This window comes from Carcharodon carcharias, chromosome 2 (genome assembly GCF_017639515.1).
Source record: "Carcharodon carcharias isolate sCarCar2 chromosome 2, sCarCar2.pri, whole genome shotgun sequence".
In the NCBI taxonomy this organism is placed as follows: Eukaryota; Metazoa; Chordata; class Chondrichthyes; order Lamniformes; family Lamnidae; genus Carcharodon; species Carcharodon carcharias.
In genome coordinates this window covers 135,536,765-135,608,629 of record NC_054468.1, presented here as the reverse complement: position 1 = coordinate 135,608,629, position 71,865 = coordinate 135,536,765, and the positions used below count along the sequence as shown (strand labels likewise).

The window sequence follows — 71,865 nt, the reverse complement described above, 5'->3', positions numbered from 1 at the left end:
GAGTCTTTAAATTAAACCCCTCCTGCCTTTAACATTATATTCAGTTTTTGTTCACATTAAATTTCAAAACTTTTATCATCATTTTGAAGATCATGTTTCACAATCTGGTTCATTTTCTGTAAAACCGAAACCCAAAGGCCATGCCAATGATGTGGCAGCAAGTAGTTACACTGAAAGTGCAGTGGGACATAGAAACATAGACATTGCTAGATGAAGACAGGCCATGGTACACCTAGTTTGCTTTCAAACATTCTGGTAGTCACTTAAGAGAACAATAATGATATTGTTGACTAATTATAGCAATCTCTCCCTATCAATTGGTCTACAACAGACCTAGACATAATACAAAAAAAAACTCCGGTAGTGGCAAACTATATGAACCAAATGTGTAAAGTTATCTAGTCCCTCCCAAGCTTGCTACATTTAACATGGCCCATAACTTCCAAGCTCCAGGCATCATACCTGGGGGAATACGACAAAAATGTACTGGGCAATGACTCCCCCCCTCCCCAATCCTCCAGAAATCCCCAAAGAAGGATTGCACAGCATTTGCCAGGGAAGTTCAAACTTCCATAGGGCAATTGCCCTGCAATGGGAACCATCCAAAACTCCAATTTAAATTGCAAACTTTGGATGGTTCCGACTGTCTTATAGCAATAGTTACCCAGAAAAAAATAGAAGAATTAAAACCAATTCTAACTTCTAGGTAGCTATAGTCCTGGCCCATCCTGAACCCCCCATGGGACCCCTTCCTCCCTCTTCCCCCGATTGTCCTCCCCTAACAACCCCCAAACCCAACTACTGTCCCAACTGCCACCACTGACCACCCCCCCACTGACCACCCCATCACTGACCAACCCCCAACTGACCACACCCAACCCTCCACCGACCACCCCCCGCTAACCACACAACCTCCCCCACTGACCAGTCCCCACTGATTACCTGACACCCCCCCAACTAATGACTCTTCCCCCCTGATCACCCTATCACCACCCGCCTCCACTGCCACCCCAACCCCACCCACACACCCTACAGCCCAACCACTCAATCCCACTTACCTTACACACCAACCTTCTCCCTGGCTTCTCAAAGTGGCTGGACCTTTAAACCTACCTGCTTTACGTCAGCTAGTGCCATAAAAAAGTGGGCATGTCTTCCTTGCCTCCAACTAAGCTGTCCTCAACACAAGGCCTCGAGAACCCATTGCACTAGACAGTTCTCGCCCGGCCTGAGTCAGAAAGTCGGGTGAGTAAGGTGTGGCTGGATTTCAGGATAAGTAGTTAGGAGCGGAGTGGTAACCCGACTGTGATTGTCACTCCACATAGGTTACAGCCCCTTGTGTCATGTCTGAAGTTACTCATATACTGTATCGCTAAATGTTATTTCCTGAAAGAAATCAACGTAATTTACCTTTGAAGGGATCAATACTAGCTGCTTCCACTGTTCACATAGGGACCCTGTTCCACTGACTGACCACTTGGCACTTGGTCACTGAAATATTGGCCCCATGGATTAGTTTTGTATTTATTGCTGTCCAGGGGGTCATGCCCTTTTGTTCTATTACCCTGGTTAAGGTGAAAAATTTGTCACGATCTACATTATCTCATCCCTTTGGAATCCTAAAAACAGCATCTCTCAACCTTCTCTTTTCCAGTGGGAATGTGCACAGTTTACATAATTACACCTCAAATCCCACTCCTACATGGCCTCAATCATTCTGGCTGCTCTCTTCCGCATCCTTTCAATTGTTGCAATACCCTTTTTGTACTTTGGCAACCAGAACTCTACACAATATTCTAAATGTTGCTGTACCAATAATTTATAAAGTGGTGGGAATACCTCATTTATTTTAGCTCAATACTTACCTTCCAATCCATTTAAACATCTGATTTGTTTTATTCATTGTCACTAAGCAATGTTGTGATAGTTTCAATCTATTGTCAATTAGGATTCCCAGGTTTCTTTTACTGTCCATGCACATTATTTCCTTTTCAGTTAAGTATTAGTCCAAGCCTGGATATCTTTGTATCCATGTGAAGGCATTTTTCTATATTTCATTTCATCTGCCACCTATCTGCCTGCAGTGTATTGAGAATTTCACTGTGCACTTTGTCCACTTAAGTTTACCATATACACATGTACCAGTAGAGGGAGTCTGAAAAGAGTTTTACAGCATGTGTAGTTTTACTTTTTATTAAATATATTACTTTTCCTTTCCAAGAACTTAACAATTCCCAATTCCTATGAGCTTGTTTTCACTTAAGCTACAAGTATACCCAATTACTTATTGTTTTTGAAGTAATGAATTTAGAAGTTTCTGAATGAAGCATTTTAGGCAGAATGGGCAAAATTTTATTATAACTGACCTGCTATCAGTTGGAGGGGAGCTGGCATTGGGTCAGGAATCCATTTGATTCAGCAGCGGCTTTGTCATTGGGTGAGGAATCTGTTTCATTTAGCACTGGGTTTGTCATTGGGTGAAGAATCCGTTTGTTGATGCAATGGACTTGTCATTGTCTTTTAACTCAGCCATGGCATCAACATCGCGCTTTCAAGTTTCTCAACCAATCAAAGAATGTGGATGTGATGACATCGCACACCAATGAATGGCCTCTTATTTTAAGGGCCCCTGGCAGGGGTCAGAACGGCTGCATCAAACATTCCTTGTGAAGACAAACGAAGAACGATAGCAGGAAGACTTAGAGAGGCTGTCCCCCGAGTTCACTGATTTTTCCCTAAACATCATGCTGGAAGTGATGAGGGAGAAAAGGGAGTATTTCCCGTGAATGGGAGGAAGAGAGAAGTTGCCTAAACCTAAAAAGTGTGGCTGGAGGTCACTGACATTGTGAGTAGCAGGAGCTTTGTTCCTTAAAGTTGGATGCAGCCTGTTGAAAAGTTTAATGCTCCAATAGGGGCTGGAAAGGTGAATGGCATGACAACCCCCTTGCTCTGTCTCCCACTGCCTTCTCCTGCACATGCTCTTCAGAACAACACACATTTCAGCTCCACTCAAGCCTGTCTTTTGAGACACATCCTCACATTCTCATCTGAATAGCCACCACGGACACTCACCCTCATCCTATTGCCATTCCTCTCAGTCACCCCCCCTCCACTAAAGCTTTCATTCTATTCTCTCCACACATTCCCTCTCACATTCATTGCAGGAGGAGAGCCCACAACTTCAAGTAGGTACATTAACATTTACAGAGGAACAGGCAGTAGAGATCGGCAGGGCAGCACAGCTCTTGGGTGTAGGCGATGAAGAGTTAGGTGTCTTCCACCTACCTGGTGGCAACATTAGATGTTGCACTGCCACTTGGCACTTAACTGTCACTCATGCAGAATTTATGTCACTACAGCAGATTATGGCTGTTTTCCTTGGTGAAGTGATGGCTGAGAAGAGATTTAATAGAGGTATTCAAAATCATGAGAGGTCTGGACAGAGTATATAGGGAGAAACTGTTCCCATTCGTGAAAGGATTGAGAATGAGAGGGCACAGGTTTAAAGTAATTGGCAAAAGAAGCAAAAGCGATATGAGATAAAGCTTTTTCACACAGCAAGTGGTTAAGGTCTGGAATGGACTGCCTAAGAGTGTGATGGAGGCAGGTTCAATTGAAGCATTCAAAAGGGAAGCAGACTGTTATCTGAAAAGCAAGAATGTGCAAGGTTATGGGGAGGAGCTGGAGGATGGCACTAAGTGAATTGCTCATTCGGAGAGCCAATGCAGACATGAGGGACCAAATAGCCTCCTACTGCACCGTAGCAATTCTGTAATTCTATCTGAAATGTCATGATTTGCACAATATAGAGTATGAACCCTGTTCCCATGTCAGCAATAGATTATGGCTTTTTGTTCCCACAGGTCATTCAAGGGTGACAGAGAAGCAGCAGTGGAGGAGGGATCTCTAGAGGGGGGTGAGCACTCTGAGGATGCACCATCACGTGACTCATGTGCACTCTCCGCCAGTGCAGATTCAGCTGCAGAAGCAGGAGTTGGAGGCAGGGGAAGCAGTGTCCCAGGAGGAAGGCGCAGCGCATGCAGGGCTCTGCTCAGCTAGATGCTGAGCCTTGGGGGTTATCCACATAAAGGGGGCTTGTAAAACAGCAACAGGAAATATGTGTGCTTCTCTCAGCATTTTCAGAGGCAGTATGCACACCCTTAGAGAGAGATTGGAGGAATCCATAAGACCATAAGACATAGGAGCAGAAATTAGGCCATACGGCCCATCGAGTCTGCTTCGCCATTCAATCATGGCTGATAAGTTTCTCAACCCCATTCTCTTGGCTTCTCCCCGTAACCTTTGATCCCCTTACCAATCACGAACCTATCTGTCTCAGTCTTAAATACACTCAATGACCTGGCCTCCACAGCCTTCTGTGGCAATGAATTCCATAGATTCACCACTCTCTGGCTAAAGAAGTTTCTCCTCATCTCTGTTCTAAAAGATCTTCCCTTTACTCTGAGGTTGTGCCCTCGGGTCCTAGTCTCTCCTACTAATGGAAACATCTTCCTCATGTCCACTCTATCCAGGCCTTTCAGTATTCTGTAAGTTTCACCAGATCCCCCCTCATCCTTCTAAACTCCATCGAGTATAGACCCAGAGTCCTCAAACGTTCCTAATATATTAAGCCTTTCATTCCTGGGATCATTCTCGTGAACCTCCTCTGGACCCTCTCCAGGGCCAGCACATTCTTCCTGAGATACAGGGCCCAAAATTGCTCACAACATTCTAAATGTGGTCTGACCAGAGCCTTATAAAGCCTCAGCAGCACATCCCTGCTTTTATATTCTAGTCCTCTCGAAATAAATGCCAACATTGCATTTGCCTTCCTTACTACCGACTCAACTTGCAAGTTAACCTTAAGAGAATCCTGGACTAGGACTCCCAAGTCCCTTTGCACTCCAGATTTCTGAAATCTCTCCCATTTAGAAAATAGTCTATGCCTCTATTCTTCCTACCAAAGTGCATGACCTCACACTTCCCCACGTTGTATTCCATCTGGCACTTCTTTGCCCATTCTCCTAACCTGTCTAAATCCTTCTGCAGCCTTCCCGCCTCCTCAATACTACCTGTCCCTCCACCTATCTTTTGTCATCTGCAAACTTAGCCAGAATGCCCTCAATTCCTTCATCTAGATCATTAATGCATAAAGTGAAAAGTTGTGGTCCCAACACTGACCCCTGCTGAACTCCACTAATGACTGGCTACCATCCTGAGAAGGACCCCCTTATCCCCACTCTCTGCCTCCTGCCAGACAGCTAATATTATATCCATGCTAGTACCTTGCCTCTAACACCATGGGCTCTTATCTAACTGAGCAGCACCCTGAGCGGCATCTTGTCAAAGGCCTTCTGGAAGTCTAAGTAGATAACATCCATTGGCTCTCCTTTGTCTAACCTACTCATTACCTCCTCAAAGAATTCTAACAGGTTTGTCAGACATGACCTCCCCTTGATGAAACCATGCTGACTTTGCCCGATTTTACCATGCACTTCCAAGTAATCTGAAATCTCATCATTAATAATGCACTCTAAAATCTTACCAACGACCGAGGTCAGCCTAATCGGCCAGTAATTTCCCGTCTTTTGCCTCACTCTCTTCTTAAACAGGGGGGTTACATTAGCGATTTTCCAGTTCTCGGGGACCGTCCCTGGCTCCGGTGATTCCTGAAAGATCACCACTAATGCCTCCACCATCTCTTCAGCTATGTCCTTCAGAACTCTGGGGTGTAATTCATCTGGTCCAGGTGATTTATCCACCTTCGGACCTTTCAGTTTTCCCAGCATCTTCTCTTTGGCAATGGCCACCATACTCATCTCTGCCCCCCGACTCTCTTGAACTTTGGGGATGTCACTCATGTCTTCCACTGTGAAGACTGACGCAAAGTAACTATTCAGTTCCTCTGCCATTTCTTTGTTCCCCACTACTACTTCTCTAGTGTCATTTTCCAGCGGCCCAATGTCCACTTTTGCCTCTCTCTTACCCTTTATATATCTAAAAAAACTCTTGCAATCTTCTTTTATATTACTGGCAAGTTTACCCTTATATTTAATCTTTTTCCTCCTTATTTCTTTTTTAGTTGTCCTCTGTTGGTCTTTGTAGGCTTCCCAATCCCCTGGTTTCCCACTGCTCTTCACTGCATTGTATGCTTTCTCTTTAGCTTTTACGCTGTCCCTGACTTCCCTTGTCAGCTATGGTTGCCTCGTCCTCCCTTTAGTATGCTTCTTCTTCCTAGGGATGAATTTTTGCTGTGTCTCCCAAATTACTCCCAGAAACTCCTGCCATTGCTGTTCCACTGTCTTTCCTGCTAGGCTCATTTCCCAGTCAATTCTGGCCAGCTCCTCCCTCATGCCTCTGTAGTTGCCTTTATTCAACTGTAATACCGTTACATCTGATTCCAGCTTTTTCCTCTCAAATTGCAGGGTAAATTCTATCATATTATGGTCACTTCCTCCTAAGGGTTCCTTCACCTTAAGCTCCTTTATCAAATCTGCCTCATTACACATCACTAAATCTAGAATTGCCTGTTTCCTAGTGGGCTCCACCACAAGCTGCTCCAAAAGGCCATCTCGTAGACATTCCACAAATTCCTTTTCTTGGGATCCACTACCAACCTGATTTTCTCAGTCTACCTGCATATTGAAATCCCCCATGATCACTGTAACCTTGCCTTTCTTAGACACCTTTTCTATCTCCTGGTGTATCTTGTGCCCCACATCCTGACTACTGTTCGGAGGCCTGTACATAACTCCCATTATGATTTTTTTACCTTTGCGATTCCTCAACTCTACCCACGCAGATTCTACATCATCTGACCCGACATCATTTCTTGCTATAGATTTAGTTTCATTTCTTACTAACAAAGCAACCCCACCCCTTCTTTCAACCTGCCTATCTTTTCAAAAGGATGTATATCCTTGGATATTTAGCTCCCGTCCTGATCCCCTTGCAGCCATGTCTCTGTAATGCCCACCACATCATACCTGCCAATTTCAATCTGCGCCACAAGCTCATTTACCTTATTTCGTATACTGCGTGCATTCAGATACAACACCTTCAGTCCTGTATTTCCCGTCCCCTTTCTCATTGTCATCCCTTTATCTGATGTGCTTGAAGTTAGATTCCTAGCCCTTTCCAAACACTCTGTCCTATTTTGTGTTCTGGAGACTTTAATAGCCTCTCCTGGGCTCTCCTTTCTTTTCAGTTTTTTCATAATTTTCCATGAAGTTGAATCCACCACCACCACCACCACCAACACCGCCCCCCCACCCACCCATCACCACCCCCCCCCCCCCACCCCCCGCCCAACCCCCCCCCCCCCCCCCCCCACTAACCTGCTGCTTTGTTTCAGTATGAATCCATGTCTAATGTAAGTGCCATGATGTCTCAGGCATTTGTGCCGATGTTCACTTCCATGGAAAGAGTGGCTGCCTGCCTGGCAAGGTAGCTAAGACAGGCCACTGAGTGCATGCTGGCCCAGAGCAATGGCCTGCACACTCTATCACTTTACATAGGATGAAGCAAAGCCTCTCCTTGGTGACTCAATGCCTCACTGAAGTACAGCAAAGTGCTCTCCAGCTCTTGGCTATCAGGGAGTTTCAGGTGGGTCATGAAAGGGAAGATGGGTTAAGAGCACATGGCAGTGGGGGCTCTTCTCGAGGTGTTCCCATGACTCATCTCTTTGCCCCTCTAAACCACCACACAGAGCATCGCATGCTGCCTCCTGCCCCAGTGACCAAGTTTCCCCTGCTCAGGTGCAGCCGGGGCAGTCTTTGGCGGGTCCCAAAACCCAAAGGACATCCACCACAAGCATTTACCTGTCAAAGCCATAAGTGTAACACCAGGTAAGAATAAAAGGAAGCAGATGAGAAAGACATAACCCTCACACAAGGGTGTGTATAACAATGTTCACCACATTACATTTATATTTATTTAAATGAATAAAACCCTTCATTTGAACTCTTCATTCTCCTGCCATTTCCTTTGCCACATCCTGAAGTCCAAATGGACATAATGTGTCAGGTGGATGTTATGAGTTGGAAGACAAGGGAAGGGTGTGAATATAATGGTTGGATTTTCAATTATGAGAAAGGTTTGTGATGGGGTGGGGGCAGGGGCCTATGGCCTGGTGCACTCAGACTAGCTGAAAGTTGCCAATGGGAGGCTATTGTGGATTGCTCAAATGCATCCATGAGGTCACGGATGCTATATTCACGAAGGCACACAATTTTGTGCATTTGTCCAGGATCAGTAAAGGCAGAATGCAACAGCGCTGGGATTTGCCCAAATCACAGGTGCAGCGTGCCATTGACTGCACTCATGTGGTGCTCAGATCTCCATGGCAACAAGCAGTCAACCACTTCAGCCACAATAGCTTCCACTCGCTGAATGTGCAGCTGGTGTGTGACTACCACAAATGCATCTCTGCACGGTTCCCAGGGAAAGTCCACAAATCCTACATTCTCAGTAGGCCTCAGATCCCTTACGTCTTCCAGGGTCCAAAAGGGTTGGCTCCTCAGGGACAAGGGCTACTGGCAGAGGACGTGGTTGATGACACATGTGCTGTGACCTCAGAGTGCAGCAGAGAGAAGGTTCAACAAGGCTCATGTTGCCACTCGCAACTTGATGGAGCAAGCCATTGGAATGTTGAAAATGAGGTTCTGATGTCTGGACCAGTCTGGTGGAGCCCTGCAATATAGTCCACAGAGGATGTCATGCATCATCATTGCCTGCTGTGCCCTTCACAACCTGGCACTGCAACAGGAGAAGAGCTGGCTGAGGAGGAGATGGAGGAGCTGCACGTCTCCTCCAATGAGAAGGACATTGACGGTGTTGAGGGTGAGGAGGGCCTCGAAAGTGAGGATGATGGCGATGCGGCCTTCACACTGGCCAGGCGAGGCAGGCATGCTTAGGAGGCCCTCATAGCTGCTAGATTTGTGGAGGATGGTGATGACATGCAGTGAGGAGACTCCATAGATCCTCACATTACATCTATGAACACTTGATTCCTGTCTGGCTGATAGCACCTCACTTGCGCTCGGTGAACAGTCATATCATGGAGATGCAGCGGGGAAACTTTAACTTCTTCTGATCCTATGGCATCTGTTGTGAGCTGAACCCTTCAGGACCACGCTGTTGCCAGACACAGATGTCGATGAGATGGGGGGCCAGCCATGCTTCGAAGGTGCTGAGAGCACACAGAGAGAAAGACAGAACTCTGTGCTGCCAGCCCAGGACATTCTGGCAGCAATGAGAAGCCCCATTGGGGCGCAGTCATGACTGATGTGACCAATGACAGTGAAGATGGGAAGGTTGCACAAAGCACAGGGAAGCGACCCTGGGCTGAGACAGCCATCTTTATCTTGTGCAGGGACCAAGGTTTCATAACTGAGTGACACGAACATTGCTCATCAGAGAAAGGAACGATAGGCAAGGAGACATTCTTCAGAGTTTATTTACAATAGTGAACATTCTGTACAAACAATTAACACCGGTGGCCAGGCGGTGCAACTACATCTTTCTTAACACATCCCATTAGCCAAGTGGTTATGGTACTGGGTTTATAACCCCAAAATCAAGAGTTCAAATCTCACAATAGCAAACTATGAAACAATGTAACTTCATCTGAAATAGATGGAAGTGGGTTTGTACTCGAAAGAGTTACAGGGTAGTCGTTTGGCTTGGCCTAAATAGCCAAGTGGTTATGGTACTGGGTTTATAACCCCAAGATCAAGAGTTCAAATCTCACAATGGCAAAACTATGAAACAATGTAACTTCATCTGAAACAGATGGGAACGGGTTTGTACTCGAAAGAGTTACAAAAAAAAAGGGCTTGGCCTAAATAGCTAAGTGGTTATGGTACTGGGTTTGTAACCCCAAGATCAAGAGTTCAAATCTCACAATGGCAAAACTATGAAACAATGTAACTTCATCTGAAACAGATGGAAACGTGTTTGTACTCGAAAGAGTTACATACTATTTAAGCTTGGCCTAAATAGCCAAGTGGTTATGGTACTGGGTTTGTAACCCCCAGATCAAGAGTTCAAATCTCACAATGGCAAACTATGAAACAATGTAACTTCATCTGAAACAGATGGAAACAGGTTTACTCAAAAAGAGTATCAAGAGTTCATTTTGGCTTGGCCTAAATAGCCAAGTGGTTATGGTACTGGGTTTGTAACCCCAAGATCAAGAGTTCAAATCTCACAATGGCAAACTATGAAACAATGTAACTTCATCTGAAACAGATGGAAATGGGTTTGTAAAAGCTTGGCCTAAATAGCCAAGTGGTTATGGTACTGGGTTTATAACCCTAAGCTCAAGAGTTCAAATCTCACAATGGCAAACTATGAAACAATGTAACTTCATCTGAAACAGATGGAAACGTGTTTGTACTCGAAAGAGTTACAAAGATACGTTAATTATTGCTTGGCCTAAATAGCCAAGTGGTTATGGTACTGGGTTTGTAACCCCAAGATCAAGAGTTCAAATCTCACAATAGCAAACTATGAAACAATGTAACTTCATCTGAAACAGATGGAAACGGGTTTGTACTCAAAAGAGTTACATCTTTCTTAACACATCCCATTAGCCAAGTGGTTATGGTACTGGGTTTATAACCCCAAAATCAAGAGTTCAAATCTCACAATAGCAAACTATGAAACAATGTAACTTCATCTGAAATAGATGGAAGTGGGTTTGTACTCGAAAGAGTTACAGGGTAGTCGTTTGGCTTGGCCTAAATAGCCAAGTGGTTATGGTACTGGGTTTATAACCCCAAGATCAAGAGTTCAAATCTCACAATGGTAAACGATGAAACAATGTAACTTCATCTGAAACAGATGGAAACGGGTTTGTACTCGAAAGAGTTACATCTTCTTAACTCCCTTTTTAGTTATTTAAAGAACATCTTATTAATGTTTTGTTTGCACTACAGCCCCACGCTCCTGATCTATGGACACCCTGTGCGGAAGGGGGTCGGGAAGGAGGAGGACCTCCTCATGAACCTGCTCTTGGGCCTGGCCAAGTTGGCCATTAACAGGTCCAGGCAGTGGGCGATCGATGGGGGAGTCCCGCCCGATTGTTTGTCCCTCTTCCGCGGCTACGTTCGCAGCCGGATGTCCCTGGAGAGGGAGCACGCGGTGTCTGCCGGCACACTCATGGACTTCCGTGCTCGGTGGGCACCGCAGGGACTGGGGTGTTTTATCGACCCCTTAATCACATTTTGGTTTAAAGTTTGTAAGTTTCCTTTAAACTTTGTTCTTGGTTTTACAGCTGACCTGAATTAGGGGCTGTGCTTGATTTATCCCTAATTTTGTTAATTTAGTTTAATTGTTTTAACTCTAAAAGAGTTACATCTTCTTAACTCCCTTTTTAGTTATTTAAAGAACCTCTTATTAATGTTTTGTTTGCACTTCAGCCCCACGCTCCTGATTTATGGACACCCGGTGCGGAAGGGGGTCGGGAAGGAGGAGGACCTCCACGTGAACCTGCTCCTGGGCCTGGCCAAGTTAGCTATTAACAGGTCCAGGCAGCGGGTGATCGATGGGGGGAGTTCGGCCCGATTGTTTGTCCCTCTTCCGTGGCTACGTTCACGGCCGGATGTCCTTGGAGAGGGAGCATGCGGTGTCTGCCGGCACTCTCGAGGCTTTCCATGCTCGGTGGGCACCACGGGGACTGGGGTGCTTTATTGATCCCTTTAATCACATTTTGGTTTAAAGTTTGTAAGTTTCCTTTAAACTTTGTTCTTGGTTTTACAGCTGACCTGAATTAGGGGCTATGCTTGATTTATCCCAATTTTGTTAATTTAGTTTTATTGTTTTAACTCTATAAGAGTTACATCTTCTTAATTCCCTTTTAGTTATTTAAAGAGCCTCTTATTAATGTTTTGTTTGCACTACAGCCCCACGCTCCTGATCTATGGACACCCTGTGCGGAAGGGGGTCGGGAAGGAGGAGGACCTCCTCATGAACCTGCTCTTGGACCTGGCCAAGTTGGCCATTAACAGGTCCAGGCAGTGGGCGATCGATGGGGGAGTCCCGCCCGATTGTTTGTCCCTCTTCTGCGGCTACGTTCGCAGCCGGATGTCCCTGGAGAGGGAGCACGCGGTGTCTGCCGGCACACTCATGGACTTCCGTGCTCGGTGGGCACCGCAGGGACTGGGGTGTTTTATCGACCCCTTTAATCACATTTTGGTTTAAAGTTTGTAAGTTTCCTTTAAACTTTGTTCTTGGTTTTACAGCTGACCTGAATTAGGGGCTGTGCTTGATTTATCCCTAATTTTGTTAATTTAGTTTAATTGTTTTAACTCTAAAAGAGTTACATCTTCTTAACTCCCTTTTTAGTTATTTAAAGAACCTCTTATTAATGTTTTGTTTGCACTTCAGCCCCATGCTCCTGATTTATGGACACCCGGTGCGGAATGGGGTCGGGAAGGAGGAGGACCTCCACGTGAACCTGCTCCTGGGCCTGGCCAAGTTAGCTATTAACAGGTCCAGGCAGCGGGTGATCGACGGGGGAGTTCCGCCCGATTGTTTGTCCCTCTTCCGTGGCTACGTTCGCGGCCGGATGTCCTTGGAGAGGGAGCACGCGGTGTCTGCCGGCACTCTCGAGGCTTTCCATGCTCAGTGGGCACCGCAGGGACTGGGGTGCTTTATTGACCCCTTTAATCACATTTTGGTTTAAAGTTTGTAAGTTTCCTTTAAATTTTGTCTTTAATTTTACAGCTGACCTGAATTAGGGGCTGTGCCTGATTTATCCTAATTTTGTTAATTTAGTTTAATTGTTTTAACTCACAAGAGTTACATCTTCTTAACCTTGCTAACCCTGCCGCTACGTCTTGGTGCCTTCCCGATGGCCTGCTGACTGCCACACGCTGTCAGCGATGACCTTGGCAGATGTCCTCTGAAGGGCCGAGACCTGGAGGTTCCCGGCCTGCTTTCAGGGCCCTACTGTGAGGCAGTGGCCCTCTCCTCAAGCTGTGGAGCTGGATGTGCTGGGGTTACAGAAAGAGGGGGTTCGGATGAGCCGGACACTCCTGGAGTCACCTGGGTGGATGGCCTTGGGGTGTGCACCTGCTGGTCCTCCTCTGTATGGGTGCCCGAGGGCCCTGGCTGACTCTTTGAGGAGAGAGGGTAGCTGGAGTGAGATTGGGCTGCCCTGCACCCCTCTCGCATTGACACTGTTGGAGGCCAACTATGGAATCAATGATGAAGTTCAGCCCACGCAGCAGTGCAGGACTGACGTCCTGGACCAAGCTCTCCATGGTGGCCACGATCCTACCAGTGTTGACCATGGTGCATTGGAATGCTAGCGCTATCACCTCAGGGTGAAGGCAGATGGACTCCTCCTTCATGCCTTGCAATCTGAGGAGTACAGTGGACATCCCTTCCTGATGTTCCCGAGCTTGCCTTTGCAGCTCCAGCAACTATGACATGACCGAGTCCAGGGACTCATCATCTGACTTGGACTCAGCAACGTTCTGGCCTCCAGCAGTCCTCCAAATGCCAGAAACTTTGGGAAGTCCCTGACTCCACTTGCTGTGGGTCAGAAAATGCGATGTGCTCATCAGATAGTGATCCTTAGGCTACTCTGAAGCTACATGTGGTTTCAAAGCAGTTTATTAAGAAACAACACTTGAGGTACGGCACATTGGCTAAATAGGCAGAAAAGACATGTGGCTCTTAACAAGTAGTAGGCTCAGGTCCAGGTTGGGTAGGATGCAAACAGCTGTTCCTTTTTTTATTTCTTCATTTCTCAGTGCCTCGTGTATCCGCCAATTCTCAAAATACCCAAGACTGTTAGACACAACATAGGCTCATACACAACTGGTTGGGGATGTGATTCCTGATTTTTCATTTTTAACTCTCCTCTCCCACAAACCAGATCCTTTCCTCCCCATTTTAGAGATGTTAACATATAAAGCCCCTTCTTTCACAACTGGAATGACTGAAAGTTTACAGGCTGGTGCCAAAAATAGGTTTAAAAATCAGCAAAGCCAATTGCTTGCTTTTTCTTGTTAGAGTTGAGCTCAATGCCTCAGCCTGAGAGTACAAGGTGCAGAAGCACAGACATTCATGATTGTATAAATCTAATTGAAGCCCACTAAGAGGAGGTGTAGCAGCACAGATGGAGATTAAAAGGATGGAAGATCAATGACAAAGCGATTGTTTAGAGTGTTGGGGAAATTCTAAACCAGAAGGGGATTGAGTGAGATCAAGGTCAGAATGTGTTTTACAGTGAAATTTAAAGGATTTACAATAATGTGGACTGGGGAGGCACTGACATTATGGAGCACTGAGACATAACTTCCTCAGAGTGGCAATCAGCGTCAGATTGCCACTCCGTTCCCACTTAACTATGCCAAATGTATTCCGTGCTTGTCTACCAGCACCGTCAGATTGAAGGAGGACACACCCCCTATTCTTACATCACTTGCTGCCGCAAGCCAGGTAAGTTTAAAGGCCCCATTGAAATTGACAGGCCAAGGAGAAGGTAAGCACCTAAGGTAAGTGGGTAGGATTTGGTGGGGTGAGGGGGATCGGAGGTCAGATAGGCATGGGGGGAGGGAGTTGGACATTGGGGGGCTGAGGGGTGGAGGTCGGACATCTGGGGGGCATAGGGGGAGCCAGGATTTGGGGGTAGTGGGGGGATTTGGACATTGGGGAAGTGGGGCAGGTCAGCCATCGGAGGGGGTGGGGTGAGGGAGTTGGACATTTGCGGGTGTTCGGGCATTAGTAGGGGGTGGAGCAGGCCAAGCGTTCGGGGTGGGGGCCTGGGGTTTGGACATGAGGTGGAGGTGGGGGTGGGATGTCAAGAGGTCTTGGGGCTGTCGGACATTCAGGAGGGTGGGGGGCTGGGGGGCTTAGACATCGGGAGGGGTTGGGGCAACGGACATTCAGGGAAGTGGGGGCGTCGGATATTGGGAGGGCGTGGGGGTGGGTGTGGGGCACTCAGGGGTTGGGGGGGTGGTCTGGTCATCCCTCGGAGGCAGGAGGAGGGTTGAGTTGGGCATGTGGGGTAGGGGTTTGGGTCGGGTCAGGGGTGAGGATTGTGCCTGCTGGGTGGGGGGTCCGGTCGTGTCAGGTGGGGGGTGGTGAGAGTTGGGCCTGGCAGGGCGGTGAGGTGGTCAGTTGAGGAGTCCCATGCGGGTGGGGGGGTTGGTTAGTTAGGGGTGGGGGAATCCCCTGGGGTGTCAGGGGAATCCCGTTGGGGGGATTGGTCTGAGTCTTTACAATAGTTAGCCAGAAGTTAGAAGAAGCTTTAATTCTTTTAACCTTTTCTGAGCAACTGTTGGTGTAACCTTAAACAAAAACAAAAATAGCTGGAAAAACTCAGCAGGTCTGACAGCATCTGCGGAGCGGAACACAGTTAACGTTTCGAGTCCGTATGACTCTTCATCAGAACAGATGAGTCATACGGACTTGAAACGTTAACTCTGTCTTCCTCTCCGCAGATGTTGTCAGACCTGCTGAGTTTTGTTTTTGTTTCAGATTTCCAGCATCCGCAGTATTTTGCTTTTATGCTGGTGCAACCTTGTCAGAATCATCCAAAGTTTGTGTTTAAAATCACATTTTTGGATGGTTCACAGCACAGAGCAATTGCCAAAGGGAGTTTACACTCGTGGGCAATTGTGGTGCAAATGCTTACCTGTGAAATTCCGAGAGGGCGTGCCCCCCAATCCGACGCTGGGGAGCTTGGAAGTTACGGCCCACTGTTTTTTATCAATAAAACCTTCTGGCATGTGGAAAACAGTTACTGATGTCCATTCTTACCCATTTAAACACAAATCCAAGCCATCAGAATTTTGAGAACATTCCTATCAAACAGTGCATGGAGCAAGGACTCTTTGTGGCCTCTCTGGACCATATACAAACACTGCACACTTCACTTATCTTTTCACACATGCCTTACATGAAGATTCTGTGTAGGGTGAGCCATAATCATAAATCTTTAATCCCTGACCTTTATGATTATAATAAATTTGAATTGCGTGGATTTTTAATAGAGCACGGCACTGAATGCATTTAAACTTGTGCACACATTATTAAATATTATTGACTGTTAAATATAGTCAATACTTGTTTCAAACATATTAATCTAATTCAAGAGGTGATAATCTTCTCTGGAGCAGGTTTCCTGTTGTTACTTGCTTCTACTGAAGAATGTAGAGCAACCAGCTCATAATTTGCCTTTGGGACTGTTTTCTTCTCTCTGGAGAAACAACAAAACTTTTGTTATCACAAGGGTTTAAAATTGATGAGGAGGGAGTATTGGATGTAACTTAAAAAGGATAAGGCACCAGGACCGGATCAGATGCATCCAGGAATGCAGAGCGAAGTAAGAGTGTAAATTGCAGAGGCACCAGCCATCAGGAGTGGTGCTGGAGGACTGGAGAATTGCAAACATTGTACTTCTGTTCAAAAAAGGGTGTGAAGTTAGACCCAGAAACTACAGAAACTTCGGTGGTGGGGAAACCTCTAGAAACAATAATTCAGGACAAAATTAATGGTCACCTGGACAAATGCGGTTTAATTAAGGAAAGGCCACATGGATTTCTTAAGGGAAAATTATGTTTAATTAACTTGCTGGAGTTTTTAGAAGGGGTAACAGAGAAGGTAGATGGGGGAATTACTGTTGATGTGGTGTACATGGACTTCCAAAATGCACTTGATATAGTGCCACGCAATAGACTTGTGAGCAAAGTTATAGCTCATGGAATAAGAGGGACGGCGGCAACATGGATACAAAATTAGCTGAGTGACAGGAAGCAGAGAGCAGAGTTAATGGATGTTTTTCATGCTGGAGGAATGTTTGTAGTGGAGTTCCCTAGGGGTCAGTATTGAGGCCCTTGCTTTTCCTGATATATATTAATGAGCTAGACAGGGCACAATTTCAAAATTTGCAGATGAAACAAAACTTGAAATCATTGTGTTGTCCAGGGGCTGCAGCCAAACTGCTGACACATAGACAAAAGCAACTTTGACCTGAAGTAACCTGAGTCCAGTCACTGGCCTGAGCTGGCTGGAACCGGTTTTGAAGTAGCTGAGTTTCTTGAAGAACAAAGGGAATGAGATAAGGCACAAATCCTTATTTAGGAAAGGTGTAACGAGGTAATGCTACCTAAGTCCTTGGGACAGAGCCAATGAGAAGATGCCACAGACTAGGCAAGCAAGCCTAAACCAATGGGGGAGAGACAGCACAGCTTGGAGAGATAAGATTTAGTATAAGACTGGAGGATTTCGGGCATGGAAGCAGTGAGACTCCAGAGACCAACCACCACAGAAGTGGAAGAACCTATGTCAGCAACATAGAGATGCAAGAGAGAGAGAACGGAACGCCTGGCCAGTGTCAGCTCTCCTTTTCGGGTTTTAGCTTTTATATTCTGTAACCACTCAGGGAGTGTCAGAGAAACTTAGTGGGTGTGCATTTAGATCCTAGTTTTGGGTATAAAACTATAACCTGCTGTAAACTGCATATCTATATCAAACCAGACGTATAAGCTATATGTAGATGATCTAATGAAGCGAATTTAGAGTTAAGAGAGAATTGACTCTTCTCCTCTTTGTACTAAGCCAACAACCATTACCGGTGACCTCTGGTAACAACTGTGTGCTATGAGGAGGACAGTGTAGGATTTCAAAAGGACATGGACAAGTTGTGGAATGGGCAGACAGGTGGCAGATGAAGTTCAATGCAGAGAAATGTGAAGTGATTCGTTTTGGCAAGAAGAACATGGAGAGACAATATAAAATAAAGGGTACAACTCTAAAAAGGGTGCAGGAGCAGAGGGACCTGGGTGTATATGAGTATAAATCATTGAAGGTGGTAGCACAGGTTGAGAGCCTGGTTAATAAAGCATACAGTATCTTAGGCTTTATTAGTAGGGACTTAGAGTACAAAAGCAAAGCTGTTAAGTTGAACTTGTATGAGGCACTCATTCACCCTCAGCTAGAGTATTGCACCTAGTTCTGGGTGCTACGCTTTCAGAAGGATGTGAAGGCTTTGCAGAAATTGAAGGAGAGATTCACGATAATGGTTCCAGGGATGAGGAACTTCAGTTATGGAGATAGATTGGAGAAGTTAGGACTGTTTTACTTGGAGAAAAGAAGGCTGTGAGGAGATTTGATAGAGGTATTCAAGATCCTGAGGGGTATGGACAGAGTAGATGGGGAGAAACTGTTCCCACTCGTAAAAGAGTCAGGAATGAGAGGGCACAGATTTAAAACAATAGGCAAAAGAAACAGAAGCGATATGAGAATTTTTTTTTCACGCAGTGAGTGGTTAAGGTCTGGAATGCATTGCCTGAGAGTGTGGTGGAGGCAGGTTCAATTGAAGCATTCAAAAGGGAAGTAGAATGTTATCTGAAAAAGAAGAATGTGCAGGGTTATGGGAAGAAGGCGGGAGAATGGAATTAGGTGAATTGCTCATTTGGAGAGCCGGTGCAGGCATGATGGGCTGAATAGCTTCCTTCTGCGCTGTAAGAATTCTGTGATTCTGTAAAACCTGCACTGCATTTTACTCAATGAGTTAGCAAAGCCTAACCAGGCTTAAGGCAAACTTCACACACAATTCACAGGTTACGTACCGTCCAATGTTTTCTGCCTCTTCAATGGTCTCTGGCAAGGTCACCCCCATGGTTTCAGGTAAAAGCAAGACTAGCACACCAGCAATCAAAGCAATCACCCCTGTAAATGAATGGGCACATGTATTTGAATACTGACGGTGCTCTTTTAATTTACTCTTGCAAAAAGCTGATTGATATTTTAAAATACATTTTAGAAACACTGGCAGCAAAATTTGGCTCCTTAGCGCCCAGTTTGTCTACGCTAAGAGTGCAATTTTGGCTCAAAGTTAGCATCCAGAGTGCACATGCACACTACACTTCTGGTGCTATCCATGCCAGATGCCATTTTGGTGAGGACATTAGAATGCACTGACAGAGCATCCATTGGGAATAGGCAGAATAGGCAGATTGCAGCATTAGTGAGTATTAATGCTGATTTGATGCTAGCACTGTCTTTTTGGAGTTGAATGCTCCAGCTAATGCTGTCTCTTAAACACACACAACTGGGCATGCCTCCAGCAGTATGAAGGAGGCCTCACCTGTTCTATTTCTTATAGGTAAAGTACTGATTAATTTCTACTGCCCCTTGTTGCAATTGTAGAAGTTTTTGGCAGTTTCCAATGTTCTTTAAAGTTGCTAAAATCGACAAAGGTTGGTATGGCACCTGCTGAAGGACTTTGTCCTGACTTCAAGAATTCTGCATAAACTAGTTGCTCCCAGATGTGAGTACTAGAATATCCATTTCCCTTGAATTACACCAGGACAGGGAGAATAAGCAGAGGTGGCACAGAGCAGGAGAAGCTGCTGGAAGAGGGAGGAGGAGCGGATGAAGGGTCCTCAGCAGGAGGTCTTACTCAGCCAGGGTGCTCAGGAAGCAACTCCCAGTAAGGAACAGGGTGTCAGATGTCTGCACTGAAGAAAAGATGTCCTCACTGAAATCAGTCACTTGCTGCAACCACAACTTCAACGTCAGAGAAGGGCAAGATGGCATTGTATTGATTTTGTTTGGCTTCATAGTGAGCACTGTATGTCAAAGTCCAAATGCTCTAAGAGTCATGGTCGCAAACCTTCAGTAGCCTGAATAACATGGGTAAGGTGGACATGGAAGGCTGGGCTTATGAATTCTGAGGTTCGATGTGTAGTAAGTGACAGCCCTGCTCTAGCAACCCTGGTAGGTAACACCAGAAGCCTGTGTACCTCCATTGCAGCCATGGGAGCCCCAAGCAGCACACTGTATGAGCTGTGGGTATTGATCTGAGTGTCAGACCACACAGCAGGAGGGATTGCAATACTCACCTCCATCCATTCTGCAGTGTTACAGCAGAGCATGACAGCTAATTGGGGAAATGCCTTTTGGCAGTAGCAGGATGAGACAAGCATACAAGGTTTTCCTCAGCTGGCTCTCATAATGGCAGCAGCGGTGTGTGAAAACCAAGTCTGGAAAAATTGGTGGACTAGACTCCTGATCTAATAGATGTGATGATGAAAACATCTCACAAGACCCCCGAGACAGGGATGGAGTTGCTCATGGCAAAGGCAGGGGAAGAAGTAGAAGTAGATAGTGACACCTCATGGCTGCCATCTCCTGATAGATCCTGAGAACTGCAGTGTACAAAGGCATGTTTGCGTCTATCAGTTTGAACTTGGGTATTAGGTACACAAAAACACAGCAGTACACATGCATGCTCTGCATTCGTCTCAACTGTTTGTGTTGATGGCACCTATCTTCATTATGGACATACAGACTTTGACATATATATACATCTTTTTGTACACAGTTCTGATGTACTCTCTGTTGCCCCCTATACAAGTTGTATCCAGAAGTCAGTCACAGACTAATATGAAATTTGTGGTGCCACAACTTAAGGCATCACACTTGTTGTTCTGTGAACACCATCTTCACATGCTCATGTTGGTGATTTATTGGAATGATCCAGGGCAACAGGAGGAAATTGGTGGAATGGTCATCACTGCAGCCAAAGCAAGATAAATGTCTCAGTGCAGCAGCTCAAGGAATAAAGCATCAATCAGCTGTGGCTGCTCATGTGCCGCCAGTGGTCTTTTCACCTCAGGGCAAGGGTTACACTTGTTCTTTTCTTACACTGATACCTGCAGATCACCACAATGCTCCATACTGTATGCTACATGGCAACAACAACAATGCAGTGCAGCATGCAGAAAGCACAGAGATAAAAGCAAAATACTGCGGCTGCTGGAAATCCACAACCAAAACAAAAATTGCTGGAAAAACTCAGCAGGTCCGACAGCATCCATGAAGAGAAAGACAGGGCCCTCAACCGTGTCCAACCCATCTCCCATGCCTCTGTCTCACACGTTCCTCTCACTCCCAGAACCATGATTGTGTCCCCCTTGTCCTTACTTTTCACCCCACCAGCCTCCACATTCAAAGGGTCATCATCCGCCATTTCCACCAACTCCAGCATGATGTCACCACCAAACACATCTTCCCTTCATCCCCCCCTGTTGGCATTCCGTAGGGACTGTTCCCTCCGGGACACCCTTGTCCACTCTTCCTTCACCTCCAACACCTCAACCCCCTCCCACGGCACCTTTCCATGCAATCACAGAAGGTGCAATACCTGCCCTTTTACTTCCCCCCTCCTCACTGTCCAAGGGCCCAAACACTCCTTTCAAGTGAAGCAGCACTGCACACCCACTTCCCTCAATTTAATCTACTGCATTCGTTGCTCCCAAAGCGGTTTCTTCTACATTGGAGAGACCAAATGCAGACTGGGTGACCGCTTTGCAGAACACCTTCGGTCTGTCTGCAAGCATGATCCAGACCTCCCTGTCGCTTGCCATTTCAACACACCACCCTGCTCTCATGCCCACATGTCTGTCCTTGGCCTGCTGCAATGTTCCAGTGAAGCTCAACGCAAACTGGAGGAACAGCACCTCATCCTCCGACTAGGCACTTTACAGCCTTCTGGACTGAATGTTGAGTTCAACACCTTCAGATCATGAACTCTCTCCAGCCTCACACCTTTTTGATCCCGTTTTTTCAAATATTTATATTTTGATTTTTATGTATTTATATATATTCACAACTATTTCTATTATTATTTTTAAAATTTATTTCTATTTGTTGTTTTATCCCCACCTTTTAGCCTATTTCGATCTTTTCTCCCATGCTGTCCCCTCCCCCAACTCCATCCCCACTAGGGCCATCTGTCACTTGCTCATCCTGCTTTCTACTCTTAGTGTCACCATTAGCATCTCCTTTAGCCAGTATCATCAACATCCCTTCGACCTTTTGTTTTTGACAGCTTTTGCAATCCCTCCTTCACCTCCACCTGTCACTGGCCCCCTATCCAGCTTCACCTGTCCCACCCCCCTTAAACAGTATATATTTCATCACATTTCTGCTTCTCTTTAGTTCTGAGGAAGAGTCATACGGACTCAAAAACTTGGTTCTGTCTTTCTGTTCGTGGAGGCTGTCGGGCCTGCTGAGTTTTTCCAGCAATTTTTGTTTTTGATGCAGAATGCACTCACTGTTTGGACCACCTTCTCAAGAATGAGCTGGCCAAACACTGCACGTGCATCAAGTATTACCAAAGGCCTGAGTGATTGGTACACCGCTCTGAACATTGGCTTCATTGGACAACACTTCAGACCCGCTTGTGCATTCGAACAAGGGCATCAGGAGTCTTTGTGAGAATGTGTATCTCCCACCAGCCAGCCAGTGAGCCTCCTGTTCCCATCGCTAGAGCCCTAAAATGTTGAATTGGTTGAAGAAGTATGAATTGTTTATATTCACTGAAAAATTGGCATTAATATGTATAAGCCCAAGTCAAAATATCAAGAGGTGTGATGAAAAGGTGGGTAACTGGAGCTGTGGTATGCACTGCTATGATCTCACAGCTTGAGAGCAGAATGGTCTACTGCTCTTCATGTCAGTGAACATATACCGCCTGTACATTAAGCAAGTGAAAGCCCTTCCATTCTGTGTTCTCTCTGGCATTTTTAGATGTTGGCTTAACAGCAATATGGATGGTAACAATTTTCCTTGCACTCTGGTGGTTGAATTTAATGCTGGAGGTACAGAATTTCAGCCATTTCTCGGGGGCCTGATGTGATTCTGTGCTCATCAGCTAATTTACTGCCTGTGGCCTGGGCTCTCATCCCTTTAAGGGACAAGATTCCAATTCCAAGAGCTGCTGAGGGTTTGCAGCTCTTCAGTCCCAGCAGGGCCACCAGGAGTAGTGACCAATGCTGGAACTGCACCCATCCAGAACCAGCAATGATGGAGCAGGCCCCAGGATCTAGATAAGTTGAGTAAGGCTTACCAGGGCCAGTCAGTCAGGATCTGGTGAAGAGGGGTGGAGGTCATTGTTAAGGGCAGAGGTTTGTTTCAGCAGGGACTGCCTTACCATCAGGGAACCTTCCATTTGCCCCAGGCTGCCCAATCAGAGGGGTACCCCAGTCCACAGGGAGGCTGCCCGCTTTTACTGGGTGGTCTTCCCTGATGATGGCAGGAAGAGGCCCTTAAGTTGCACTTAATTGGCGATTTAAAGGCCTCAGTTGGCCTCTGGCCACCATCCTCATCCTTCCCCACCTCTGATTGAATTGGATGGAGTTGGGAAGGTGACAGCCTCTCTGCCCTCCCCCTGCCTCCCCTCCTGATTCAATGCAAACCCTCCCAAACACTTTCCCCGCACCAGCCTCACTACAAGCTCCAATGAGTTGGATTAATTCTGCCCGAGGGTTCTGCTTCAGGTGGTAGTCCTATGGCTTTTAAAATTGCGGGTGTGTTCCTGTACATGAGTTGATGTCCTGGACCTGACCAGGCAGTCTCCTCTTTTATGGATGCATGGGCTAAAAAGTGACCCTTCACAAGGAAAACAGCACCATGAGTTTTACAAGCCATTAACAAATTATGAATTGATATGATTAACCAGTAGAGAATAAAATAATAATCATAACATTGTGAGCTTTTGCCCCGAGACCTATCAGATGGCTGCTGCTGGCAATACAGCGAGTTGAAATCCAAAATAAAAAACCAAAGGTGCTGGAAAAGCTCAGCAGGTCTGGCAGTATCCGTGGAGAGAGAAACAGAGTTAATGTGTCGAGTCCAATGTGACTCTGTTTCAGAACTTGGAGCTGAAGCCCAATGCCGGTTCTCTTGCAATCTTCCTGTGGGTGCCCACAAAGTGAGGAGCTCGCCAGACCACTGAACTGAGGCTCAAGATCCAATAGCAAGTGTACCCCAGGCCCTGTAACTGATGCAGGATTTCTAGGCAATAATGTTCTGGTCCACTGAGTAGAATACTATAGACTCTGAGATAGAATCATGAGGTTAATTCCTACTGTCAGGGGTCTAGGTTTTGAGGAAATTTGGGGCTTTGAGCCTGGCAAGGAAGCATAAGAAACCTGATCATAAAGAGATCATGTAAGAGAGATATGGAAAGGAAAAAGATAAATCCAGATTAATTCTTTAAAGTAAATTCAGAGAGTGGAACAAAGGGTCAGAGGTCCAAACTAGTTAAAGACAGCATTAGGACTGTCATCACAAAACCTTTCTTTGTACCGAATGATCAATAAACGGAATGGACTCTTGATAGAATAGTCAATCAAAAACTCGGCATCATTTTAGGAAACAACTAGAGGCTGTAATGACATTGGTAGGAGGTGAGGGTACCGTAAGGTACATTTGGATTGATGAATTAAGATGAACAGATGGATTTTATCTGTAATTATCTTGTAATCTTATTACCCTAATAGAAGAAAACAGACTCTATTTGAAGCATTACCCAGACCTCCCTGTCGCTTGCCATTTTAACACTCCACCCTGCTCTCATGCCCACATGTCCGTCCTTGGCCTGCTGCATTGTTCCAGTGAAGCTCAACGCAAACTGGAGGAACAGCACCTCATCTTCCGATTAGGCACTTTACAGCCTTCCAGACTGAACATTGAGTTCAACAATTTTAGATCATGAACTCTTTCCTCCATCCCCACCCCCTTTCCAATTTCCCCCCCTTTTTTTCCAATAATTTATATAGATTTTTCTTTTCCCACCTACTTCCATTATTTTTAAATGTATTTCCATCCATTGTTTTATCTCTACCTTTTAGCCTTTTTTGATTCCTTCACCCCACCCCACCCCCACTAGGGCTATCTGTACCTTGCTTGTTCTGCTTTCTACCCTTAATTAGCACATTCCTCAGATAATATCACCACCTTTAACACCTCTTTGTCCTTTTGTCTGTGACATCTTTTGGTTATCTCCACCTTTCACTGGCCCTCTATCCAGCTCTACTTGTCCCAACCCTCCTTAAACTAGCTTATATTGCACCCCTATTCTATGTTTACTTAGTTCTGTTGAAGGGTCATTCGAACTCAAAACGTTAACTGTGCTCCTCTCCACAGATGCTGCCAGACCTGCTGAGTTTTTCCAAATGAGTATTTTTGTTTTTGTTTTCTATTCGATGGTGCTGTGCAAAGGAATGCCTTTCTCCATTAAATGCATAGGGTTAATTCATTGCAATACAATTCAAGTCACTCACCAAAAACCACAAGCGGCATTTCTACCCAGAAAGCTGCCAACCTATACAGAATGAATGGTGCTACTATTCCCCCAATGTCACACAGTGTTGAGCACACTGAAACAGCAAAGTTTCTGTTGGATAAAATCGACATTTTATATATCTGGGTAAACCATCATTTAATTTGAATAATTCTTATTTCAAAATCAGAGGCCAACAACATTTAGGTTTATATTACAACAGGTTTTCCATGGAAATATTATTTAGTTTAGGTGTGTTTGTGTGTGTGTCTGTGTGTGTGTGTGTGTAGGATTTTCCAGTCAGCATGCGGGCACGGGCCCAACCCGCCAACGGGTAAAATGACGCGTGGTAATGTCAGGCATGCATCCCAGCATTATCGCGCTGTCTCACGATGTTTAGTTTGGCGGGCGCGTGCCAGAGTCAGCTGTGCGCCCACCAATATGTAAATGGCCTATTAAGGCCATTAAGGATCTAATTAAAGTTATTCTAAATGCTGCCTGTTCAAACTTAAGGTTGGTGGGCAGGCAAAAAGGCCAAGCGGCGTTTTTTAGGAAACCTCATCCATGAGCAGGATGAGGTTTCCTAAAGCATTTATTAAATAAATTTAAAGATTTTCATACATTTAAAAACATGTCCCGACTCATGTGGCAAAGTCACGAGCGGACATGTTTAAATACATTTTTACACCCTTTATTTAATAATTTTATTATCGATTCAATCTCCCTGAGGCAGCTCCGTGCCTCAGGGAGATTGAAGTGCTTTTTCACGCACATGCTCAAAAGAGCGCTGGCCTCAACTCTCCCTCCTTCCCCCGCCCGCACAGGTAGCGCTGAGCACCATTGGCTGCATATTATGCTGGGCGGGCCTTAATTGGTCCACCCATGTAAAATGACAGCACAGCCCCGCCCACTCCTGCCGAGCCCGCCCACCGTACGAAAAATCCTGCCCTGTGTGTGTGTGTGTGTGTGTGTGTGTGTGTATGTGTGTGTGTGCATGTGGTGAGGCCACATCTAGCGTACTGTGCATAGTATTGGTCTCTTTATTTAAGGGAGGATGTAAATGTGCTAGAAGCAGCTCAGAGAAGGTTTACCAGAATACCAGGAATGGGCAGGTTGTCTTATGAGGAAAGTGTGGAAAGGTTAGGCTTGTATCCACTGGAGTTTAGAAGAGTAAGATGTGACTTGATTGAAACCTTTAAGATCCTGAGAGGTCTTGTCATTGTGGATATGAAGAGCATGTTTCCTCTTGTGTGTGAATCTAGAACTAGAGGTCACTGTTTCAAAGTAAAGGGTCACTCATTTAAAACAGAGATGAGGAGAATTTTTTCTCTCAGAGGAGTGTGAGTCTTTGGAACTCTTCCTCTAAAGGCAGTGGAAGCAGGGTCTTTGGATACTTTAAAGGCAGAGCTAGAAAGATTCTTGTTTAACAAGGGGTGAAAGGTTATTGGGGGTAGGCAGGAGGTTAAAATCAGATCGGCCATGATCTTATTGAAGGGCTGAGTGGCCTACTCCTGCTCCTAGTTAGTATGTATGTTTCTATGTGTATGTAAGTTTGTGCGTGTGTCAGTGGTGCTGAGAGTTAAAAGGGGTAGATCAGATTTTGATCAGGGCTTAAACAATTCTTCTAATTTAGAAAGCACATTTAAAGGGAAATTCCATCTATCAATAATCTCAGTACAATGCTTGGTGCATGTACTAAACAGGATTCACACTTGCATTTTGCCAAGATTACTCATAGTAAGAAAGTAATTTTATGAACTTGTGCATACACTAACTTCTACAATAATCATATTTCTTTTTTACACTTTTAATGTTAGTTTGAAGAATGGGATACAATATTAAATGTTTTTGTCCCAGCCATTCTGTTCAGAACTGCTCAATGTGTTGCAGTATATAAAAAATTTTTATTCTGTACCTACCTTAAAAATGTTGGATATAATTCGGTATTTACAAAACAGACCATTAAAAAGGCTACTGTAATTCCTAGCTTGCCCAAAGATGAGATTATTGCTTTCAGCCAATGTAGATCTGAATTAGAAAGAAGTTAAATGTATAATTTTCAAAAGAAAAAGCATTTGCTTAGACAAATATGAATGATTTTACTTGCTTTTTCTTCAGATACCACAGGAAACCAAACTATTATTTTAGCAATTCATATTTCTTGAGCAGCACTTTAATTGGTATTTCTTTGAGAAAAAGGTCTTATATTTCTGTTATTCAAAACAGTTTATGTGAAATGAAAAAATTAATATGTGCTTGCATTTATTCAGTTCTGAAAATTATTTTTTAAAATTTATAAGCTGCAGGGAATGAACAAATATTTTTCATTTGTATACAGCTTTATCAAAAAATCCCCCAAACATTTCATGCAATTGCCTCAAAGTATATTGACTATTATGTAAGGAAATTGGGGGTAAATCTGTGATGTGGTGCTCCCACTGGTGAGCCAATAAATCCAGGGAATGAGTCCTGGGGATTCATGGCTGGCCTGTTCACTTTCCATTGGTTTTAATGCATAGAACTTATGTTGTTGTGCAATATCCCAGCATGTGTACTCTGTGAGTGGAGAATTATGGGTTCATCCCAGAAGGATATCCACATTGCACATTCAGTATTCGCATCTATCATCACCCAACTGTCTCATTTTGGAGCACTGTCCTGTTAGATCTTTTAGCACACAAAGCACAGTCCAATCATTTTGTTATTCTCACATGAATATTTAGTGTTCTCATGATTAATTCCTCTCTTGCACTTTTGTTGAAAAAAACGTTATAGAGTAGTATTTTGTGTGAGAATGTTAAGCTTTTGTGGAAAATGCTATATCGTTAAAAGATCTTATGTCATTGTATCAAGGTCTATTTAACCTCTGGTGTGTAAAGTGGAGACAATCTGATATTGCCTGTTCTATACTATCTCCAAAATTAAAGTACCTGCCCTCCTGACACCATGCAAAATGCCATGATAGAATGATGAATAGCTTCATATTCTGTTAGCTTTAGATGTATCATTGAATCGTAGACATCGGATTGAAGATGACATATATCTATATAATATGTATAAAAGGATCTGATTATGATAAGATTATGACATGTCATTTACCATTGGGTATGATGGCAGTTATCAGGCAGGATGCCCCTGCCAGAAAGTTGCCTGCTGCAAAAGGAAAGCGACGTCCAACTCGATCAATAAGCAGAATAATGATGATAGCTGCCGGTATTTCCACAACACCTGAGATGAAGAAATTGATGTAAATGTTTCCTCCCATAATTCCCAAGCGCATGACAAGCCCAAGGTACACCAGAGCACTCGCAAACCTGAAATGAAGGATTTTCATTTGAGTGGATTTGTTGCTATGCGGCTGAGTCAATATTTGCAAAGACAACTGTCATTATATGATTGTTTTTGGTAAGCTAATGATGTCCCTATGTTTGAATTTGTTCTTGCAGCTATCTCTTTAACACAATAATAGAGAAGGCATCAGGGTAAATCTATTGTAAATAATTAGACTACTACCTTCAGTATGCTTTCAACATTCTGTGTCTCTTAATTATTCTTCAGGTGTGGTAGAGAAAAATCACAAATCACTTTTAAGAGTTTGAGACATTGTTGATTCACAAGCCTAGATTTTTATTTTCAGCGTGCTATTATAGAGCTTCACTCTCCAGGAGAAATGGTCAGATATTTGGATGCAGGACCTCTTATTGTTCCAGATTCATCAATTTTCAATAGGTCCTCCAAGTAGGTCAAGTATTACACTGAGATGCTGAAGGTGAAAACCCAGGCCTGTATGACCCCCTCCATTCCTGCATTTAACACCTGCATCTCACTGACCAATCCTCAATTCTTTTCAAAGGATGAGGATTGAAGAGTGAACAGAGACCAATATTTAAGAAATGCCTAAGCTCTAAACATTCAAAATTAAGAGCTTTAAGTAAGTTACCAGACTGGAGTATGTTTTGATCGTAAAAATTTAAGAGAGTTTGAAAATCTGGCATGATTTCTACAGCCAATTCTCTCTACATATCATACAAGTATTTTTGCATCAACATTTTGACTCCACCTGCTACTTCAATCTCTTTAAGAAGATGACCAATCATTGGGTAAATTTTCAAAAAGATAAAGTTCATTAAAGTCCCTTCTGACTCCCTAACAGTAATCAAGAAAAACTCCATAATATCAATCCAACTTTACAGTCCACACTTGTCACTCTGACCAGCTGCATTCTGTTCCCAAATCACTTTGAGACTATGCAAATAAGAAAATGTGTCATTGAGGAACCAGGATGTAAAGCAGCATGTGACCAGCAGTCTGTAACTCTTTTGAGTACAAACCTGTTTTCATCTGTTTCAGATGTTGTTTCATAGTTTGCCATTGTGAGATTTGAACTCTTGATGTTGGGGTTACAAACCCAATACCATAAACACTTGGCCATTTAGGCCAAGCCCAGCAGTCTATAGGTGCAGTTGAGTGTCGTTGTTAGTTATGTTGGTTTAGAATCCGTGGTGTAGGCTTGTTTATTGAGCTATTCTGTAACGTGTGTCTATATTAGTTGTAGTTTTCAAATAAATTGAACCTACTTATAATTTACCAACCTTGTGTGTGTGAGATATTGGTGAGTTTGCATAAAGAAGCCAGAAATGCAACATTCCAGCTATTCCTTGGTTCCAACATGGAGCAAGGATGAGATGGGAATATAAAATTTTGAAAGCGGAATTTCCAGGGATAGATGGAATTCTCAGCTTCAGTAAAATTATTGGCTGAGACCCAAGGAGAGATGTATTGATGTATTGTTTGGTCAGAAATCTTTTTATGAAAGGACTGGAATAGTAGACACAAAACTAAGATCTCCATCCAGTTTATGACCCAACTGTGACTGAGTCCATACTCTCCAAATTCTTATTTCAGAGAAGCGTGCAAGCCAGTGAATGAAGTGTCTATTACTAGAGGGAGAAATTGTGGGGTTGCTCTGTAAAGTTGATTTTCCTTATAACTTTCCCTCTTGGATAATAACTGTTGACTCTTAGTGCACTTCCATTTAATAGAATGACAAGTAATGATCAACAAATAATAACATTGTGCTAAAAGATTCAATTATAACAGCTTCACAACCATGGCTGAAGTAAGTCACACAATCTATAAACAGCATTCTACTCAAATTCTACACCCAGATGCTGTGTTGGAGAAGAATTCAGTGTGCATGTCATACACTTTGCCTAGTTGAATCCTAAAATGGCTTTGGGATCCTATTGACACCAGGGGACCCCAATTTACATAGTTAAATTAGCATTGTGCTCAGATCCCAGAAAATTGGTGATAACCACAGGGATGAGCAGTAAAGTTCTTCCAAGCAAATTTCAAGGAGCTACTGCCTTTTATTGCCTCCTGGGAGGCCCCAAAATCTTCCCCAGTGACATCTAGGCACATAAGCTAATTCATGTTAATATATATGAATTATAACATGATCTCACCAGTTGAACATCAGAATAAGAGTATGCTTCCTTATCTGTGGTGTTTTAACCAGGTCTATAACGGAGGGGTCCTTCAACTCTATGTCACAATCCTCAATTTGAACTGTCTGCCAAAAAAAAAATCACAAAAGGATAAAATGTTCAAGAATGTCACTTGCTAACAAACTCCACATGAAGGAAGGCTCTAATAAAACCACCAGCTCTGGGCTAAAGTAATAATTGGGATAGTCAATGCACATTAGATATTACAATCAATTGCTTCAGCATACTTGACAATTAGTAATACCAGACTTCAATAGTTTACTCAAAAGCTAAATGCTTTGCCAGATATTTGCAATCAGGTGGTGCTGCATTATGGACATTGCACCAGGGATACAATTGCTTGCCTGTTGGAGGCTATAGTGGCATCATAACCACATGTACTTTTTTGCCTTATAGTTCTAAACAGATATTTTGATCAAAAACAACAGGAACTCTCTGTCAGGGCAGTGGTCGGGATGCCTTGAATGGCTTCAATGGCCAGGATTTTCTATTTGTCCGTCAGGCTCAGCAGGAACGGGCGGGGACGGTAGCAGAGCCGACCACTGCCAACAATCGGCCTCACACCACGATTTCACACCAATTAAGGCCTGCCCTGCGTGGATCGTGAGCGGTAGCAGCGCTTCCTGTGCGGACGATGAGAGGGGGGAGAGTCGGGTCCAGCACTCTTTCACACACACGTGACAGAACGCTTTAATCTCCCTGAGGCATGGAGCTGCCTCAGGGAGATTGAAGTGCTTTTTTAAAAAAATGAATAAATAGAATAAAAATTTAATGAAACATGCCCCCTCATGTGACTGTGTCACATGAGATGAGACATGCTTTTATTTTTCAAAGAAAGCTTTCATTTAATTTTCGCCTGCCTCCCTTACAGTTGGACGGGCAGAGTAAAATTCAGGCTAATTACCCGGTTAATGGCCTTAATAGGCCTGTCAATTATTGGCAGGTGCGCAGCCGACTCAGACTCATGCCCGCCGAACGAAATATCGTGCGAGTGCACGAGGACTTTGGGACGCATGCCTGACGTCATTACACGTCATTTAACGTTCCGGTATGTCGGACACACACCGATGCACCAAATGGAAAATTCTGCCCAATGTCTTTAGGTATTGGGGAGCCTCAGCCATGATACCCTGATCCTGGTTGTTCACTACCCAATGACTCCTGCTCATCCGCATGCAGGTGTTAGGTGAGGACAAGTTCACTGTTGGCTGCAATTTCTCTCCCAGGCCAAATAGCCTGCTTAAGCTCAGGGTCAAGGTTCACACATGAAGAATAGCCATCTGGCAGAGGGCTGCTGCTACCCATGGCCCCTTGCACCAGCACAAGGAGAGGGAGAGGGGAAATATCAGTAGAAAAGAAATGCATGACTTTTGATGGGCAATCGCCATGCTAGCCACCTCAATATTCGTTGAGAAAGTGTGCTTGTTCTTTTTTGCCATCTTCTGTAGAACTTTCATGGCTTCCTCCTTTTTCTTTCGAGATAATAACCACCTTGGAGATTCTGGCATGAACCTGTAAAAGTAAGACAGCCTTTATGGCACAGCTGGTTTCCATACCCAAGCAAACAATAGCAATTTCTTAGATAGGCATTACCAATAATAGATCAGGAAGCAGAAGTTTGGTATGGTGGCCGTCAATTGCAGGCTTCTCCAGGCCGGGATAAGATGAGCAACAGCAGCAAGTAGTATCATCCCGAAGCTGAAGCACATCTGGTTCACGATCCCCACTGTCCTCCTGTACTCCATTCCAACAAGTTCTGTAACTGGGGGATGGGATGAAAAACAGCACATTTTTCATGGTCTGCATTGGCCATTTCCATTCCTGCCTGCTTTAGCAACGAGCTCTCACTCTACTACCTCCTGTTGAATCGGTAAGGAAAGACTCAAGCTTCCTTCCTGAATGATTCAAAATGGCAGCGCTTATAGTGTGGGCTGCCAGCTTATTCTGCCACTGTTTAGCATGCACAGTCGCTTTGCAGTTTTCTCCACTGGTAATGTTAAATATTATCAGGACAGAATTCCGCTGTTCTGTAAATCTATTTATCTACTGCAATCACTCTAGGGATTCTCTTTCTGGCTTGTTGTGTGTCATCTATGGCTTGGTCAGTAAGACTCTTGCTTCTGAGTCAGAAAGTTCAATTCTCACTCCAGTACCTGAATGCAAAAAATCAAGGCTAACATTCCAATGCTGTACTGAGGGAGTGCTGCATTGTCAGAGGTACAATCTTCCCAGTGAGATGTTAAACCTCTCAAGTGAAATTAAAAGATCCCATGGCACCATTTTGAATAAGAACAGGGGTGTTATCCATGGTGTCTTGACTAGTATTTATCCCTTAATCAACTTCACAAAAACAGACTATCCAGGCATTACCACATTGCTGTTGGTAGCAGCTTTCTGTGAGCAAATTGGCTGCTGCATTTCCTACATTACAACAGCGACTACACTTGTAAAAAAGTACTTCATTGGCTTTGAGACATCTAGTGGTTGTAAAAGGTGCTATATAAATACATGCTGACCATTTTTTCTTCGGCACAAAATTCTTTGCCTTTTTTCTGCGACTTCAAACACTCAACATTATATCTGAGGGCACTGTTCCTTGATGGTGGCCCTAGGCACAAAAAAAAATGCTGCCAAGATGAAAGCAAAATACTGGGATTGCTGGAAATCTGAGATAAAAACAGAAAATGCAGGAAAAACTCAACAGGTCTGGCAGCAACTGTGGAGAGAGAAACAGAGTTAACATTTCGTGTCTGTATGACTGTTCTTCAGAGCCATTGTAGAAAGGGCACTAATAAATTGGAAGTTACATTTTAATTTCAATTCTGTGCTTTGAAGTGGATTTTTCCCCAGTTAGCATCCAAATAGTTAATGCAATCATATGAAATTGTTTTGTCCATTAGTTGGATAGAAGTATCAATCTATTTTAAATAATTAAACAGGTTAGTATCCTTGTTCAAAGGTCTTAATTTAGCAGATAGAAATCGTGTGGGATCTCTTATAAGTTTGGCCTGAAAGGATTTTTTGAGTTTAATTTATAGTTAGGACATTACTTTAGGGTTCCAGTTCAGAAAAGGATCACTTCTAATGATTCACAGGCTGGCTGAGAGGTTGGGTAGGGAAAAATGCTTGTGGAATACCAACTGTTGCAGAATTGTGCGTACCCTCATAATCACTAGAAAGAAAGGCTTGCATTTTTATAACCACATTCACCACCACAGGATGTCCAAAAGTGCTTTATAGGCAATTAAGAACGTTTGAGGTGTAGTCAGTGTTGTAAAGTAGGAAATGTAGCAGCCAATTTGTGCACAGCAAGCTCCCATAAACAGCAATGCGATAATCCGTTTTGTGATGTTGGTTGGGGATTAGTTTTTGGCCAGGACACAGAGAATAACTCCCCTGATCTTCTTGTTTAATAGAGCCATGGGATCTTTTACATTCACCCTAAAGAGCAAATTAGGGGTGGCATATTACAGGGTGGTGGTGGACTGCTCACCCACTTCACCGCCCCCCCCAACTGCCAAAACCCACTCCATGCCAGCCTTGCAATCATAATATGCTGCAGGCAGGCTACACTGTAGCCCTCACTGGGATAGAAGCCCTGCCCTCAGGAGCTGCCAGCCAATTGACAATGGTTTCATAGTCATTATTAGACACTTAATTCCAGATTTTTTTTTAAACTGAACTCAAATTCCACCATCTGCTGTGGTAGGATTCGAACCCAGATCCCCAGAGCATTACCCTGGGTCCCTAGGTTACTAGTCCAGCGACAATACCACTACACAATTACTTCCTCCCATGACTGAATTCCAGTTGGTTGGTTTAACATCGGCTTTGCCTCACAAGAAGGTCTACTCTGATGCAGACTCATCTAAATCCAAATGTCTTCAAATAACAAGTGGGATTGGTCAAATACCCTATTCAATAGGAGGATATATAATTGGTAAATTTTCCCTGTCCAATACCCCAGAGGGCTGTGAATGTGAGATAAAATTTTTAACTCTGGGGCAATCAAGGGATACAGGGATTGGAAGGGAAAATAAAGTTGAGGCCAAAAATTGATAATGATCCTATTGAAGGCAGAGCAGGCTCCAGGGGAGGTGTGGCCTACTCCTGCTCCCCTTTCTTATCCTCTAATGTTCAATAGCTTATGAAACAGGGGCGTCTACAATTAACAATTGAGACCAAGCTGATAATAACTTAAAAACACAAAGGAAAGAAGAATGTTCTTTTACCTAGTGCCTTTCATGAGGACATCACAAAATGCTTCATGACTAATGGAGTAATTTTAAAAATATAAGGAAACCAAAAATGATGCCAGCCCAATAGGTAAGTAAACAGGATTATCGACTTACAGTAAATAATATCATTGTCATTGATCATTGTGGGTACAAATACTTGTTACGAACATAGAAATGTAAAATCATACTTAAGACATAGGCACTCAGCCAGCCCCCCTTGCTGAGCAATCCTTGCAGAGTGCGGAAGATGGTGAACCAGATGTAATTTGATGCAAATGCAACTGCAAGTCCTGCAACTGAGGTGGCAAATACGGAAAACAAGAAGCAACATTTTCTGCCATATCTATGAAAAGCAAAGGAAAGTGTTCATGTTTCAATGTGTAAAAAATATTGCATATTATCAAATGTGTAATTGGAAAATGACAACATAAATATGAATTATACATACGTGTCTGCTCCAAAACCCAGGACTATTGTTCCAAACATAAATCCCAGGTTTAAGCAAGCCTGGGACAGGTCCACCTTCCAAGCCTCAGAACACACAAGTCCGAACTGTACAAGAGATGTGGATAAACAAGCGTGACAACATGATACTATTAACCTGATATTTCACACTTCTGACCTCTTTATTTATCACAGCTAAGCCTTATATTGTGCTCATCACATGCTCAATCATATCCTCTTTCCATCAAGAATCACTGATTATGTGAGAGGGATAATAACCTTCACTAATGTTCTAACTCCTCAGCTGAACGCACACTGAGGTTAAAAGTAATGTTTCCCTCACTGCTGACATTAGCTAACTCAACATGGGCCGTAGATTAAACCTAGGATTTGCATGATCCTTCGAGAAGTCCTCTGTGGAGTTTGAACTGCACAAGTCCCATGAAGAGCTGTGCTTATGAAAATATAAAAGGATCGAAATTGAGCCCATTTAGCACTTATTCTGAAGAACATTTTCACCCCAAAATTCAGGGCTAAGGTCCCTGGTTATCAATTTCTGGGACCCGGACTCCCTGTTCCAGACAGCAGCAAAGCTAGGGAGGGAGATTAGAAAAGTGAGAATGGGAGGGGGGAATAACTAGCAAAAAAACAAATGGTAACTAAGGGGATAGTCTTGAAGGAGGTAAGGTAGAGTGAGCAATGGGGGAATGGCTGATAATAAATAAGTTGCCACAGTTTTCACTGTGGGGATGATTATTGAGGATATAGAACTAAAGATACAAATAGCGGAGGTTAATATTCCAAGAGAAATGGCATTCTTAAAAAGTTACTTCAATTTAAAAATTACCAGATCCTCATAGTTTACATCTAAGAGAGAAGTTAGGGGTGGAACAGCAGTCACTCTGGACAGAATTCTTCCCTTGTTGGGCAGGAGTGCGCCCAACCCAATCGGGAGTAAAATAGTGCGCTGTGACATTGGCCAAGCGACCCGACGTCATCGCGCACTCTTGCGATATTTCCCTCGGCGGGTGTGTGTGCGAGGTGGCAGTGTGCCCGCTGGCAATTAAGAGGCCTTTTAAGGCCCTTAATCAGTTAATTAAATCAAATTTTTCGCTGGCAAATAGGCCAGGCAGCCTTTACATTTTTAATGAAACTCCATCCACATGTGTGGGATGAGGTTTCAAACAGTAAATAAAAAAAATAAACATTTTTAAAACTCATTTTTAGCATGTCCCTGCTCATGTGACAGAATCACATGAGGGGACATGTTTACTTTAATTTGAAAATCTTTATTTTTAATGTTAGAAATCTTCAGCTTACCGAGGCAGCTCTCTGCCTTCAGGGAGTTTTTACTGAGCGCACCCACGTGCCTGCGCTGACTTCCGCACTTGCACTCCTCCCCCCCTCCACCCCCCGACAACACTGAGCGTTTCAGCGCGTGATCCATGTTGGCTAGCCGTTAATTGGCCGGCCAAGGTGAAATTGCGGCCAGGGCCTGATCGCAGGCAGCCGACCATTGCGTGGCCACTCCCAGGCCTGCCTGCCGCATGTGCCCGACAAGGGGAAAATCCTCCCCTCTGACTTAGAATTTTACCTAAACTTTTGTGAAAATCAAAATTGGCCCATGGTAGAAAAATATGATGTAATTTGTTTTGGAAGTAGGAATAGGAAAAATAAATAATTGTTTCGTAGTACAGAACTTGAGTATTGCTGTAAAAAAGAGACATGTCTCAGCTTTTCGACTTGCGCTCATCAGGACCCTCACAAGAATACCAATATAAGGGGAAAAACAACAATTTATACTGGATGTGAGGAGAACGCTGGTTGGTTGGCAAGTGGCATTGCCATGGAGAATGCACTACAGATGGTGACTGACAGTTAACTGCCAAGCATTGTTTGAATTCTAAACCAGGCTGCTTGACCCTGATTAGTCAAGGCATTTCCCTGAAGAATGAGTCAGCAAATGGCTGTCGTTTATTTTGTTTAGCTGAAACAGGAGCAACATGTACATGTTCTTTCTGTTTGCAGAGAACAGAACCCTGTGTGTTAATATATGTAGCTTCCAGTACACGCAAATGTGCGACATTGTGAGTCCGACCGCCAATCTTAAATTGCCATGTGCTTAGAACTACGCTGACAACTAATTTAAGTTTGTCAGTTGGGCTCGCAGTGTGGTGCATTTGCTTGTACTGAAAGCTGCATATATTAATACACAGGGTCCTGTCCTTTGCAGACAGAAAGAACAGGTACACACATTGCACCTGTTTCAGCTAAAGAAAAGAAGTGACAGCAATTTGCTGATTCATTCCTTAGGGCAATGCCTTGGCCAGTCAGGATCAAGCTGCCTGGTTTAAAATTCAAACAATTCTTGGCAGTTAACTGTCAGTCACCAGCAGTGGTGTATTCTCCATGGCAATGCCACTTGCCATCCAATCAGCACTCTCTTCACATACAGTATAAATTGTTGTTTTCCCCTTATATTCTTGCAAGTGTCCTGATGAGTGCAAGATGAATAGCTTAGACATGTCTCTTTTTCCAGCAATAAAAATAAATAAACCTTAAATGGCCAGCTTTTAGCAAAGTAGATGAGCAGATAGACCTTGTTTTGCTTAGTGATAGAGGCAGAGAATACAATAGCAAGGAGGTAATGTGAAACTTATACAAGTCCTGAATTGGAATGTAGTCTGTGTATTGCATAAAGAATTTTGCACTATCCTGTCCGCACAAAGCAGGAAAAATCCAATCCAACCAATCACATCCCCACCGGCCTACCCTCAATCATCAAGAAATTAAAGTGATGGAGGGTGTCATTGACAGTGCTCACTAATGCATAGTATGGGTTCTGCCAGGGCTACTTCACTCCAGACATCATTACAGCCTTGGTCTAAATATGAACAAAAGAGCTGAATTCAAGAGGTGAGGTGAGATTGACTGCCCTTGACATCAAGGCAGAATTTAATCGAGAGTGACAACAAGGAGCCCTGACAAAATTGAAGTTAATGAGGATCCATTGGTTCATACCTGGTATGAAGGAAGATGGTTGTGGTTGCTGGAGGCCAATCATCTCAGCCGCAGGGCATTTTTGCAAGAGTTCCTCAGGGCAGTGCCCTAAGCCCAACCATCTTCAGTTGCTTCATCAATGATCTTCCCTCCATCTTAAGGTCAGAGGTAGGGATCTTTGATGATGATTACACAGTGTTTAGTATTATTCGCCACTCGTCGGATACTGAAGCAGTCTGTGCCCTTTGGACAACATTTCAGACTTGGGCTGATAAGTGTCGAGTAACATTCATGCCTCACAATACAAGGCAATGACCGTCTCCAACAGTAGAGAATCTGACCATCTCCACTTGACATCCAATGGCATTACCATTACCGAATCCCCACCATCAACATCCTGGGGTTACCATTGACCAGAAACTTAACTGTAGGGCAGGGACTGGGAATTCTGTGGCAAGTTACACAACTCCTGAAAGCCTACCCACAATCTTTTGGCACAAGTCAGGTGTGATGTTTCCATTTGCCTGGGTGAGTGCATCTCTAACAGTACTCAAGAAGCTTGACACCATCCAGGACAAAGCAGCCTGCTGATCAGCACCTGATCTACTAGAAACATTCAGTCTCTCCACCACCGACGCACAATGGCAGCAGTGTGTACTATTTACAAGATACACTGCAGCAACTCATCAAGGCTTCTTCAATGGCACCTTCCAAACCCATGACTTCTATCATCTAGAAGGGCAAGGGCAGCAGATAGATGGGAACAGCACCACCTGGAAGTTCCCCTCCAATCCACTCACCATCCTGACTTGGAACTATATCACCATTCCCTCACTGTCGCTGGGTCAAAATCCTGGAATTCTCTCCCTAACAGCACTGTGGGTGTATCTGCACCATATGGATTACAGTAGTTCAAGAATGCAGCCCACCACCACCTTCTCAAGGGCAATTCAGGATGGGCAACAACAAATAGAAAAAAACCTAATTGTAGAAAGAGTTTGAAAAGAATGGGAAAAACTGCAGCAGAGATTCACAGGGACTTCACCAGAAATAAAAGGGTTAATGCAGGAAAAAAGCCTTGAGCAGTTAGGAATTTTTTCACTGGAGCCAAGAAAGTTAAGAGGAGGCCTCACTGAGGTCATCAAGGTTGTAATGGATTATATAAAGTAACCGGTGACAAATTGTTTCCGCTGGTAAACAAGAGGACACAAATTTAAGAAAATCACGGAAATAATTAAACAGGAATTTGGAAAAAAATATTCTCTACGTAGTGGATGGCTGGGATGTGAAATTTGCTGCCAAAAGCCATCGTTGAGGCTAGTGGCAGGGAATCAAAACATTAAGTATTAATAGAGCATGAGTAGAGACTGAGGTTAAACCAGATGGTTTGTATGGAAATAAACACCAGCATGGTCTGAATTTTACCCTTGTCGGGCACGTGTGGCTGGGACCGGTCTGGAAACAGGCCCCCGCCCACGACCGCGATTTCACATTGGCTGGACAATTAAGGCCTGCCCAGCGTGAAGTGTGGCTTCCCAATGGTCAGGAAGAGCCGGGTGGGGGCGACCTGGTGAGCTGTTTTAAAATGACACAGGCAGCTCCTTGAAGGCTGCCAGGGGAGAACATTTCTTGAGCATTCTGCAGAGTGAAGCTATGGCCTCAGCCTCCAAAGGAGATGCCAGGCGGGAGGGCAGGTCGGGTGGGCACTCAGCCTCCCGGTTTTCGGATGAGTGCCTCGCATTGCTGTTGAAGGAGGTGGCTGCCAGGAGGGACACCTTCGTCCCCAGAGATGAAAGGAGGAGGCCACTGTACCAAACCAAAAGAGCTTGGGAGGAGATGGAAGCACAGGTCAGCAGCCACGCTGTTATGCGGCGCACGTGGGTACAGTGCCGCAAAAGATTTAACAGTCTGCTGCGCCCGGGAAGGGTGAGCATCGTGTTGGCATGGATCAGTGTTGTGATGTGTTAAGCTCTGGCTGTCTCGCTATGGAACTCAAGGGCGCTGGGGTCTTAGTGCCAATTGTCACCGACACTGGAGCTGACCAAAGGGTTGAGCCCAGGCTGCTTGGACTGAGTGCCTTGCAGCTCCAGGACCACGACCCGAATGTTCCCTACGAGGTGTTCCTTAGCTGGGGTTAGCCAGGCTGTGGTGGCGCTGCAGGTCGAGAGTGGACAAATCAATGCTCCTCTGTCCTTTCAGGAGAAGACGAGCCATAACAACATTGAGAGGTTGAAGATAGGCCGAGGCCTCCCAAACCTCCAAATCCCGACAAGGTTTGAGCAGGATGTCATGGAGCTGGAGAGGCTCCTCGATCAGCCAGTCATAGAGAGGCTAGGGTGTCAGATGAAGATAAGAGTGCAATGCACAGAGGTGAGAGTTTCGGATGGTGCAAACATTCATGTGTAGTCTCTTCATTGATGGGAGCCTCAAAACAACCCCTTTGATCATTGAAAGGCGACGGCACCTGATGCAGCTCTCCATTGTCTCACCAGGGTGCCCGGTATGGACAGTGACAGTGTGACGACTTAAACTAATGACATGTTGTTGTTCTCCCTTAGATTCACCAGCAGGCTCTCTTTTGCAGGACCCCAAATAGCCAATGAAGGCAAGGTTCGAAATATGCTCAAAACTAAACTTCTTCCATATAAAGGGAAATATAATGGGCCAGGTCTTCTGGCCAGCTTCAATCCTGCACGTATTGCTGCTTCCCACGAGGATTCCTGCGCCTTGACAATATTGCATTATTTCACCGGGATTTGGGATCTCAGCTGCAGCAGAGATGGGTCAGCACAGACACCCCGCAGAAAAATGACGAGCACAGGAGAAGACGGGCAAAGAGAGGATGTGCCCCTTTTTATCATGTTAGCTGCTATTCAGGTAATGGTATATTGGTCTCAGGTCTTTCAATGGGTTAGTGGGTGGGTGGGTAAGTGGGCAGGTGAATAAGTGGGTGGGTGAGTGTGTGGGTGGGTGACTAAATGAGTGAGTGAGTGAGTGAGTGAGTGGGTGGATGAGGGAGTGGGTGAACAGGTTGGTGAGTGGGTGGATGAGGGAATGGGTGAGTGAGTCAGTGAGTGGGTCAGTGGATGAGCGAATGGGTGGGGTGAGTGGGTGGGTGAGTGGATCAGTGAGTGAGTGGGTGAGTGAATGGGCTGCTGAGTGGGTGGGTGAGAGGGAGAGTGAGTAGGTGGGTGAGTGGATGATTGAGTGGCTTAGTGGCTGGGTGAATGGGTGGATGAGTGGATGGGTGAGAGGATGAGTGAGTGGGTGGATGAGTGGGTGGGTGAGAGGATGAGTGAGTGGGTGGATGAGTGGGTGGGTGAGAGGATGAGTGAGTGGGTGGATGAGTGGGTGGGTGAGAGGATGAGTGAGTGGGTGGATGAGTGGGTGGGTGAGAGGGTGAGTGAGTGGGTGGATGAGTGGATGGGTGAGAGGATGAGTGAGTGGGTGGATGAGTGGGTGGGTGAGAGGATGAGTGAGTGCGTGGATGAGTGGGTGGGTGAGAGGGTGAGTGAGTGGGTGGGTGACTGAGTGGGTGGCTGAGTGAGTGAGTGGGTGAGTGATTGGGTCAGTGGGTAAGTGAGTGTGTCAGTGGGTGAGTGAGTGGGTGAGTGAGTGAGTGAATAGGTGGGTGAGTGAGTGGGGTGGGAGTGGGTGGGTGAGTGATTGGGTCAGTGGGTGAGTGATTGGGTCAGTGGGTGGGTGAGTGGGTGAGTAAGTGAGTGAATGGGTGAGTGAGTGAGTGGGGTGGGTGAGTGGGTGGGTGAGTAGGTGACTGAGTGAGTTGGTGGGTGGCTAGGTAAGTGGCTGGATAAGAGGGTGGGTGAGTGGGTGGGTGGGTGAGTGGATGAGGGAGTGGATGAGGTTGTGGGTAGGGTGAGTGAGTGGGTGTGTGACTGAGTGGGTGGGTGAGCTGGTGGGTGACTGAGTAAGTAGTCAGGTGATTGGGTGGGTGTGTGGGTGAGTGAATGGTTGGGTGAGTGAGTGGGGGGTGAGGGGGTGGGTGATTGGGTGGGTGAGTGAGTTGGTGGGTGAGTAAGTGAGTGAGTCGATGAGTGAGTAAGTGATGTGTAAATGGGTGAGTGGGTGAGTGAGCAAGTGGTTGAGTGAGTGGGTTGGTTGGTGTATGCATGCGTTGGGGGTTTCGGTGGGTAGAGTTGGGTTGGGTTGGGGTGGTGGTGGGAGAGAGAGTTGGGCCAGGAGGGTAGTTGGGTTCGGGGGCTGTAGTTGGGTTGGGATGGTGGTGGAAGAGAGAATTGGGCCAGGTGGTGTGGTTGGGTCAAGTTGGTGGCTGATTGGGGGAAGTCAGTTGTGGTGTTTAGTTTAGTTACACTAACCATCCACTTACCCACCCACCCACTCACCCACCCTCTTACCCAGCCACTTACCTAGCCACCCACCAACTCACTCACTCACTTACTCACCCACCCACTCACCCACCCCACTCACTCACCCACCCATTTACTCACTCACTGACCCACTGAGTTAGACTGGGTATTAACCAATGTAACATGTCCGGGGTAAGTATCCAAGTAGGTCCCGTGTACTGGGCCAAAGTGTGTGACACTGAGTTCAGTGTTGGAGACTTTTGTGGAAGGTGCAGGCAGCAGAAACCAACCCATTGGATGTTTAAACTTCCTGACCTATTTCTGCACACGTCTGTGTGTCAGGGCTTCCGCGGGGTCCTAACGTGCATCTCCCAACTGAAGTTCCAATTTCAACGATGCTGAAACCAGAAGATTTGGGCCAATACCCTTCAATGCATATGTGTTAATGGAACAGAGAAACAACAGCACATCAAAAAGCTCTTCAGTCCATCTCACCTGTGCCTGTACGTAAATTTTGGATGAAATCATCTACAGGAATTCACCTGGTCTTACCCCATGTCTTTGTGACTTGCTGCATGGGAGCACAGATTACAAAATTGGCTAAATTTGGAGAGGTGAGGATGTCTCAGCTACACTGAGGCTCTGAAGGCTGACACATGCTTGGTGAAGTCTTTCCCTGTCTTTGAAGTTTAGGCTTGCATTTTTAGCATCTTTATAGGCCTTGCTGGATAAGGCAACTTGTTTCATACATGAATCACATGGGATAATGTGGCTTCTTCAATGTCATCCGCACTCAGTCTGCTTTAGGCTATCCAATACTGCTCAGTGTTAACCACTAGATATCGTGCAAGGTTTGCAGCCTTCATCTCACTGTCTAATTCCTTCCTGGCGGTTGCTGCTAATTTGCTAACATACACTCACCATGATCTCCAGTCTAGCGTTCTTACCTCTGTCACAATGCTCGGGAACGAACCATCTTCAAAAACCCAACCATCATCACATGTTGTAAGCGGCAGTCCTGCTGAACCATTTTGGAAAAATGAGAGTGGATTTTCACAGCTGATGGAAGTGGCGTTCCATTCAATATCGTATCTCTCACAACGACTGTACGAGGATCTGCCAACACGGTCAGGGGGCAGCGTGTAGTTCCATTCTTCTTCAAGCGACCAGCCACACTTATTCCTCAACTCAGCCACTCCAGGGCTCCTGCACCAGTGGTTGGGGGTAACACTTAGAAAAACAATTCCAACGTACAAGTAGGAGAATATTGCTGTCGCTACACATATTAGAAAGAAAACTGTTTTTTGGTAAATACCAAACTCTCCAACTTCCTGCAAAAGATCATCGAAGGTGGTCATCACACCAGGATATTTTCAGCAACACTTTAGGAAATGTTTCAGTTGAATATCTCAGCTGCACAGTGATTTGTATGCATGCAGGACAGTAACCGAGCTGAAGGGTTTTGGGAACAAAGGTCTTTCAAGCAATTGTGCAAATAATTGAAGTTAATAAATAAAGAAGAAACTGTGGTTCACATTTGAGCCAACTATTTCATATCAGTCTCGTAAATTAACAACAGCAATCTCTTTTGAAAACGACTGCAGTTTGAAAGGGCTGACCATTGTAAAGACAGACAACAGTTTGCTCCTCCGAATCGCCACTCCTCTTATCTACACGGTCTTTATCCAAATAACCATGTCAGCACTGGGGATTAGTAATAGTCACACCACTGAGAAAAAAACTTAACACTTCATAAACAACCTAGCTCTGTGAGATATACTTACACTTGCAGTGAGGCACTTTAGATTTTAATTTGGATCTCACCTTTACACTATTGAGACGCTGAAACTCCCCGCTCCCCATTACGCACTGACACTCTCCCCTCGCCAGTAGACACTGACTCTACCCCCTCACCAATATACACTGACGCTCCCCCCTCACCAATACACCCTGACACTCCGCCCTCACCAATACACGCTGACACTCCCCCCTCACCAATACAGACTGATTCTACCCCGTCACCAAAACACACTGACACACCCCCCTCACCAATACACGCCAACACTCCCTACTCAGCAATACACACTGACTCTCCCCCCTCACCAATACAGACTGACTCTACCAGCTCACCAATACACAGGGACACTCACCCCTCACAATACACCCTGACACTACCCCCTCACCAATACACCCTGGCACTCACCCCTGGCCAATACACACTGACAGTCCCCCCTCACCAATACAGATTGACTCTAACCCCTCATCAATATACACTGACACTCTCCCATCACCAATACACACTGACACTCCACCCTCACCAATACACACTGACAGTCCCCCCTCACCAATACACACTGACACTCCACCCTCACCAATACACACTGACACTCCACCCTCACCAATACACACTGACACTCCACCCTCACCAATACACACTGACACTCCACCCTCACCAATACACACTGACAGTCCCCCCTCACCAATACACACTGACACTCCACCCTCACCAATACACACTGACACTCCACCCTCACCAATACACACTGACACTCCACCCTCACCAATACACACTGACAGTACCCCCTCACCAATACACACTGACAATCCCCCATCACCGATACAATCCCTTCACAAACACACTGGCACTCTTGCCCCTCGCCAGTACTCACTGAAACTCTCCCATTACCAATACACATCGGAACACCCCCTTACGATTAAACATTGACACTCCCACCTGACCAATACACACTGACACTCCCCCGTCACTAATACACACTGACTCTCCCCCCTCACCAATACACACTGGCACACCCCGCTTCAACATTACACAATGACACTCGCCCCTCACCAATACACACTGACACCACCCCTCACCAATACACAGACTCTACCCCCTCACCAATACCCACTGACACCGCCCCATCACCAATACACACTGACTCTACCCCCTCACCAATACACACCAACACTCTTCCCTCACCAAGACACACCGTCACTACCCTCTCACCAATACACACCGTCACTACTCTCTCACCAATACACACTGACATTTTCCATCACCAATACGCCCTGACTCTTCCCCCCTGACCAATACACACTGATTCTCACCCCTCACCAATACAGACTGACTCTCCCAGCTCCCCATTACACCCTGGCACTCCCCCCTCACCAATACTCCCTGATACTCCCCCCTCACCAATACAGACTGATTCTACCCCCTCATCAATACACACTGACACTCTCAACTCACCAATACAACTGACTCTACCCACCTCACCAATACACACTGACTCTCTCCCCTCACCAATACAGAATGACTCTACCCATTCACCAATACACACTGACACTCCTCCTTTACCAAAATACACCCTGACACTCGCCCCTCACCAATACACAGGGACACTCCCCCCTCACCAATACAGACTGACTCTACCCCCTCACCAATACACAGAGACACTCCCCCCTCACAATACACCTGGCACTACCCCCTCACCAATACTCCCTGATACTCCCCCCTCACCAATACAGACTGAATCTACCCCCTCATCAATACACACTGACACTCTCTCCTCACCAATACAGACTGACACTCTCAACTCACCAATACAACTGACTCTACCCACTCACCAATACACACTGACTCTACCCCCTCACCAATACACACGGACAATCTTCCTTTACCAAAATACACCCTGACACTCAACCCTCACCAATACACAATGACAACCACCCCTCACCAATACACAGACTCTACCCCCTCACCAATACCCACCGACACTCCCCCCTCACCAATAACACCGACACTCCCCTCTCACCAATACACACTGACTCTTCCCGCTTACCAATACAGACTGACTCTACCCCCTCACCGATACACACCGATACTCCCTCCTCACCAATACACACCGACACTCCCCCCTCACCAATACACACTGACTCTCCCCTCTTACCAATACACACTGACTCTACCCACTCACCGATACACACCAACACTCCCCCCTCACGGATACACACCAACACTCCCCCCTCAGCAATACACACTGACACTCCACCCTCACCAATACACACTGACACTCCCCCCTCACCAACACACATTGACAACTCCCTTCACAAACACACTGGCACCCTTACCCCTCACCAATACTCACTGAAACTCTCCCATCAACAAAATACATAGAAACAACCCCTTATGATTAAACATCGACACTCCCCCCTGCCCAATACACACTGACAGTCCCCCCTCACCAATACACACTGGCACTGCCACCTCACCAATACACACTGACTCTCTCCCCTCACAAATACAGACTGACTGTACCCCATCACTAATACACACTGACACTCCCTCCTCACCAATACACGCTGGCACACCCCGCTTCAACATTACACAATGACACTCGCCCCTCACCAATACACACTGACACCACCCCTCACCAATACACAGACTCTACCCCCTCACCAATACCCACTGACACCGCCACATCACCAATACACACTGACTCTACCCCCTCACCAATACACACCAACACTCTCCCCTCACCAATACACACCGTCACTACCCTCTCACCAATACACACCGTCACTACCCTCTCACCAATACACACTGACATTTTCCATCACCAATACGCCCTGACTCTCCCCCCTGACCAATACACACTGATTCTCACCCCTCACCAATACAGACTGACTCTCCCCGCTCCCCATTACACCCTGGCACTCCCCCCTCACCAATACTCCCTGATACTCCCCCCTCACCAATACAGACTGATCCTACCCCCTCATCAATACACACTGACACTCTCAACTCACCAATACAACTGACTCTACCCACCTCACCAATACACACTGACTCTCTCCCCTCACCAATACAGAATGACTCTACCCATTCACCAATACACACTGACACTCCTCCTTTACCAAAATACACCCTGACACTCGCCCCTCACCAATACAGACTGACTCTACCCCCTCACCAATACACAGAGACACTCCCCCCTCACAATACACCTGGCACTACCCCCTCACCAATACTCCCTGATACTCCCCCCTCGCCAATACAGACTGATTCTACCCCTTCATCAATACACACTGACACTCTCTCCTCACCAATACAGACTGACACTCTCAACTCACCAATACAACTGACTCTACCCACTCACCAATACACATTGACTCTACCCCCTCACCAATACACACGGACAATCTTCCTTTACCAAAATACACCCTGACACTCAACCCTCACCAATACACACTGACAACCACCCCTCACCAATACACAGACTCTACCCCCTCACCAATACCCACTGACACTGCCCCATCACCAATGCACACTGACTCTACCCCCTCACCAATACACACCAACACTCCCCCCTCACCAATACACACTGACTCTCCCCTCTTACCAATACACACTGACACTCCCCCCTCACCAATACACATTGACAACTCCCTTCACAAACACACTGGCACCCTTACCCCTCACCAATACTCACTGAAACTCTCCCATCAACAAAACACATAGAAACACCCCCTTATGATTAAACATCGACACTCCCCCCTGCCCAATACACACTGACAGTCCCCCCTCACCAATACACACTGGCACTGCCACCTCACCAATACACACTGACTCTCTCCCCTCACAAATACAGACTGACTCTACCCCCTCACCAATACACGCTGGCACTCCACCCTCTTCCATACAGACTGACTCTAACCCCTCACCAATACACCCTGACACTCCACCCTCAACAATACAACCTGACACACACCCCGCACAATACACCATGACAGTCCTCCCTCATCAATACACCCTGACACTCCCGCCTAACCAATACACGCTGACAGTCCCCCCTCACCAATAAACACTGACACTCCCCTCTCACCAATGCACACTGACACTCTCACCTCACCAATACAACTGACTCTACCCACTCACTAATACACACTGACTCTCTCCCCTCATCAATACAGATTGACTCTACCCACTCACCAATACACACTGATTATACCCCCTCACCAATACACAGGGACACTTCTCCCTTACCAAAATACGCTGACACACGCCCCTCACCAATACACCCTGACACTCCCGACTCAAAATACACCCTGACACTACCCCCTTACCAATACACCCTGACACTATCACCTCACCCATACACCCTGACACGACACCCCTCAGCAATACAGACTGACTCTACCCCCTCACCAATACACACTGACACTCTCCCCTCACCAATACACACTGACTCTCCCCCCTCACAAATACACACTGACACTCCCCTCTCAACAAAACACACCGACTCTCCCCCTCACCAATACACACCAACACTCCCCCCACCCCAATACACACTGACTCTCCCCCCTCACTAATACACACGAACACTCCCCCCTCATCGATATACACCGACACTCCCCCCTTACCAATACACACTGACACTCCACCCTCACCAATACACACTAACACTCCCCCCTCACCAATACACACCAACACACCCCCCTCACGGATACACACCAACACTCCCCCCTCACGGATACACACCGACACTCCCCCCTCAGCAATACACACTGACACTCCCCCCTCACCGATACACACCAACACTCCCCCCTCACGGATACACACCGACACTCCCCCCTCAGCAATACACACCAACACTCCCCCCTCACGGATACACACCGACACTCCCCCCTTACCAATACACACTGACACTCCCCCCTCACCAATACACATTGACAACTCCCTTCACAAACACACTGGCACCCTAACCCCTCACCAATACTCACTGAAACTCTCCCATCAACAAAACACATAGAAACACCCCCTTATGATTAAACATCGACACTCCCCCCTGCCCAATACACACTGACAGTCCCCCCTCACCAATACACACTGGCACTGCCACCTCACCAATACACACTGACTCTCTCCCCTCACAAATACAGACTGACTCTACCCCCTCACCAATACACGCTGGCACTCCCCCCTCTTCCATACAGACTGACTCTAACCCCTCACCAAAACACCCTGACACTCCACCCTCAACAATACAACCTGACACACACCCCGCACAATACACCATGACAGTCCTCCCTCATCAATACACCCTGACACTCCCGCCTAACCAATATACGCTGACACTCCTCCCTCACGAATACAGACTGACTCTCCCCGCTCACCAATACACACTGACTCTCCCCCCTCATCAATACAGACTGACTGTCCCCCCTCACCAATAAACACTGACACTCCCCTCTCACCAATGCACACTGACACTCTCACCTCACCAATACAACTGACTCTACCCACTCACTAATACACACTGACTCTCTCCCCTCATCAATACAGATTGACTCTACCCACTCACCAATACACACTGATTATACCCCCTCACCAATACACAGGGACACTTCTCCCTTACCAAAATACGCTGACACACGCCCCTCACCAATACACCCTGACACTCCCGACTCAAAATACACCCTGACACTACCCCCTTACCAATACACCCTGACACTATCACCTCACCCATACACCCTGACACGACACCCCTCAGCAATACAGACTGACTCTACCCCCTCACCAATACACACTGACACTCTCCCCTCACCAATACACACTGACTCTCCCCCCTCATCAATACAACCTGACACACCCCACTCAAAATACACCCTGACTCTCCCCCTCACAAATAGACACCGACACTCCCCTCTCACCAAAACACACCGACTCTCCCCCTCACCAATACACACAAACACACCCCCCGCCCCAATACACACTGACTCTCCCCCCTCACCAATACACATCAACACTCCCCCCTCACCAATGCACACTGACATTCCCCCTCACCAATACACACCGACACTCCCCCCTCACCAATACACACTGACGCTCCACCCTCACCAATACACACCGACACTCCCCCCTCACCAATACACACTGACACTCCACCCTTTCCAATACACACTGACAATCACCCCTCACCAATACACATTGACAACTCCCTTCACAAACACACTGGCACCCTAACCCCTCACCAATACTCACTGAAACTCTACCATCATCAATACACATAGAAACACCCCCTTACGATTAAACATTGACACTACCGCCTGCCCAATACACACTGACACTCCCCCCTCACTAATACACATTGACACACCCCGCTTCAACATTACACACTGACACTCCCCCCTCACCAATGCACACTGACCCTCCCGCCTCACCAATATGAATGACTCTACACCCTCACCAACACACACTGAGTCTCTTCCCCTCACAAATACAGACTGACTCTACCCCCTCACCATTACACGCTGAAACTCCCACCTCACCCATACAGACTGACTCTACCTCCTCACCAATACACACCGACACTCCACCCTCACCAATACACACTGACACTCCCCCCTCACTAATACACACTGACTGTACCACCTCACCAATACACACTGACTCTCTTCCCTCACCAATACACACTAACACACCCCCTCACCATTACACACTAACACTCTCCTCTCACCAATACAGACTGACTCTCCCCCCTCACCAATACACACTGACTCTACCCCCTCACCAATACACAGTAACTGTCCCCCCCTCACCAATACACACCACCAATACACACTAACACTTTCCCCTCACCAATACACACTGACAAACCCCCTCAGCAATACACACTAACTCTCCCCTTTCAACAAAACACACTAACACTCCCCTCTTACCAATACAGACTGACTCTACACCCTCACCAATACACACTAACTCCAGCCCCTCACCAATACACACTGACACACCCCCTCACCAATACAGACTGACACTCCCCCTTACCAATTCACACTGACTCTCCCCCCTCACCAATGCACACTAACACTCCCCCCTCACCAATGCACACTAACACTCCCCCTTCACCAATGCACACTAACACTCCCCCCTCACCAATGCACACTAACTCCCCCCCTCACCAATGCACACTAACTCTCCCCCCTCACCAATAAACACTGACACACCACCCTCACCAATACAGACTGACACACCCCCTCACCAATACAGACTGACACTCCCCCTCACCAATACACACTGACACTCCCCCTCACCAATACACACTGACACTGCCCCTCACCAATACACACTGACACTCCCCCTCATCAATACACACTGACACTCCCCCGCACCAATGCACACCAACACTCCCCCCTCATCGATACACACTAACACTCCCCCCTCACCAATACACACTGACACTCCACCCTTTCCAATACACACTGACAATCACCCCTCACCAATACACATTGACAACTCCCTTCACAAACACACTGGCACCCTAACCCCTCACCAATACTCACTGAAACTCTACCATCATCAATACACATAGAAACACCCCCTTACGATTAAACATTGACACTACCGCCTGCCCAATACACACTGACACTCCCCCCTCACTAATACACATTGACACACCCCGCTTCAACATTACACACTGACACTCCCCCCTCACCAATGCACACTGACCCTCCCGCCTCACCAATATGAATGACTCTACACCCTCACCAACACACACTGAGTCTCTTCCCCTCACAAATACAGACTGACTCTACCCCCTCACCATTACACGCTGACACTCCCACCCCACCCATACAGACTGACTCTACCTCCTCACCAATACACACCGACACTCCACCCTCACCAATACACACTGACTGTACCACCTCACCATTACACACTGACTCTCTTCCCTCACCAATACACACTAACACACCCCCTCACCATTACACACTAACACTCTCCTCTCACCAATACAGACTGACTCTCCCCCCTCACCAATAAACACTGACTCTACCCCCTCACCAATACACAGTAACTGTCCCCCCCTCACCAATACACACCACCAATACACACTAACACTTTCCCCTCACCAATACACACTGACAAACCCCCTCAGCAATACACACTAACTCTCCCCTTTCAACAAAACACACTAACACTCCCCTCTTACCAATACAGACTGACTCTACACACTCACCAATACACACTAACTCCAGCCCCTCACCAATACACACAGACACACCCCCTCAACAATACACATTAAATCTCCCCCCTCACCAATGCACACTAACACTCCCCCCTCACCAATGCACACTAACATTCCCCCTCACCAATGCACACTAACACTCCCCCCTCACCAATGCACACTAACACTCCCCCCTCACCAATGCACACTAACACTCCCCCCTCACCAATGCACACTAACACTCCCCCCTCACCAATGCACACTAATGCTCCCCTCTCACCAATACACACTAACGCTCCCCTCTCACCAATGCACACCAACACTCCCCCCGCACCAATGCACACTAACACTCCCCCCTCACCAATGCACACTAACACTCCCCCGTCACCAATGCACACTAATGCTCCCCCCGCACCAATGCACACTAACACTCCCCCCTCACCAATGCACACTAACACTCCCCCGTCACCAATGCACACTAATGCTCCCCTCTCACCAATACACACTAACGCTCCCCTCTCAGCAATACACACTAACACACCCCCTCACCATTACACACTAACACTCTCCTCTCACCAATACAGACTGACTCTCCCCCCTCACCAATAAACACTGACTCTACCCCCTCACCAATAAACAGTAACTGTCCCCCCCTCACCAATACACACCACCAATACACACTAACACTTTCCCCTCACCAATACACACTGAAAAACCCCCTCAGCAATACACACTAACTCTCCCCTTTCAACAAAACACACTAACACTCCCCTCTTACCAATACAGACTGACTCTACACACTCACCAATACACACTAACTCCAGCCCCTCACCAATACACACTAACACACCCCCTCAACAATACACATTAAATCTCCCACCTCACCAATGCACACTAACACTCCCCCCTCACCAATGCACACTAACATTCCCCCTCACCAATGCACACTAACACTCCCCCCCTCACCAATGCACACCAACACTCCCCCCGCACCAATGCACACTAACACTCCCCCTCACCAATGCACACTAACACTCCCCCGTCACCAATGTACACTAATGCTCCCCTCTCACCAATACACACTAACGCTCCCCTCTCAACAATGCACACTAACACTCCCCCCGCACCAATGCACACTAACACTCCCCCCTCACCAATGCACATTAACACTCCCCCCTCACCAATGCACACTGACACTCCCCCTCACCAATGCACACTAACACTCCCCCTTCACCAATGCACACTAACACTCCCCCCTCACCAATGCACACTATCTCCCCCCCTCACCAATGCACACTAACTCTCCCCCCTCACCAATACACACTGACACACCACCCTCACCAATACAGACTGACACACCCCCTCACCAATACAGACTGACACTCCCCCTCACCAATACACACTGACACTCCCCCTCACCAATACACACCAACACTCCCCCCTCATCGATACACACCGACACTCCCCCCTCACCAATACGCACTGACACTCCCCCTCACCAATACAGACTGACATTCACCCTCACCAATACACACTGACTCTCCTCCCTCACCAATGCAGACTAACATTCCTCCCTCACCAATGCACACTGACACTCCCCCTCACCAATACACACTGACTCTCCCCCCTCACCAATACGCACTGACACACCCCCTCACAAATACGCAGTAACTGTCCCCCATCACCAATACACACCACCAATACACACTAACACTTTCCCCTCACCAATACACACTGACACACCCCCTCACCAATACACATTAACTCTCACCCCTCACCAATGCGCACTAAGACTCCCCCCTCACCAATGCACACTAACATTCCCCCTCACCAATGCACACTAACACTCCCCCCTCACCAATGCAAATTAATGCTCACCTCCCACCAATACACACTAAAGCTCCCCTCTCACCAATGCACACTAACGCACCCCCAACACCAATGCACACTAACTCTCCGACCTCACCAATGCACACTAACGCTCCCACCTCACCAATGCACACTAACTCTCCCAACTCACCAATACGCACTGACTCAATCCCCTCACCAATACGCACTAACTCTCCCCCCTCACCAATACACACTGACACTCCCCCTCACCAATGCACACTAAAACTCCCCCCTCACCAATGCACACTGACTCTCCCCCCTCACCAATACACACTGACACTCCCCCTCACCAATACACACTGACACTCCCCCGCACCAATGCACACCAACACTCCCCCCTCATCGATACACACTAACACTCCCCCCTCACCAATACACACTGACACTCCACCCTTTCCAATACACACTGACAATCACCCCTCACCAATACACATTGACAACTCCCTTCACAAACACACTGGCACCCTAACCCCTCACCAATACTCACTGAAACTCTACCATCATCAATACACATAGAAACACCCCCTTACGATTAAACATTGACACTACCGCCTGCCCAATACACACTGACACTCCCCCCTCACTAATACACATTGACACACCCCGCTTCAACATTACACACTGACACTCCCCCCTCACCAATGCACACTGACCCTCCCGCCTCACCAATATGAATGACTCTACACCCTCACCAACACACACTGAGTCTCTTCCCCTCACAAATACAGACTGACTCTACCCCCTCACCATTACACGCTGACACTCCCACCCCACCCATACAGACTGACTCTACCTCCTCACCAATACACACCGACACTCCACCCTCACCAATACACACTGACTGTACCACCTCACCATTACACACTGACTCTCTTCCCTCACCAATACACACTAACACACCCCCTCACCATTACACACTAACACTCTCCTCTCACCAATACAGACTGACTCTCCCCCCTCACCAATAAACACTGACTCTACCCCCTCACCAATACACAGTAACTGTCCCCCCCTCACCAATACACACCACCAATACACACTAACACTTTCCCCTCACCAATACACACTGACAAACCCCCTCAGCAATACACACTAACTCTCCCCTTTCAACAAAACACACTAACACTCCCCTCTTACCAATACAGACTGACTCTACACACTCACCAATACACACTAACTCCAGCCCCTCACCAATACACACAGACACACCCCCTCAACAATACACATTAAATCTCCCCCCTCACCAATGCACACTAACACTCCCCCCTCACCAATGCACACTAACATTCCCCCTCACCAATGCACACTAACACTCCCCCCTCACCAATGCACACTAACACTCCCCCCTCACCAATGCACACTAACACTCCCCCCTCACCAATGCACACTAACACTCCCCCCTCACCAATGCACACTAATGCTCCCCTCTCACCAATACACACTAACGCTCCCCTCTCACCAATGCACACCAACACTCCCCCCGCACCAATGCACACTAACACTCCCCCCTCACCAATGCACACTAACACTCCCCCGTCACCAATGCACACTAATGCTCCCCCCGCACCAATGCACACTAACACTCCCCCCTCACCAATGCACACTAACACTCCCCCGTCACCAATGCACACTAATGCTCCCCTCTCACCAATACACACTAACGCTCCCCTCTCAGCAATACACACTAACACACCCCCTCACCATTACACACTAACACTCTCCTCTCACCAATACAGACTGACTCTCCCCCCTCACCAATAAACACTGACTCTACCCCCTCACCAATAAACAGTAACTGTCCCCCCCTCACCAATACACACCACCAATACACACTAACACTTTCCCCTCACCAATACACACTGAAAAACCCCCTCAGCAATACACACTAACTCTCCCCTTTCAACAAAACACACTAACACTCCCCTCTTACCAATACAGACTGACTCTACACACTCACCAATACACACTAACTCCAGCCCCTCACCAATACACACTAACACACCCCCTCAACAATACACATTAAATCTCCCACCTCACCAATGCACACTAACACTCCCCCCTCACCAATGCACACTAACATTCCCCCTCACCAATGCACACTAACACTCCCCCCTCACCAATGCACACCAACACTCCCCCCGCACCAATGCACACTAACACTCCCCCTCACCAATGCACACTAACACTCCCCCGTCACCAATGTACACTAATGCTCCCCTCTCACCAATACACACTAACGCTCCCCTCTCAACAATGCACACTAACACTCCCCCCGCACCAATGCACACTAACACTCCCCCCTCACCAATGCACATTAACACTCCCCCCTCACCAATGCACACTGACACTCCCCCTCACCAATGCACACTAACACTCCCCCTTCACCAATGCACACTAACACTCCCCCCTCACCAATGCACACTATCTCCCCCCCTCACCAATGCACACTAACTCTCCCCCCTCACCAATACACACTGACACACCACCCTCACCAATACAGACTGACACACCCCCTCACCAATACAGACTGACACTCCCCCTCACCAATACACACTGACACTCCCCCTCACCAATACACACCAACACTCCCCCCTCATCGATACACACCGACACTCCCCCCTCACCAATACGCACTGACACTCCCCCTCACCAATACAGACTGACATTCACCCTCACCAATACACACTGACTCTCCTCCCTCACCAATGCAGACTAACATTCCTCCCTCACCAATGCACACTGACACTCCCCCTCACCAATACACACTGACTCTCCCCCCTCACCAATACGCACTGACACACCCCCTCACAAATACGCAGTAACTGTCCCCCATCACCAATACACACCACCAATACACACTAACACTTTCCCCTCACCAATACACACTGACACACCCCCTCACCAATACACATTAACTCTCACCCCTCACCAATGCGCACTAAGACTCCCCCCTCACCAATGCACACTAACATTCCCCCTCACCAATGCACACTAACACTCCCCCCTCACCAATGCAAATTAATGCTCACCTCCCACCAATACACACTAAAGCTCCCCTCTCACCAATGCACACTAACGCACCCCCAACACCAATGCACACTAACTCTCCGACCTCACCAATGCACACTAACGCTCCCACCTCACCAATGCACACTAACTCTCCCAACTCACCAATACGCACTGACTCAATCCCCTCACCAATACGCACTAACTCTCCCCCCTCACCAATACACACTGACACTCCCCCTCACCAATGCACACTAAAACTCCCCCCTCACCAATGCACACTGACTCTCCCCCCTCACCAATACACACTGACACACCCCCTCACCAATACACACTGACACACCCCCTCACCAATACACACCATCAATACAAACTAACACTCTCCCCTCACCAGTACACACTGACACACCCCCTCACCAATACACATTAACTCTCCCCCCTCACCAATGCGCACTAAGACTCCCCCCTCACCAATGCACACTAACATTCCCCCTCACCAATGCACACTAACACTCCCCCCTCATCAATGCACACTAACACACCCCCCTCACCAATGCACACAAACACTCCCCCCTCACCAATGCACACTAACACTCGCCCCTCACCAATGCACACTAACGCTCCCCTCTCACCAATGCACACTAATTCTCCGCTCTCATCAATGCACACTAACACTCCCTCCAGACCAATGCACACTAACACTCCCCCCTCACCAATGCACACAAACACTCCCTCCTCACCAATGCACACTAACACTCCCCCCTCACCAATGCACACTAACGCTCCACTCTCATCAATGCACACTAACGCTCCCCTCTCACCAATGCACACTGACTCTCCTCCCTCACCAATGCACACTAACGCTCCCCTCTCACCAATGCACACTGACATTCCCCCTCAGCAATACACACTGACACTCCCCCCTCACCAATACGCACTGACACACCCCCTCACCAATACACAGTAACTGTCCCCCATCACCAATACACACCACCAATACACACTAACACTCTCCCCTCACCAATACACACTGACACACCCCCTCACCAATACACAGTAACTGTCCCCCCTCACCAATACACACCACCAATACACACTAACACTCACTCCCCACCAATGCAAACTAACGCTCCCCTCTCACCAATGCACACTAACGCTCCCCCCTCACCAATGCACACTAACTCTCCCACCTCACCAATGCACACTAACGCTACCCCCTCACCAATGCACACTAACTCTCCCAACTCACCAACAGACACTGACTCACTCCCCTCACCAATGCACACTAACTCTCCCCCCTCACCAATACACACTGACACTCCCCCCTCACCAATGCACACTGACACTCCCCCTCACCAATGCAAACTAACACTCCCCCCTCACCAATGCACACTAACTCTCCCCCCTCACCAATGCACACTAACTCTCCCCCCTCACCAATACACACTGACACTCCCCCTCACCAATACAGACTGACACTCCCCCTCACCAATGCACACTAACAGTCCCCCCTCTCCAATGCACACTAACACTCCCCCCTCACCAATGCACACGAACTCTCCCCCCTCACCAATACACACCACCAATACACACTAACACTCTCCCCTCACCAATACACACTGACACACCCCCTCACCAATACACATTAACTCTCCCCCCTCACCAATGCACACTGACACTCCCCCCTCACCAATGCACACTGACACTCCCCCTCACCAATGCACACTAACACTCCCCCTTCACCAATGCACACTAACACTCCCCCCTCACCAATGCACACTAACTCTCCCCCCTCACCAATGCACACTAACTCTCCCCCCTCACCAATAAACACTGACACACCACCCTCACCAATACAGACTGACACTCCCCCTCACCAATACACACTGACACTCCCCCTCACCAATACACACTGACACTCCCCCTCACCAATACACACTGACACTCCCCCGCACCAATGCACACCAACACTCCCCCCTCACCAATACACACCGACACTCCCCCCTCACCAATACACACTGACAATCCCCCCTCACCAATACACATTGACAACTCCCTTCACAAACACACTGGCACCCTAACCCCTCACCAATACTCACTGAAACTCTACCATCATCAATACACATAGAAACACCCCCTTACGATTAAACATTGACACTACCGCCTGCCCAATACACACTGACACTCCCCCCTCACTAATACACATTGACACACCCCGCTTCAACATTACACACTGACACTCCCCCCTCACCAATGCACACTGACCCTCCCGCCTCACCAATATGAATGACTCTACACCCGCACCAACACACACTGAGTCTCTTCCCCTCACAGATACAGACTGACTCTACCCCCTCACCATTACACGCTGACACTCCCACCTCACCCATACAGACTGACTCTACCTCCTCACACTAACACTTTCCCCTCACCAATACACACTGCCAAACCCCCTCAGCAATACACACTAACTCTCCCCTTTCAACAAAACACACTAACACTCCCCTCTTACCAATACAGACTGACTCTACACCCTCACCAATACACACTAACTCCAGCCCCTCACCAATACACACTGACTCTCCCAACTCACCAACAGACACTGACTCAACCCCCTCACCAATGCACACTAACGCTCCCACCTCACCAATGCACACTAACGCTCCCTCCTCACCAATGCACACTAACTCTCCCAACTCACCAACAGACACTGACTCAACCCCCTCACCAATGCACACTAAAACTCCCCCCTCACCAATGCACACTGACTCTCCCCCCTCACCAGTACACACTGACACACCCCCTCACCAATACACACTGACACTCCCCCTCACCAATACAAGCTGACAATCCCCGTCACCAACGCACACTGACTCTCCCCCGTCACCAATACACACTGACACAGCCCCTCACCAATACGCACTGACACTCCCCCTCACCAATACAGACTGACATTCACCCTCACAAATACACACTGACTCTCCTCCCTCACCAATGCAGACTAACATTCCTCCCTCACCAATGCACACTGACACTCCCCCTCACCAATACACACTGACGCGCCCCCCTCACCAAAACGCACTGACACACCCCCTCACCAATACGCAGTAACTGTCCCCCATCACCAATACACACCACCAATACACACTAACACTTTCCCCTCACCAATACACACTGACACACCCCCTCACCAATACACATTAACTCTCACCCCTCACCAATGCGCACTAAGACTCCCCCCTCACCAATGCACACTAACATTCCCCCTCACCAATGCACACTAACACTCCCCCCTCACCAATGCAAATTAATGCTCACCTCCCACCAATACACACTAAAGCTCCCCTCTCACCAATGCACACTAACGCACCCCCAACACCAATGCACACTAACTCTCCGACCTCACCAATGCACACTAACGCTCCCACCTCACCAATGCACACTAACTCTCCCAACTCACCAACAGACACTGACTCAACCCCCTCACCAATACGCACTAACTCTCCCCCCTCACCAATACACACTGACACTCCCCCTCACCAATGCACACTAAAACTCCCCCCTCACCAATGCACACTGACTCTCCCCCCTCACCAATACACACTGACACACCCCCTCACCAATACACACTGACACTCCCCCTCACCAATACAGGCTGACAATCCCCGTCACCAATGCACACTGACTCTCCCCTGTCACCAATACACACGGACACACCCCCTCACCAATACACACTGACACTCCCCCTCACCAATACAGGCTGACAATCCCCGTCACCAATGCACACTGACTCTCCCCCGTCACCAATACACACTGAGACACCTCCTCACCAATACGCACTGACACTCCCACTCACCAATACAGACTGACATTCACCCTCACCAATACACACTGACTCTCCTCCCTCACCAATGCAGACTAACATTCCTCCCTCACCAATGCACACTGACACTCCCCCTCACCAATACACACTGACTCTCCCCCCTCACCAATACGCACTGACACACCCCCTCACCAATACGCAGTAACTGTCCCCCATCACCAATACACACCACCAATACACACTAACACTTTCCCCTCACCAATACACACTGACACACCCCCTCACCAATACACATTAACTCTCACCCCTCACCAATGCGCACTAAGACTCCCCCCTCACCAATGCACACTAACATTCCCCCTCACCAATGCACACTAACACTCCCCCCTCACCAATGCACATTAACACTCCCCCCTCACCAATGCACACTAACACTCGCCCCTCACCAATGCACACTAACACTCCCCTCTCACCAGTACACACTAATGCTCCCCTCTCACCAATGCACACTGACTCTCCTCCCTCACCAATGCACACTAACGCTCCCCTCTCACCAATGCACACTGACATTCCCCCTCATCAATACACACTGACTCTCCCCCCTCACCAATACGCACTGACACACACCCTCACCAATACACAGTAACTGTCCCCCCTCACCAATACACACCACCAATACACACTAACACTCATCCCTCACCAATGCACACTAACGCTCCCCTCTCATCAATGCACACTAAAACTCCCTCCTCACCAATACGCACTGACACACCCCCTCACCAATACACAGTAACTGTCCCGCATCACAAATACACACCACCAATACACACTAACACTCTCCCCTCACCAATACACACTGACACACCCCCTCACCAATACACAGTAACTGTCCCCCTCACCAATACACACCACCAATACACACTAACACTCTCCCCTCACCAATACACACTGACACACCCCCTCACCAATACACAGTAACTGTCCCCCTCACCAATACACACCACCAATACACACTAAGACTCACCCCTCACCAATGCACACTAACGCTCCCCTCTCACCAATGCACACTAACGCTCCCCCCTCACCAATGCACACTAACTCTCCCACCTCACCAATGCACACTAATGCTCCCCCCTCAACAATGCACACTAACTCTCCCAACTCACCAACAGACACTGACTCACCCCCCTCACCAACGCACACTAACTCTCCCTCCTCACCAATACACACTGACACTCCCCCCTCACCAATACAGACTGACACTCCCCCACACCAATGCACACTAACACTCCCCCCTCACCAATGCACACTAACTCTCCCAACTCACCAACAGACACTGACTCACCCCCCTCACCAATGCACACTAACTCTCCCCCCCACAAATACACTCTGACACTCCCCCCTCACCAATGCACACTGACACTCCCCCTCACCAATGCACACTACCACTCCCCCCTCACCAATGCACACTAACTCTCCCCCCTCACCAATGCACACTAACTCTCCCACCACACCAATACACATTGACACTGCCCCTCACCAATACAGACTGACACTCCCCCTCACCAATGCACACTAACAGTCCCCCCTCTCCAATGCACACTAACACTCCCCCCTCAACAATGCACACTAACTCTCCCCCCTCACCAATACACACTGACACGCCCCCTCACCAATACACACCACCAATACACACTAACACTCTCCCCTCACCAATACACACTGACACTCCCCCTCACCAATACACATTAACTCTCCCCCCTCACCAATGCACACTAACACACCCCCCCTCACCAATGCACACAAACACTCCCCCCTCACCAATGAACACTAACGCTCCCCTCTCACCAATGCACACTATTCCCCCCCATCTCATCAATGCACACTATCACTCCCTCCTCACCAATGCACACTAACACTCCCCCCTCACCAATGCACACAAACACTACCCCCTCACCAACGCACACTAACGCTCCCCTCTCACCAATGCACACTAACGCTCCCCTCTCACCAATGCACACTGACTCTCCTCCCTCACCAGTGCACACTAACGCTCCCCTCTCACCAATGCACACTGACATTCCCCCTCAGCAATACAAACTGACACTCCCCCCTCACCAATACGCACTGACACACCCCCTCACCAATACACAGTAACTGTCCCCCCTCACCAATACACACCACCCAAACACACTAACACTCTCCCCTCACCAATACACACTGACACACCCCCTCACCAATACACAGTAACTGTCCCCCCTCACCAATACAAACCACCAATACACACTAAGACTCACCGCTCACCAATGCACACTAACGCTCCCCTCTCACCAATGCACACTAACGCTCCCCCCTCACCAATGCACACTAACGCTCCCCCCTCACCAATGCACACTAACTCTCCCAACTCACCAACAGACACTGACTCACCCCCCTCACCAATGCACACTAACTCTCCCCCCTCACCAATACACACTGAATCACCCCCCTCACCAATGCACACTGACACTCCCACTCACAAATTCACACTAACACTCGCCCCTGACCGATGCACACTAACTATCCCCCCTCACCAATGCACACTAACTCTCCCCCCTCACCAATACACACTGACACTCCCCCTCACCAATACAGACTGACACTCCCCCTCACCAATGTACACTAACAGTCCCCCCTCTCCAATGCACACTAAAACTCCCCCCTCACCAATGCACACTAACGCTCCCCTCTCACCAATGCACACAAACGCTCCCCTCTCACCAATGCACACTAACTCTCCTCCCTCACCAATGCACACTAACACTCACCCCTCACCAATGCACACTGAAATTCCCCCTCAGCAATACACACTGACTCTCCCCCTCACCAATACACACTGACACACCCCCTCACCAATACACAGTAACTGTCCCCCCTCACCAATACACACCACCAATACACACTAACACCCTCCCCTCACCAATGCACACTAACGATCCCCCCTCACCAATGCACACTAACTCTCCCACCTCACCAATGCACACTAACGCTCCCCCCTCACCAATGCACACTAACTCTCCCAACTCACCAACAGACACTGACTCACCCCCCTCACCAATGCACACTAACTCTCCCCCCCACAAATACACACTGACACTCCCCCCTCACCAATGCACACTGACACTCCCCCTCACCAATGCACACTACCACTCCCCCCTCACCAATGCACACTAAGTCTCCCCACTCACCAATGCACACTAACTCTCCCACCACACCAATACACATTGACACTCCCCCTCACCAATACAGACTGACACTCCCCCTCACCAATGCACACTAACAGACCCCCTCTCCAATGCACACCAACACTCCCCCCTCAACAATGCACACTAACTCTCCCCCCTCACCAATACACACTGACAAGCCCCCTCACCAATACACATCACCAATACACACTAACACTCTCCCCTCACCAATACACACTGACACTCCCCCTCACCAATACACATTAACTCTCCCCCCTCACCAATGCACACTAACGCTCCCCTCTCACCAATGCACACTATTCCCCCCATCTCATCAATGCACACTATCACTCCCTCCTCACCAATGCACACTAACACTCCCTCCTCACCAATGCACACAAACACTCCCCCCTCACCAACGCACACTAACGCTCCCCTCTCACCAATGCACACTAATGCTCCCCTCTCACCAATGCACACTGACTCTCCTCCCTCACCAATGCACACTAACGCTCCCCTCTCACCAATGCACACTGACATTCCCCCTCAGCAATACAAACTGACACTCCCCCCTCACCAATACGCACTGACACACCCCCTTACCAATACACAGTAACTGTCCCCCCTCACCAATACACACCACCAAAACACACTAACGCTCTCCCCTCACCAATACACACTGACACTCCCCCTCACCAATACACAGTAACTGTCCCCCCTCACCAATACAAACCACCAATACACACTAAGACTCACCGCTCACCAATGCACACTAACTATCCCCCCTCACCAATGCACACTAACTCTGCCCCCTCACCAATACACACTGACACTCCCCCTCACCAATACAGACTGACACTCCCCCTCACCAATGTACACTAAAAGTCCCCCCTCTCCAATGCACACTAAAACTCCTCCCTCACCAATGCACACTAACGGTCCCCCCTCACCAATGCAGACTGACATTCCCCCTCAGCAATACACACTGACTCTCCCCCCTCACCAATACGCACTGACACACCCCCTCTCCAATACACAGTAACTGTCCCCCCTCACCAATACACACCTCCAATACACACTAACACTCTCCTCTCACCAATACACACTGATACTCCCCCTCACCAATACAGACTGACACTCCCCCTCACCAATGCACACTAACTCTCCCCCCTCACCAATCACACTGACACACCCGCTCACCAATACAGACTGACACTCCCCCTCACCAATACACACTGACACTCCCCCTCACCAATACAGACTGACACTCCCCCTCACCAATGCACGCTGACTCTCCCACCTCACCAATGCACACTGACACTCCCCCTCACCAATGCACACTAACACTCCCCCTTCACCAATGCACACTAACACTGCCCCCTCACCAATGCACACTAACACACCCCCCTCACCAATACACACTGACACTCCCCCCTCACCAATGCACACTGACACTTCCCCTCTCCAATGCACACTAACACTCCCCCCTCACCAATGCACACTAACTCTCCCCCCTCACCAATGCACACTAACTCTCCCCCATCACCAATACACACTGATACTCCCCCTCACCAATACAGACTGACACTCCCCCTCACCAATGCACACTAACTCTCCCCCCTCACCAATCACACTGATACACCCGCTCACCAATACAGACTGACACTCCCCCTCACCAATACACACTGACACTACCCCTCACCAATACAGACTGACACTCCCCCTCACCAATGCACGCTGACTCTCCCACCTCACCAATGCACACTGACACTCCCCCTCACCAATGCACACTAACACTCCCCCTTCACCAATGCACACTAACACTCCCCCCTCACCAATGCACACTAACACTCCCCCCTCACCAATACACACTGACACTCCCCCCTCACCAATGCTCACTGACACTCCCCCTCTCCAATGCACACTAACACTCCCCCCTCACCAATGCACACTAACTCTCCCCCCTCACCAATGCACACTAACTCTCCCCCCTCACCAATACACACTGATACGCCCCCTCACCAATACAGACTGACACTCCCCCTCACCAATGCACACTAACTCTCCCCCCTCACAAATCACACTGACACACCCGCTCACCAATACAGACTGACACTCCCCCTCACCAATACACACTGACACTACCCCTCACCAATACTGACTGACACTCCCCCTCACCAATGCACGCTGACTCTCCCACCTCACCAATGCACACTGACACTCCCCCTCACCAAGGCACACTAACACTCCCCCTTCACCAATGCACACTAACACTCCCCCCTCACCAATGCACACTAACACTCCCCCCTCACCAATACACACTGACACTCCCCCCTCACCAAAGCACACAAACACTCCCCCCTCACCAATGCACACTAACCCTCGCCCCTCACCAATGCACACTAACGCTCCCCTCTCACCAATGCACACTAATGCTCCCCTCTCATCAATGCACACTAACACTCCCTCCTCACCAATGCACACTAACACTCCCCCCTCACCAATGCACACAAACACTCCCTCCTCACCAATGCACACTAACGCTCGCCCCTCACCAATGCACACTAACGCTCCACTCTCACCAATGCACACTAACGCTCCCCTCTCACCAATGCACACTGACTCTCCTCCCTCACCAATGCACACTGACATTCCCCCTCAGCAATACACACTGACACTCCCCCCTCACCAATACGCACTGACACACCCCCTCACCAATACACAGTAACTGTCCCCCCTCACCAAAACACACCACCAATACACACTAACACTCTCCCCTCACCAATACACACTGACACACCCCCTCACCAATACACAGTAACTGTCCCCCCTCACCAATACACACCACCAATACACACTAACACTCACCCCTCACCAATGCAAACTAACGCTCCCCTCTCACCAATGCACACTAACGCTCCCCCCCTCACCAATGCACACTAACTCTCCCACCTCACCAATGCACACTAACTCTCCCACCTCACCAATGCACACTAACTCTCCCCCCTCACCAATACACACTGACACTCCCCCTCACCAATACAGACTGACACTCCCCCTCACCAATACACACTAACAGTCCCCCCTCTCCAATGCACACTAACACTCCCCCCTCACCAATGCACACTAACTCTCCCCCCTCACCAATACACAGTGACAAACCCCCTCACCAATACACACCACCAATACACACTAACACTCTCCCCTCACCAATACACACTGACACACCCCCTCACCAATACACATTAACTCTCCCCCCTCACCAATGCGCACTAAGACTCCCTCCTCACCAATGCACACTAACATTCCCCCTCACCAATGCACACTAACACTCCCCCCTCACCAATGCACGCTAACACACCCCCCTCACCAATGCACACAAACACTTCCCCCTCACCAATGCACACTAACACTCACCCGTCACCAATGCACACTAACGCTCCCCTCTCACCAATGCACACTAATGCTCCCCTCTCATCAATGCACACTGACATTCCCCCTCAGCAATACACAATGACACTACCCCCTCACCAATACGCACTGACACACCCCCTCACCAATACACAGTAACTGTCCCCCCTCACCAATACACATCACCAATACACACTAACACTCTCCCCTCACCAATACACACTGACACACCCACTCACCAATACACAGTAACTGTCCCCCTCACCAATACACACCACCAATACACACTAAGACTCACCCCTCACCAATGCACACTAACGCTCCCACCTCACCAATGCACACTAACTCTCCCACCTCACCAATGCAGACTAACGCTCCCCCCTCACCAATGCACACTAACTCTCCCAACTCACCAACAGACACTGACTCACCCCCCTCACCAATGCACACTAACTCTCCCCCCTCACCAATACACACTGACACTCCCCCCTCACCAATGCATACTGACACTGCCACTCGCAATGCACACTAACACTCACCCCTGACCAATGCACACTAACTCTCCCCCCTCACCAATGCACACTAACTCTCCCCCCTCACCAATACACACTGACACTCCCCCTCACCAATACAGACTGACACTCCCCCTCACCAATACACACTGACACTCCCCCCTCACCAATGCACACTGACACTGCCACTCGCAATGCACACTAACACTCACCCCTGACCAATGCACACTAACTCTCCCCCCTCACCAATACACACTGACACTCCCCCTCACCAATACAGACTGACACTCCCCCTCACCAATACACACTAACCGTCCCCCCTCACCAATGCACAGTAAAACTCCCCCTTCACCAATGCACACTAACGCTCCCCTCTCACCAATGCACACAAACGCTCCCCTCTCACCAATGCACACTGACTCTCCTCCCTCACCAATGCACACTAACGCTCCCACCTCACCAATGCACACTGACATTCCCCCTCAGCAATACACAATGACTCTCCCCCCTCACCAATACGCACTGACACACCCCCACACCAATACACAGTAACTGTCCCCCCTCACCAATACACACCACCAATACACACTAACGCTCTCCCCTCACCAATAAACACTGACACACCCCCTCACCAATACACAGTAACTGTCCCCCCTCACCAATACACACCACCAATACACACTAACGCTCTCCCCACACCAATACACACTGACACACCCCCTCACCAATACACAGTAACTGTCCCCCCTCACCAATACACACCACCAATACACACTAACGCTCTCCCCTCACCAATACACACTGACACACCCCCTCACCAATACACAGTAACTGTCCCCCCTCACCAATACACACCACCAATACACACTAACACTCACCCCTCACCAATGCACACTAACGCTCCCCTCTCACCAATGCACACTAACGCTCCCCCCTCACCAATGCACACTAACTCTCCCACCTCACCAATGCACACTAACGCTCCCCCCTCACCAATGCACACTAACTCTCCCACCTCACCAATGCACACTAACGCTCCCCCCTCACCAATGCACACTAACTCTCCCCCCTCACCAATACACACTGACACTCCCCCTCACCAATACAGACTGACACTCCCCCTCACCAATGCACACTAACAGTCCCCCCTCTCCAATGCACACTAACACTCCCCCCTCAACAATGCACACTAACTCTCCCCCCTCACCAATGCACACTAACACTCCCCCCTCACCAATGCACACTAACACACCCCCCTCACCAATGCACACAAACACTCCCTCCTCACCAATGCACACTAACACTCGCCCCTCACCAATGCACACTAACCCTCCCCTCTCACCAATGCACACTAATGCTCCCCTCTCATCAATGCACACTAACACTCCCTCCACACCAATTCACACTAACACTCCCCCCTCACCAATGCACACAAACACTCCCTACTCACCAATGCACACTAACACTCGCCCCTCACCAATGCACACTAACGCTCCCCTCTCACCAATGCACACTAATGCTCCCCTCTCATCAATGCACACTGACTCTCCTCCCTCACCAATGCACACTAACGCTCCCCTCTCACCAATGCACACTGACATTCCCCCTCAGCAATACACACTGACACTGCCCCCTCACCAATACGCACTGACACACCCTCTCACCAATACACAGTAACTGTCCCCGCTCACCAATACACACCACCAATACACACTAACACTCTCCCCTCACCAATACACACTGACACACCCCCGCACCAATACACAGTAACTGTCCCCCTCACCCATGCAAACCACCAATACACACTAACGCTCCCCCCCTCATCAATGCACACTAACTCTCCCCCCTCACCAATACACACTAACACACCACCCTCACCAATACAGACTGACACACCCCCTCACCAATACAGACTGACACTCCCCCTCACCAATACACACTGACACTCCCCCTCACCAATACACACTGACACTGCCCCTCACCAATACACACTGACACTCCCCCTCACCAATACACACTGACACTCCCCCGCACCAATGCACACCAACACTCCCCCCTCATCGATACACACTAACACTCCCCCCTCACCAATACACACTGACACTCCACCCTTTCCAATACACACTGACAATCACCCCTCACCAATACACATTGACAACTCCCTTCACAAACACACTGGCACCCTAACCCCTCACCAATACTCACTGAAACTCTACCATCATCAATACACATAGAAACACCCCCTTACGATTAAACATTGACACTACCGCCTGCCCAATACACACTGACACTCCCCCCTCACTAATACACATTGACACACCCCGCTTCAACATTACACACTGTCACTCCCCCCTCACCAATCCACACTGACCCTCCCGCCTCACCAATATGAATGACTCTACACCCTCACCAACACACACTGAGTCTCTTCCCCTCACAAATACAGACTGACTCTACCCCTTCACCATTACACGCTGACACTCCCACCTCACCCATACAGACTGACTCTACCTCCTCACCAATACACACCGACACTCCACCCTCAGCAATACACACTGACTGTACCACCTCACCAATACACACTGACTCTCTTCCCTCACCAATACACACTAACACACCCCCTCACCATTACACACTAACACTCTCCTCTCACCAATACAGAGTGACTCTCCCCCCTCACCAATAAACACTGACTCTACCCCCTCACCAATACACAGTAACTGTCCCCCCCTCACCAATACACACCACCAATACACACTAACACTTTCCCCTCACCAATACACACTGACAAACCCCCTCAGCAATACACACTAACTCTCCCCTTTCAACAAAACACACTAACACTCCCCTCTTACCAATACAGACTGACTCTACACACTCACCAATACACACTAACTCCAGCCCCTCACCAATACACACTGACACACCCCCTCAACAATACACATTAAATCTCCCCCCTCACCAATGCACACTAACACTCCCCCCTCACCAATGCACACTAACATTCCCCCTCACCAATGCACACTAACACTCCCCCCTCACCAATGCACACTAACACTCCCCCCTCACCAATGCACACTAACACTCCCCCCTCACCAATGCACACTAACACTCCCCCCTCACCAATGCACACTAATGCTCCCCTCTCACCAATACACACTAACGCTCCCCTCTCACCAATGCACACCAACACTCCCCCGCACCAATGCACACTAACACTCCCCCCTCACCAATGCACACTAACACTCCCCCGTCACCAATGCACACTAATGCTCCCCCCGCACCAATGCACACTAACACTCCCCCCTCACCAATGCACACTAACACTCCCCCGTCACCAATGCACACTAATGCTCCCCTCTCACCAATACACACTAAC

At 47.6% G+C, this 71,865-nt stretch overlaps 1 protein-coding gene across 1 annotated transcript; it reads right to left on the bottom strand.

Annotated features, from left to right (window-relative positions):
- Positions 1-16,107: 16,107 nt before the first annotated feature.
- On the bottom strand, positions 16,108-44,111 carry LOC121288260 (solute carrier family 22 member 2-like). The gene is made up of 12 exons (XM_041206769.1): positions 43,561-44,111; positions 35,290-35,393; positions 35,030-35,184; positions 32,197-32,365; positions 32,001-32,115; positions 30,562-30,668; positions 28,193-28,407; positions 27,197-27,199; positions 27,013-27,121; positions 25,095-25,207; positions 18,591-18,690; positions 16,108-16,216 (listed from the first exon to the last, which is right to left on the bottom strand). Exons 1-12 carry the CDS (start codon positions 43,969-43,971, stop codon positions 16,108-16,110), a joined length of 1,710 nt encoding a protein of 569 aa, XP_041062703.1. The 5' UTR covers positions 43,972-44,111.
- Between the last annotated feature and the right edge of the window lie 27,754 nt (positions 44,112-71,865).

What these genes read in the sequence shown, in the direction of transcription:
- LOC121288260 (XM_041206769.1), bottom strand. Translation starts at nt 43,971, where the DNA reads ATGACCACCTTCGATGATCTTTTGCAGGAAGTTGGAGAGTTTGGTATT. An exon ending in TTATATCCAACATTTTTAAG is followed by an intron (nt 25,208 to 27,012) that starts GTAGGTACAGAA and finishes TTTATCCAACAG; the next exon opens with AAACTTTGCTGTTTCAGTGT. An exon ending in GAGGCAGAAAACATTGGACG is followed by an intron (nt 16,217 to 18,590) that starts GTACGTAACCTG and finishes TTGTTTCTCCAG; the next exon opens with AGAGAAGAAAACAGTCCCAA.